Genomic DNA, 72,089 nt, shown 5'->3' with positions numbered 1-72,089 from the left:
TTCAGCTACTTCTTGCTGAGAGTTTCTCTTCTTTCCTTTCTTCTTTCTTTCTTTTTTTTTTTTTTCTTTTTTTTTTTTTTCCTTGGCTGGCTGCAAACACTATATAGTTTAGTTTCCCTACCAAGACTCTGAAATGACTAATTCCTGCAACATATTTCAACACATCCTTAACTGCTAATTGAAGTCTGTGCGCAAGGCGGTGAATGGTACGCACCGATGGGAACCTCTCTTGCAATAATGTGCCGAATCCGCTCTTTATCTCATTCATTGCCGACGTCTCGTCTGTTGCAAGTCCAATCAATTTTTGTAGCTTTAAAAGATATGTCCTCTGTTAACTTTCTATATGCCAAAAAAACGACGACGGAAAATTAAGCATTACCTTTGCAGCAGTGAAACTTGATTGCTTCCAGAAGACTCAGGGAAAAAATGTTGTTGACATTTTTTTACTTCCAGTCTCTGCATGGCAATAAGGTATGATGGCTGATTTATCAAAGAGAGTGTTCTCATCAAGCAGGAGAGCGAGAGAGAAAGTTCACGTCGCACAAAATGAGCTGCTAATTTCTTTTCCATTTCACTGACAATATGGTATTGGAGCAGCTGTGATTAGAACAATGGATGTTCCCAAACTGTGCTCCATTTAACTCCTACAACTCTGCAAGGTCACACAGTGGGAAAAGGAATTAAAAACCTTCTTTTTTTTTTTTTTTCCTTTTTTTTGAAGGGAAAGAAGGGGTAGGCAGGGTTAATGGGGAGTGGGAACTGATGGAGTTGTCTCCAAGGAAATTTTGGATGCCTCTGTAGTCAAGTAAATCAGTAAAACTTGCATTTACTCATGAGCAAATATTTATTAACTGAGCACTTTGGAAACCCCACTGAAGCCTGGTAAAGGCAATGAATGTGTTGTTGTGCCTGTATGTGTATTATCTACTGGCTTAGTCCTGCCCTTGGGTCACAAAAATCCCATGCTACACCATAGGCTGGAAAACTTCCCAGCAAAAAAGGACCTGCGGGTGAACAACACCCACAGTGAGCCCAGGTGGTCAAGAAGGCCAATGGCATCTGGTGTCAGCAATAGTGTGGGCAGCAGGACCAGGGCAGTGACTGTCCTCCTGTACTGGGAACTGGTGAAGCTGCACCTCGAATTCAGGGTTCATTTTTGGGCTCCTCATGACAAGAAAGACATTGAGGTGCTGGAGCAAGTCCAGAGAAAGGCAACAGAGCTGGGGAAGGGTCTGAAACACAAGTTTGATGAGTAGCAGCTGAGGGAGTTGAGGGGGCTCAGCCTGGAAAAAGAAAGAGGCTCGGGGGGAACTTCTTGCTCTCTGCAACTTGAAAGGAGGTTGTAGCCAGGTGGGGGTCAGGCTCTACTCCCAAATAAGACAAGAGGAAACAACAGCAAGTTGCACATGGGGAAATTTAGATTGGATATTAGGGAATATTTCTTCACTGTGATATTTGTCAGTCTTTGGAACAGGCTGCCCAGGGAAGTGGTGTCACCATTTGTGGAGGTATTTAAAAGACATGAAGGTGGGGCACTTGAGAACATGGTTAGTAGTAGGTTTGACAGTGCTGACTTAACACTTGGACTTGATCTTAAGTTTTTTCCTGCATAAACAGTTCTATGATTTTACAAAAGTTTGTATTCAGGCTCCCAGTCTAACAGTTGGCATGTAAAGAATAATGATTTAGTTCTGAGGATACATTTCTAGGACTTGTGAGACTTCAGTTAATTTTCTTCTTTTCTGGCATATTCTGAAATGTCTTCACCTTTGCCTCAGTTTCTCAGGTCTCAATAGAGTAATAAGATTTCCGTCCTCCAGATTTTGTGGGCTTTAAAATATTTAAGATTCTGTGATATTTAGATAATTAATGGGGCTATGTAAGTATTTGTGGTAAAACCCTTTATAGAACCATTCTTCTGCTACAGCTAACCCAACAGACAGGTGATAAATATTCTTCCTCCTTGATTTTGCTCCCTTTTCTGCAGTTTGCTATTATTTCATTTTCAAGACTTGATTCTTTCCCTTCGGTTCTGGCTTTACATCAGAATTGTCTTGGGTTGAATTATACTCCTCAGTCGTAGTAAAAGAAGGAATGATTTTCCTGTTCTGCTTATTGCTTTGAACTTTGTTTTGTTTTTGCAGCTGCATTAATCTGTGCAAGATGAGAAATTTAATCCAAATTATTTATCATGCACTCTTTACATTCACACAAGACTGCATTCCAAAAAAACCCCCTTCTTACCAATTGACAATGGATGGTGAAACTTCTAAGTCATTATGATGTCCTACAATGCAGATATCATGAATGTCAGACTCTGTTGGAGTTTGTGTTTCACTTTCACCAGTTTTAGTGGGTCCCTCAACATATTTCTGATCACAATCTGGGTCTTAATTAGGAGTTAATTTGGGGGCATTTTAGTTCTAGATCTGCAGAGATATTCGTATGTTGTTCTCCAGGACCGTCTCTATATGAGCAGAGTTTGCAATTCAGAAAAGAAGCTGCTGAGACAACGTTGCCATGCAGTATTTTTAAAGTGGGACACAAGCCTCAGTGCCATTTAAAAATAAGTAGAGAAAGCATTGTTTAATTGAAAGTGGTTAAAAGACACAACTGGTGTGTTAATCTGTATATCAATCTTTAAGATGACTGCCATTTTGTGCACATATATACACATGTATGTATGTATGTATAGCAATTATTAAATGAGCAGTATTTTAGTATTGGAACAGAATTGCCCTATTTTATGAATTCTATAGGACTGTCCAGTTGACACAGAGTTGTTTTGTACTATTGCCTAAACAGTCTGTAGGCAAAGTAGCAAAGATTATATATTTGGAAAGACAGGAGTTAAATCTGGTCTAGTTCACATTGGCTAGTTAAACTAGTCCTAGGGACTTATTAATCAAGCCCCTAGCCTAAGACTAGATAAACATACAAATTTTATGGAACCCACATGTCACGCAAGTGTCATGTTCTTTTTCATATACAGTGTTTTCTCCCTTACTCATTTTTATTAATTTTTTTTATTCTTGGTCATCTCTAGGTGCAAAGATTTGGCAGACAGTGTCAGGAATTCAGTTATTCCTAAAAATCGAGTCACTATTGGGTAAAAAAACACTGTTCTGGGAGCGTGATGACATTGATTACATATACTCTTGATGCAGAAGGGAGAGTTCCTTCCCCTTTCCACTTTTCTGCTTCCTTGCCTAAAGGCAGACCCACTTTACTTCCTCACAATCAGAATTGTTCTTTTACCAAACCAAGCAAGTTCTGTAACCTTCTGACTTTGTGTGTAGACCTAATTCAGTACATTCAGTACAGGTAGAATCATTCTTTACTCTCTTCTTGCAGATATTCATATCTTCCACAAAAATTAATAAAAGTTACTGCATACCACTTATCTTTGAAATTATTAAAATCAGCAAAAACTGAAAAAGTAGCATTCTTAGTTCTGCATTTGTTTTTCTCTCGTGTTTCTCTGCATCCCTTCTGGGGGGGGTGGAAATAGCACTGATTACTAGTGCATGGGGGTCATTGGTCCCAGAGTATGACTGTTTTCTTGCCATCTCCTGACCTTTGACATATGTTGAGATGTCCTTTGTATTTTCCACTGGGTGTGTTTTTGTTATCAGTTAAGTATGATAACACTACTCTTTAGCTCAAGCAATAGAGAGGTTCTTACACATTTATATAAATTTCAAGGGTTAGTCAGTATAGCATAATTTTCTACATGAATTGAACCCATGCTTCTACATTGAGATTTAGAATTCCTAATTTGAACTAAATCCTAAAGCTTCCCATGCCAGAGAATTCTGTATCTAAAATGAAACAAACGGAAGTATGTGTAAAGTGAAAGCATGTCAATAGCTCAAATTTCCGCAGGATCATCTGGTCCCATCACACCCAGTTTAAGCTTCTAAATTACATGTTGAGGTCTTTTTAAAAAAAACAACAAACAACAAAAACACACACATACCAAAAAAAAAAAAAAAAAAAAACCACACAAAAAAACAGCCAACCAACCAAAAACCCCTTCTCTTTTCTGTAGTCTGTTTTTGTTGTTAACAGTTGCAATGGCCTTGAGTAGATCATGCCATTTCAATAGGAAAAAAAAATAAATGATGAAAGTCTAAAACTGTAAAAGGAACAAATCAAGGGCAAAGCCAGAATTCTGATTTTAATGAGTCAAGCAACCTTTTACAAAGGCAAACTTACCCCCAATCCTTTCCAAACCTGTTTCAAACGTATATTTAATGCCTTCTTTAATATAATTACTTTTATATTGAAGTTAAACAAGCACTCAGGGCTCTCTTCTGCTGTCACACAGTATGTTACTCAGATTTCATACTCTTTTCAAGCCCTGGTTAAGCTACACAGCTCTGTCATGCATGTCCCTAAGCAAACATATAATTTAGGAGCTGTCTGTTCGTGTGAGTGTTTCTTGGTTATGTTCACATATGCCCATACTCCACATTTGTTCTTCTCTGGCTTAGGAAATCAAGTGATTTTGAATAAAGAGCTCTTCCTCATAAACACTATTTTAATAACAAATGCTTCAACATCGAAGAAACAATCTTTACTGTACTTAAATACTCCCTATGTTAAGATGAGTTTGAGGAACTTTGGCAGTACAAATGCTCCTGAGTTTCTCTTGTACAGGGAAATGGTCCTTTTTATGTGTATCCCAGCATAGGTTCATCACTGAGTCAAAAGTCAATTGTTCAGCACCAGTCAAAAACGTTTTTGATGGAAATGATAGCACAAAAATCTCTCTTCTGTCTCTATACACTTCCAATTTTTTTAGGGGTATTTACATGAGGATATATATGAAAAAAACAGAAAATGGACAAAGAGAGGGAGGAAGAAAGACTGTGTGCAGGAGAATTTAGAGAGAAGTTACTAATCATATGTCAAAAAGTTTCTGAAAGAAATCTACTTCCAAAGTTGGCAGCATCTGTGGCTTGAGTAAAGTGTAGGAAGAAAAGGGAAGATTTTTCACATAGTCTTGTGTCTAGAGGACTGAGTGTACATACACTTTCCAGTCATGTAGGAGATCAACTTAATGTCACATGTGAGCCACAAATTCATAGAGGAGTCAAAGAATTTCCTCGAAACAAGTTGGTAGCAGAAAGACCAGACTACCAGAGTCACAATTCATAGCCCTTTACCCATGCCATCTCAATTTTGACTTATAACTAATGTTTTAAGCAGGACTCTTGGTTCTCTTACATACCAATTCATTTTTACTGACTTCACCAGTTCAAAGCCTAAGGAAATCTACAGCCCAGACAGAAAGTGCTTCTTCAAAACAATTCTTGTCAACTGTATCCCTCAGAAAAGCCTTCTATCAGCCAAGCTTAGTGCTGATTCTTAAGGTTGCTGAAGATGCTGATCATTTTAATTTAAGATCTTCAGTCTGAGCAGGACATTCAAGGTTATGAAACTTCATTGCATAAGCAGAACTCAGAAATTACACAGTGTTGCTCCTTTATGACATTTATTCAGGGATTCTCAAGAACATTACCTTTTTTCTATACCACTTCACAGATAAAAAGTGTTTATTTTGGACCTGCTGAGGAACTGAATCTCCATGCCTCAGTTTTACTGGAAAATTTTAAATATTTTATAAGACTTTCCATTGTCTAATAAATGTGGCTTAGGACACCTGATATCCTTCATTTTGTCACTATGTATAGTTTTTAGTCATTATGAAGGAGGTTGTGGCCAGTTGAGGTACTAGAGATATTTATGAACAAACTGTAAAATTCTTAATCTTTGGTCTTACTGGAATATTGTCAGTTTTTTTCCTACAGGTTGCAGGAAGCCTGTCTGAATTTTGTTTTCTAATAGTTGGTTTCATGTCTTGTAAATTTATATAAAACTATACCATTTACAGATGTCACATGTCTTTTGGTGAAAATAAAATACTTAGAGATACTTTGCAACACTGTACTAAGAAAATTTCTTAGTGTCAACATTGTTAGTCTTTCCCTTATCTCTTCTAGGTAACTATTCACCATCAGACTTGCATCAGTAAACCTGGGATTAAATTCAACCAAATATAGGTTTTTAAATGGGGCTTAAGCCTAACTTTGACAGTGTTAAAGGGGGGGTGGAGGGTTAAAGAACAATTCATCCTACAAAAACACTCATCAAAATCAACCGACTTAACTTTTTCTCTGCAGATGTTCATCTTTGTATTCTGTATAAGGACAGTTAGATGACTACTTTTGACTGTAAACCAACTTCTGGATGGCTAAACTTAGGTGACATAAAGAACAATCTTAGTAGCAATTCATCTGACAGCTTGGTGACCTCAGTCTTCCCCTGTTCAAGTTTATCCAAAACAAGAAATAAAATTTAATATCTTCTGCAGAGCTGGGTATGGGGAACCTTGCTTTCTGCTTCTTTACACCAGGATCTGATAATTTGATCTCCCTTCCTCCCAACAGCAGTGGCCCAGACAACAGGAATCAAAGGTGGTGACATTGTAAGGGTAGGAAAAGTCAGGGACATCTACCCTGGAACAACACCGATTAACACAGCAAATGAACAGGTGCACCACAGTACAAAAAAGAGAAGGTTGGGGCACCTGAGAAGATCACAGAACTCAAAAGACAAAATTTCTGCAGTGAAATCCTTTCAGTACCTTACCAACTGGTCTCAAACAGGGCTAGCTGTATATAATCTAGGTTCAAAAGTACTCCCTTCTCCGTGAAGACTTACACACTGTATTAGCTGCATTATTAGAGTTTTTGCTATCCTAAGATATTTGTGATATGCATCAAAGTTGGAGGCAGAATAGGAGTTTGAATGGACTACTGGCTTCCTGTGCTCTATAAAAATAATAAAACCCCTTCCAACAAAACAAGAAGAGCACAAATGTAAAGGTGGCTTCTCAATTATATCTGTGGAAACATGCATAGATATAAAAATATCTTATCTATATAATTATATTTATACTTTTGTACATAAAGAGACAGACCTTCACTTGCTTTTATTTTATTTGTTTCTATTACTTTTTCATTTTATTTGGAACTCTTGGCAGCTGGTGACTTAAAATGATTTTGTGTTTAAAAGCCAGAGAAAAGTTTAAATGACCTTAGAGTGCTAAGTTGTGTACTTGTAAGACCTCTCGTATGATCTCTAGAATTGCTGTTGACAGATAGAGCCTGATTGACTGAAAATCAATGTGATCAGATGTTTTTATGGATTATAGTGGCCTCAGCTAATTACACAAGATTGTCTTTCTAGATCCAAAAGGTTTCAAAGCAAACTCCAGGCAGATGTATGCAGGATTAATCTGCAGACTTGACAGTTTTTCCTAATTATCTTTTATAATAGCAGAAACTGGATCATCTCTGAACTACTAGAACAAGTAAGTTCTATGTTACTATCCCAAAGCACAGAGGCCTTTACTCTCTCTATATTTGCCTTCAAGCATTTGTTTTAGTGCTTATAAACACATCTCTGCATTTTACTCAAAATTTCCAGTTTTCTCGACTCTGCCTCCCTTGGTCTTTTCTCACTGTGGGAATTAATGCCTGATTAAACTGGGGGATTGCTTCTTGTAATTTACTTTTGTATCTCTCTCAGTCAAAAAAAGAGAAAGAAAGGGAAGGGCCTGAAAACACAGTTCTTGCGGACTATGTAAAGGTGGGGCAACAGAGCTGTTTTGTTTCGTTTATATGACATTATTAACCTAAATATATCCTTTCAGATAAAAATATAAGATATATAAAATATGAAATATTTTATTTTCATGTTGAGTTACTTTCTCTGTCACCATCTGGTTTGTTATTTAATATTCTCAGGCACATAACGTGATCTTCGGAATTGTCCTTGCAGAGTATGGAGTTGGACTTCAATGATCTTCGTGAATCCCTTCCAACTCAGGCTATTCTATGATTCTATATTACTATTACTGTTTTGTTTTAACAAGCTTTCCCAGTGGCTTGCAGAGAAACTCTGTTTGTGACTATATCTAGGTCTACAAAATGGGCAGTCTGTTGCAATAAGGTTTTACCACAGCCCTACTTTAGACTAAGAAGAATCCATTCTTTCCAAACTTATTCATGACAATTCAGAAAAGTGCTTTGGCTACGTTATCAGTATTTGCACATTTAGGGCATTCTTCAGTGGTATAAGAGCTCAAGGCATAAATCTCTGCTTTAAGCTCTTTTTCCCTAGCCTGTGAACACATTCTTGGAAGATATTACCTTAAAAAAGATCTTTCCACAAAAGGGTTTCAATTTCCATAATCCCACCTACCTTTGGAAGGAGACCTCGATGGAAAAAGGCAAGCTACTGCTTGGTAAAAATCCCTGTCAACTTTGCCAGATTTGGCTCTACCTTCATTTCTCCAGCTCAAGAATGGGAATGAGAATAATGATCTTCATCTGATGGACACTATATCAAAGACAACAAGCTTTGAATCAAGTGGATTTATGAGGCTAAATTAATTAATATTGCTGAAATTCTTTGAAATCATGAACCACAGGAGTTATTGAGATGTAAATTTCTGGAGCCATGAGAGTCCCCTCCCTTCAGTCAGTGTAATACCCTGAAACATTCACTGCTTTGACCACCCCAGTGTGGTAACTCAAAATGTGCACAACTTCATTGGACAATTATCACAGACTACAGAAAAAAATATGTCTCGATACTTGTCATGTAGGCTTGTAAAATGGAGACAAATATTATATTTATAGGAGTTTTAGTTTTTAAATCATATAAACCAATTAAACCAATTACGGCCCTGCCTACAATTGAATACAGATTTTTGTGATGTCAAATGGAATTGGTACCACCCAACTGGCTTAAGAATTCTTGAAATCTTGGAAAGGATAACCCAAAATACACAACTATTCACCCAATAAGGTAAGGGTTCTCAACCCCCACAGAAATAGGTGCACCCACCATAATACTAAATTCCTTCTTACTTTTTCTGAACAGTTACCTTTTTTTTTTTTTTTTTTTTAACTCAGTTGTGTCACATTCATTGTACTTTTGACTCTTTTGGAAAATATTACAAACTCACTTACCTGGCTGATGTTTACACTCACTCAGTGCTTTGGGTATAATTCAGTCAATTTTTTGTGAGGTCTACTGACCACACTGAATTATTTTAACATGCTTGCAAGGTTTTTTTTCCACCTTCTCTGTAACAAAGAAGAGATAGTGAAAAAAAAAAACCAACAACATAGCACGTGCATGGAAACTGAATCAAAATGGTCACTGAACTTCAGAATAGTCAGTACAATCAGATTGTAATGTAAATGCAGGCCCACAGATGACTAACCAATTGATTGGACACTTACCCACTATGAACAACCTTCATGTTACCTTTAGAATGTGGAGAAAGTAATGAACTCCCATTCCTTCCTTTTGTGGGTCCAGCTACAGCATTTTTTTGAGCTAAAAATATGGTGAGAATGACTGTGCACGCGCTGCCTGTGACAGCGTCTCAGTGTTGGTACCACGTGGCGAGCTGCATTTTAGAATCAGACACTGCAGAGAACTATGGCATGACCATGATGCCCAAATTCACCTTGACAAAGAAATTCGCTGGGCACGGTGCTCCTCAGCAGGCTTGGGGACACATTAAGAATGAGTTGCAATGTTGGCTATAAATCAGTCTCCAGCTCTTGTCATGTCCAACAGTGGAGACACAGTTTTTGAAGGCCCAGCAGATCGAGTTTTAGGTACAGCTTGACAGACTGGGATAGGGTGCTGATTTGAAATGATGATGTTACTTTGGAAGTCTGTGCCAGTGTTCAGAAAGACATCAGAGAAAGAGGTGGTTTGGAGTTGTGCTTCCTTCTGATCAGCAGCACACCTGACACACGTGGTGTGTCAGTGAATGGTGCAGAGCTAGGCCTCTGCTGGATGTCCGAATCTCCAACTAGAGCAAGAAATGGCTCTGACAGAGAGGACCAGGGTCACACCAGCAGTTACTGTGTGTGTTAGACACTACAAAGAAGGGACCCAGCCTTGCCATGTGTTGCAGTATCACAGATCCCACTTTCCTTGATATGTTTCTTCCATTTTGGATCTTCAGCAGCTTGCTCACATTCATCTTTGGTGCCTTATGACACTACTTACAATTCCCATCTTGTTCCCTTGATCCCTCCTTGTGCACGTATGGGGGAGTGGGGTAGGAGCGGGGTGTGAACAGGTATAAACCGTAGTACCTGCAATAACATTAATGGAATTTACAGCAGCTATGAACCTGGTGCTCCATTCTTTATCCCTGATTTATCATTTTTACAACATTTCACCGTGAGGGTTTATGGCAATTTATGTCATTACACAAATTATACAAATTGCCATTAACTGATATAATGTACTATAAAGAATTGGAAGCATGAAGAAAAAAATTATTTGAATTTTTCTTCTGCATGTTTGCATTGCTTTATAGCTTAATTTATCAATTGAGTTAATTGAAATTTATATCATTAGAAGAAAATGCACTGAGATGCTTTCTTTCCTCTTCTTTTTGTCTGGTTTTTAAATTATAGTTTCTGCCTTTTTTTTTTTCCTTTTTTTTCCATTGGGCCATAATTGCTGAACCTTTTCTCTGTCAAAGGAGATAAGGTGAAAATGACAACCATCATTTCTATCTCTCTCCCCAGAGACTGAACATATCAACTCTGTGTTAAATTTACCTCCACACATCTTTGCTTTAGGCTTGTGAGTTAATCCAAAACAGTCCCTTTAATTCTGAAAATATAAGGCATTTTTGGAAGAGAAATAAGCAGCCTATTTTAGTTGCTTAATTGCCCCTTATTTTTTAGACACCTTTCAGTCTCCAAACACAAATTATGGTCTGTCACTGAACAGTTCATCCCAAAGCTACCCCTCCAGTTAATAATAGTAAAATTACAGAGCTGTATTAATTCCTTATCACAGATGAACCCGGATCATTATTCAGGTCCTTTTTTGTGATGTATGTTACAAAACCACAAACTAAAAGGCCATCCTTCCCATAAGGGTTACAAAATCTTATGAGAAAAGGCAAGTTATACCCATCTACAGACAATGGCTGTACAAAGAAAGACAGCAACCTCTATGCAAAAGACAGGCTCACAGCACATTCTGTGCTGCTTTCTTATTACATGTTTTCATTTGGAGGGGATTTGGTTTTCCTCTTTTATATTTGACCTGTTCTCATGCTGAATGAGTCTGTGAGCCTGACAGCGAAAAAAAACCAGAAAGAAATAAAAACACCAGCTTCATAGCTGAACTTTGGAATTTCTACCTGACCTCAAGACTAGTCAGAAATTACCCCAGTGTTAAGAGGGTTGGGGGGTTGTTTTTGTTTGTTTTGTTTGTTTGTTTGTTTTATTGTGGGTTTTGTTAGTTATTATTACCATTATTATTATTATTATTGTTATTATTTTGAAAGAAACTATATGTGGGACACAGTTTGAAATCCAGAAGTTCACCAGGATTTTGAAAATTTTGCAAGATGTCTTTATACTCTGAGTTGTGCAGTATGTAGAAGTGACAGCTTGATTCATGTATAGGACAGAAACATTTTCCCTGTGCCTGATTGCAATGGATTTAGCCATATAGACATTTCATGCATTTGTTCTAGGTGTATTGCCTCTTTAAATCACATCAGACTGTTTGCTTCAGAGACTGACTTTTATGCTTATTAAGTACAGACTATCAATGCACAAAAGCCGAAAGGTTGTTTCCACCCTTGCAGAAGTAAAATATCTCAGCATTAGCTGAGCACTGTAAACTTGTCCTCTCATGATGAGGTTGACCAAGGTTGTTTCCTGGTGTGATGCTGTTTTCTCTCCTGTTCCTGGCTCTTGCTTGATCTTGTGCTCCTACTACACTTCCTCTAGCGCAGACCTTTTCCCTCCTTGAGGGTCATCCACATCACTGGGCTCAGGAGCAGGATTCGTTCTTGGTTGCCTCTCAAAGGTCCTACAGGCCATCCTGCACGTCTTACCTTTAGCAGGAGGAAGAGAAGTGAACAACGATCTCTATTTCAGACGAGTGCTCTGATCGATATAATGCAAGAAGAAACTGTCTCTTCACATTTCTAGATAAAAACAAATATATTTGCAGTGCTTGGGAGGTGAACTCAGTTTTGTCCAATACCTATTATACTTACTGAACCATTATCCTCCAAGACTGAAAAACTTTTTGGTGAAAAAGTCACTAGTTGTTGAATATCAAACATTCAGAGACAGAGAAAGGCCCCAAGATATTCAAACCATCTGTAGAATAAATGTAAAACAAATATGTAAATATTCAAACGTGGTTAAAAGTTATGAGCTTGGAGATAACTACATTGAGATTTCTTTCAGCTAACTTTTGCCATCCCGAAGTTGCTATCTACTTTTCAAAGTTATTTGTATAGACTCTAAATTCAGTGGGGAGCTACAGGGAGATTTTTATATATTAGATTATTATCTTTCCCTGGTTTAGGTACTTCATTTTTAGCTGTATAAAATTAGGGGGAATGTATTACATTCTAAATGTGTATAAGAAAAAGTAAGGTCTTAAGTATTACCTGTCAGATCATGTTTCAAACCTGTGCCTACAGTGAAGCAGAAGAGTTGATTTGGTTTAGAGATCCACACTTTATATCCTAATCTCTAAAGTCCAGATCTTTATAAAATCAGTGGGAGACAGGAATCCAAATATAGTTTCCTAGATTTTCAGGTCTTTAATTTTTTTATTATACAGACCTCAAAAAACCCTCATATAACTTGATCATTATTATTCTGGGGTCTATCAAAATAAATAAGCGTCCATAGGTCTACTGAAATGAGTGAATTAGTTACAGAGTAGTTAGCCTCAAGCACCTGGGAAACTGAGAAATGTTTGGGGAGAAAAATAGAGAGAAAAATAAAGTATTAATTGATTTTTACCTTCTGAATCAGTAAAGCAGAAATATACTTTCTCATCTATCCTTCTTGTTTTATTTAATTTTGATTTCTGCTCAGCTGACTACAAAGAACACTTCAAGCACAGTGCAAACTTTGTCCAAATAGTAAAAGTTATGAAGCAATGAGCAAAAAAGGCAAAAGTTAGGGCAAATGTTCAACTGCAAATGCAGAATCTTTTCCTCAAAGGATGGGTAAATTTGATGCAATTGCTTTTATTACTAATTTTACTTCATTGCACTTAAATGTGCACCTAAAATTCATCCATTGAAAATTTAGCCCATATGTACCACAGTCAAAAAAATCTCCAGGGAAACGTGATCATATGCTGTGATGACTTTCTAGGGAGCAGGAAAAATAAAGGAAAAATAACTACTACTATTTCCAGATAGAGAGGACAAACTTGAGGCAAAAAAAAAAAAAAAAAAAGGTGGGGGGAGAATTAGTAACTTAGAGCAAATGTCTTAACAAATATAAAATTACCCTGTAAAATGAGCTAGACACTATTATATCATTACAGTAGACATCAGCAAAATTTTTTAATAAACTGTACACTCTTATAGACAATAATATTTTCCATTAAAAGGCTTTATTTTCCTATTCTTTTTCAAGAAACTTGTTTGCTATATTTTCAATTTCTACAGAGTCAACTTTCACAACAGAGGCAAATAATGTCATCCATACAGCCAGTCACAGTGAAATGTTTTCATGAACTCAAACTAGAAGGTGAGAAAGGACTTATTTGTCCTATCTAAGGATAGAGGTCACTGAATTATTTGGAAATAATTAAATGAAAACTGGGATTACCCAGTAGCAAATATTTTTTATAATAGTAGATTAGTACATAACATCTGCCCTTCATTTTTGGCCCCTAAAATGGCTTATCTTTGAAAATATGCTGGTAAATAAACAAGGAAAGTATGTGGAAATGAGTGCAAAAATCCCGTGTATGCAGGGAATAAAATGAAGAATAAAAAATAGAACAAAATGGGATGTAATAGAGAAAACACAACTCTTATTATTTCTACATTCATCTTTTTTGTTTTTAGAGACTTCCTTGGGGAACTAATGAGCCCTGGGAGCAGCTAGTTGAGTTTTTCCAGCAACTTGCAGCATTTGAAATTGAACATATGTTTCAAGTCCAGCAGCTGCTCCTCTCTTCCCAAATTAACATAACTTTTTGGGAGGTTCTAATAAGTCAAACGAAGGGTGCAAAACAGTAGGTATAGGCAGAGAAGGAGAATAAAAATGCATACAGTAAATCCTGTATTCAAAGCTTCATTGAAAGTTGTGAGGTTTTAGCCTGGAGGAGAGAGGCAGGGAGGCATATCTACTCTACCAGCATCAACACATACTTTTACCTTGACATGAAAAGGCCCAGTACACACAGTCCTTGGATTTTTCACTGATTTTGTCAAAGGATATTTTTGTTAGTAGCAATCTTGGAAGTAGTGAAGACAATAGAACTGAGGCATTTCAGGACATCTGAAGTCCCATGACAATAAGGCTTCAGCATTACAGTTCTTACTGAGTAGTCATGGATTTGAAGCTGGTGCCCTGCAGGTGAAGAGCGCATTTGCTCAGTCTAAATTTCTTGAATGCAACAATATGATGCTCAGTGCTGGATCTGAGCACAAGGATTTATTATAAAATTGAGAAAGTTTTTGCATTCACAAAGACTAACATACCACAGACTAAATGGAAAATGGAAAATGGAAAATCTTCATGAATGAGCACTTCCCATGGGTTTATCATTATCAACCCATTGACTCCAGTACTGAGTGTGGGATGGGTATCCTGTTGTTGAAATAAAACTGTTAAAGAACCAAGAAATCAGGGAAGATTATTTCATGACATCAGTGCATCAATTCAGCTAGACTGGCTATCATTGTTTTATCCTAACAACTTTGTTTAGAAGCCCACAAATTAAGAAAAGATATGAGTTACAAGAGTATCTCGATATTCTGTGCATTTCAGGCAATAACTCAATATTTAAAAATACTTGCAAAATAACTCTTTTCAATTTTGTATTTTTTTTTAAGTTTATTTGCATCTTAAGATGTTTATGCAAGTGAAAGCATGAATATCCAAAAGCCAGGTCAAGGCATCCTTGGTTTTGGTACAAGACAGCTCCCATTAATCTGCCATTTACCTTTTATGTACAAAAGCACAGGTATTCTGATTTATAGAACACTTGTTGCATTCCAAATAAACCCAACATTTCATTTTACAAGTCTGTTGGAACTTTTAAAAGAGTGTTTTAAAAGACCTCTTCCTCTCTCCTTTTTTTGTACATAAACTGATATCAATCTTTCCATTTGTGGCAGAAAAATATTGGAGATTTCTAACGCATCTGGATTTTATCTCTGTCAGTAATACTCTGGTGGTAGTCTTTTCAGCTTCACTTCACTGGAGGTTAACCCATCCTTCAAATTAAATACTCTGAGCCTAATTTGGACCTATGGGGAATTCAGAATGATTCACTTGACACCTTCATCTTCTTTCTACCCTCAAACTAGAAAATAAAACCTGAAAGAAAGTCAAGTCTTAATAGCACTTCTCACTGTCATCTAACCTGAATGAATCCTTTTCTTCCTAAAGCTTCTGGATGATGGGTATTTGCAGGTCTGTCAAAAAGTTAGTGATTCTGAGCTTTTTTGGAACAAAGGACTGGTTCTGACTCAGGGACCTACCAAACATGTCAGCACCTGCCATGGGCTGCACCCTACATGCTGTGAAATGCCTACAAAAGTAAAGCTATCAATGGCCCAAGGCAGGAGAAGCCCAAATTCCCACCCCCATCCCCTCATTTTCAAATACTGACTGAAGTCTCAGTTCATTTCTCAATTAACTCAAACCTTAATTATTCGATGCTGTAAATTGGCAAACAATTACAATTTTCTACCTCTTTTCATCCATCTCTTTTCAAAAAGAATCTGCTGGAGTAGTTAAGATTATTGACAAACAGAGGTCCTGTGCATGGAGTGTTAGGGCTCTGAGCTTGGTGAACAGTGTCCAATTGGATCAAAAACAACAGTAAAGCAGATTTTCAAATAGGCTCAGTTTATGTCCATGAGGAGATTCAAGTTAGTGAGCGTTGCTCTCAGAAGGATGCTGTTGACAGAGCATGCAATTAACAAAACAGAAGTTGAGTATATACAGCTAGTTTTCCCTACAATTCCACATCTGGAATATTATTCATCCCATTCCCTGTGTGCTTGTATGAAACAAACCTGTGAACTAAGAGAGTTTAGACCTAAGGGCCATCACTAGGCTTATAACATTGTATGAAGCAAGTGCACTGCCAAGAAAAGTCCATAGAAATGAAAAAAGGCATATATATGTGAACTCATTTGCAATTGAGTAATAATTGAGAACACAAACATGAGTTTGGGATGTAGTGAGACCTTAGCTCAAGTTTTTGCAGCTTGCCACACAATCTTACCATTATCTTAACATATTTAATTATTAATACCTCCATGGTGATGAATCAAACGTGCTGCATTTGACTGGCACAGGATGGTAAGTGCTTTGAAAGTCATTATCCTAAACACAAAAAGATTTTGAATAATCCTTCAAAATGTCAAGGCACACATCACATCACCAATTGTTAAATATTTCTTCTGAGGAAGAAGTTAATTTAAAGCACTTTTGATGTTTAATGCCACTCACGACGGCAGCTGAAAATTAACCCTATGCATTTCCCTCCCCCAGACCTTAGCAGCCTCAGTATAATGTTCTAGGGTGGTAGGATATTTTCAATGCATCTTATTAAAAAGAAATCAAGGGTAGCTTTAGAAAGCTTGAAGGATGAAAAGCTCTAGGAAACTTTTAAATCGATCCCCGGGAAGGAAGGAACTGGGGATATTTTCTTGTCAAATCTATCTATAAAATGGGCCCATTAAAATACCACTTTTGCTACAGAAGATTCTTCTCCCTGTTGAGTGAATTTCACTGGCAAAATATCAAGCTTCTGAGCAGGATGATGCCCCCTTCCTGTAGGAGGGATAAAGTTGTGTTTGGCAATTTTTGTAGCAATTCTCCCCCTTGCTAGGTGGGTGGGAATGGGGAGAGTGTGTGATGAGTGTCTAATAAACCTAGGTATAAACGCAGTTATGTGTTGTTGCTAAAAGAAGAAAATATGTTGGTATTATGACAAACACCAACATGGCAATGAAATTGCGAGACCAAAAATTTTTTTCTTTAAATAGCCTGTAAAGCTGGGAGTTACAAAATTTCCTTCCTGCCTTCAACATGATGGATGTTCCTCATTTCTCATTAAAATGGATGGAAGTTTTGCAGTATTGGGAAGGAAATTAGTCCTCAGAATAGGATGTAACTTGTGTTGCTGAGGCTTTGCCTTATCTAGCAAAATCATCACTTTGTAAAACTCTCACCAAATGTTGAATTGGAAAATGTGAATCTTTGAGATTTCCAGGGGTGTAAAATGAATCATTAGCATTAGTACTTCTTGCCTGTGGTTTTATGGTTCATTCTTTTAAAATATCTTCTTATTTTCCATTCTAGTTATCTAATTTCTTCATCTCGAGACTTATCAATGCTCACAATATTTAGAAACGCTGTCAGTAGTAGAATTTCAGCATTGCCACGATGCCTGAAATTTCTCCTCACCCTAACCTTAATATATCCTTTGAGAGGGTATTTGGAAGACACTGTAAATAACAACAAAACAAGGAAACAAGAAAACAAACAAAATTCTTAATTATATGGTTAGAGATGCATGACAGAAGAAAAGCAGAAATATAGGCAAAACATTTTTCTCCATTTTCAAGAATATGTGCTGTCCTCAAATTTTGAGAGTAAGCCACTTGCTGAAGTCAGACATAATTAATGAAGTATGAAGTTCCCAAAACATAGGGAGATTCATTCTGACCTAAATGCCAGAATGATATTCAGAAATCTTAAATCCTTTTGCATGAGCAAAATCTGACTGGAAGTCTTTGCTTCTTAGTGAAATTGCGAGTCTGGTTGAGTTCACGGAGTGGCCAGAAGCCATTGACTAGAGCGAATCATATCTGATAGCCACCAAAAAAAACAACAACAAAAAAAGAAGGCTGTCTGGTCCTCTAGGCATGCAGAAATAGAAGTACTCGACACGGGGGAGTTCATATGGTGAAGAAACCTGATGAGGTAAGCTGAAGCTCTGTCATGGTCTCCTCACCTGTGATATAATGCCTTCCATAGAAGTGTGAAACACGTGTTCATTAGATAATCAGCAATCAGTGTCAGCCCTGGTCTTTAAAGACTCTGAGCTGCTTGGTGACTGAGAGAAACCATCCACCAGCCAGTAAAAGTGGGAAAGTCTCAAGGCGTGTCCTCTTGTTAACAGGCCTGTCCAGACGTCTGTTTGTACGAAGAATACAAGTGAGGTCTCCGATGTAGAGAGAAATGTGCAACTTCAGCGACAAACTCTACTGAGTTATGCCTCACAAAATTAAATATGTCACATGTAGAAGATAGAAAATATAGAGAAAAAGACAACACTTACTGCTATATCATTACCCAAGTAAACACTTAAAGTCAGGCATTAGTAGGCCTCACCCATCAGGAGATATGCTTCCCTTCTTTATCTCCAGCTAGGCCAGTATTTCACTAGGAAGTCTTTGAGGATTTTATAAAAACATCAATTTAAAATAGATAAATAAAATGTTTGAGTAGGTAGTGCAAAGCAACAAAGATTTATGAGACTTTCACCAGTGTCCTCGCTATTAATTTATTTATCTTTTGAGTCCCTTTCAGGGTTATAAAAATATAACTTACACATTTTTAGAAGCCTTCAATGACCATTTAATTGACTGAACCAGGTCTCAGAACGAGTAGGTGAATAATTAAAAAAAAAAAAATCTAAGGGATCCTAATTCTAGCCCTAATATTTCTAAATTAATCAGTACTATCAAATCGGATATGTAGCTTGGCTCTCTACAGAAAATCAAACAGTGAAAAACATTTAAATTTTATGAATTTTGGAGTTATTTGAAATAGAAAAGCATTCAATTGTTAAAGATGCAGTTTGGTGAGACACTTTATAATCAACAAGATAAAAAGAATATTAAAAAAAAAAATCTTGCTCAGCTAGGGAAAATAGAGAAGTCTCTACAAACTTCAAATTCTTAAACACAAATGGAATTTTTTTCCAATTAAACTTCTAGTGATGACATGCAACCATACAGAAGAATATACTGAATTAACTTTTCAAACTCTACAGACTACGTCATTTTTTTCACCTTCCAGCCATTGCAAACAGAACAAGGTGCTTTAGACCATTGAGTAAAAGCACTTAAGAAAGCTGATCCATCTGTAATGTGTGATTAATATATTTCCCAGTAGCTTCCATTGCAATACGTATTAAATTGATTTAGTTATGACCTCATCACTCTCTTCAACTACCTGAAGGGAGGTTATAGCCAGGTGGGGGTTGGTCTCTTCTCCCAGGCAACCAACAATAGGACAAGGGGACATGGGCTCAAGTTCTGCCAGGGGAGGTTTAGGTTAGATGTTAGGAAGAAATTCCTTACAGAGAGGGTAATCAGGCATTGGAACGGCCTACCCAGAGAGGTGGTGGATTCACCATCCCTGGAGGTTTTTACAAAGAGATTGGACGTGGCCCTTAGTGCCATGATATAGTAATTGGAGTTGGATCAGGGGTTGGACTTGGTGATCTTGAAGGTCTTTTCCAACCCAATCTATTATACGATTCTATGATTCTATGATTCTATGATGGAAGGCTTCAGAAGAGTCTTGTAAAGTTAGTTGCATGGTAAAGTATTAATTACCTGAGTAAAATTCTTCGTGATAATGTGTCCTCTTTCTGCTTAGAAATAAAAGGTGCACCAATGATATTGCTGTTTGTTTCATATCCATTCAGTCTTTTGCCTTTCTGATGAAGACAACATTGAATGCCAGGGATTATGGATTTAGGGACTTTAGTTAGGTTGTTCTGAGTGAAGCTACCAGTATATTTCCTAGATTTGCTCCTTCAAAGGTCGGAAGAGGTCAAGCAGTTATGTAAATGAAAACTGTGTATGATACAAGCCAGAGATCTCAACATTTCTCTTCTGTGTTACCTTCAGTGACTTCATGGCCTGTTCACAAAGTCATCAATGAGACAAACTAGAAGACAGCCCTATCTAACTGAGCCATATTTGGATCAGCACAATACCTATTTGGTAAGTAAATACATAGAAGCCTAAAGGATACACCAGTCCCAGCAAAGTAGAAGTGGTTTGCCATGATCTGGTTGTCCCTCACATCTGGGCATCCCATGTGACTCCTTCAGTGCAGTCACCTTGGCGCAGAGCTGTCAAATGTGAGAAAAGTACACGTGTGCTACTCACCAAGAGAATTCTAATCTCACATGTCATTCACAAGGAGGCTGTAATACCCATGGAAATGCATTGTAGACTTTGCTGCTTTTATTCTGGAACCGTTTAGTGCATTTACATTTTCTGTGAAACTCAATCAACTTTACAGCTTTTCTTTTTGAACCTCTTATTTTTCCCATTAGTCTGTTAATAATTGTTGCTTTCCTGGCATCCTTGTTCTGTTGGGTTATTATGCATTCCTCAGCATTGTGAAAAATGAAAAATGGAAAAAAATCACATGCTTTTCAGCTGACTTAACACTGCGTAAAATGCTGAAATTATTAATTGAACATCTTGATTATAAATTAGGTGGAAATAATGTTGAAGAAGCAGCCCCTAGTCATATAGGTTTATTATTAGGGCTACATACTGAATGATTTGAATTCTGTTCTAGTACTGGTAAATATAGTTATTATGGAAGAATGTGAGCTAGTGGATTTTGGCTGAATGTCAGCTGAATCAAGCAGGGTATTTCATCCATAATTTAAAATTGCATGTCCTAAAACAATGTCTGTGTTATCTCTTGCTTCCACCCTTGCGAGAATAACGTGGTTATGATCTTACATAAGATAAGGAAATTATTTCAGCCACTGCAGAATAACTAATTGCCAATAATACTGTTGTCAGCTGTCCCTGTGTGCAGCAGCACCCTACTGTGCTAAGCTCAGTAGACTCACAACACAAAGTTTGCAGTGTATTTATATGATGACTGAGGAATTGCAGCTGTTATGGCAGATTTCATCATTAATGCTGGTGATGTTAGATGACCTTATATAGTTTGTTTGGATGCCAGACTCATTAAGTGGAAAGATATTATCCAGACTTCATGGGTGCAGTTTTTACTCCCCTGGTGTATTTAGCAGGGCCAAGGTTTCATGATAAGAGTCACTCAGTCGGATACCACACAGTTTAATGCTGCCTCATAAGTCATAATTTCTTACCCTCCTGGTTTAGCTTAGTGTTACAGATTGTATATCTGTTGGACTATTAGTTGTGCTTTAGTCTATACAACACTGACCTTGGTAGAGTCCCAGGCTGGACAAACCATTTAGGCACCACCATAAGAGGCATGTTAAACAACAGCTACAATTGTTCTTGTCTATCCAGATAGGCTTGGAGCTCAAGATCTGCTTCTTGACAAATGTGCTGCCTCACCACTGCCACAGCATTGCAAAGTAACCCTATTCATCTTAACAAATAATGAAAAAATAAAGGCAGATCTGATTTGAGGGAGCTGAAAGGTCCATCTGTGTTTGTTTGGGGGCTCTAGAGGTTTAGAGGAAAGGTTTACCTGAGAGGTTAAGAGCTTATCTCTGTCCTATATTGAAGAAAAGTCTTAAATCTGAGCAGCTTTTTACTTGAGGCTGCAGAAATGTGATGAGACCTTCATTATTTCAATTTTCAGAATACTCTATTTCTCACCATTTTCTTTATCTCCTTTTAACTGTAAGCTATTTTTCCTCTTATATAAGAAAAAGACCCAGTGGCTGGTGGCAATCCTGAGCTGTCACCTGATAATCTGTTTTGATTTCCAGACTCTTCTCGTTCATTTGAGAGTTCCAGACTCAGTTCTCTAAGTTTTTTGTCAGAAGCAAGTCACAAGGTGATGAGAGTTTCTTATATTGGCAAAGGATACTCTGTACCTCTCAGAATTGCTCCTTATATCCCAGATTCTCCTTATGGACATATTGGGATGTGGAAATCCTCAGGTAAGTAGGGTAATCAGGGCTACATCATTGTCTTCTGTGTGGAGATAGCATGAACAGAATAGCCAAGAACATGCACACAAAAACCCAAACAATCCCTACAGCTTCCACTCCTTCAAGCCGTTTTCCATATCTGTATGAAGTAATAGCAGAGCTGCCTACATATCTACACTTAGGTAAAAAAAGGGATTATTGCTCTAGCTTAATTTAAAAAAAATACCAAAAAAAAAAATTCCCAGGCAAAAACTATATCTGCACAAAGATCCTTCCCCTTTTCCCGTGTGAAATAGTTTAGGTAGCTACAAATTTGAAGGGATATAGACTTTGGTCAAGAACCTTGAGTTGGAAGAGCAACTTGACAAGTCACAAAACCTTAATAGTTTTCTGTGGTAATTCCTGTGTAATGCCATCAAAAAAAGCTTTTACTGCACAGCATATAATGCTGCTGACACAGAAGGGACCAGGATGGTTATGGGTTGTTACTGGAAAAGTAATGAAGACTACCAGATTACCATGCTCTGAGGCACCGTTCTGCAAATTTTAAGTGGAGGTAGAAAAAAACTCTCTTGTCTGACAAGTAAGGCTTGCCTCGCATCTGCTTTATGTCATGGGTGGTCAACCTAATACCAAAAAGTTACATGTGGCTTGAACCCTGCTAAAGTGTGGTTTATTTTCTGGGGTTACCACTTCAGACATTAGAGGTGGTTGTGGGGTTTATCTACGCACCCTAAAGCTCTGGTTTCCAAAAAGAATGTGCAAGAAACAGCCACGGACCAACCTCATCTTCTCTGGAAATCATGGGGTCATAGAATTGTTTAGGTTGGGAAAGGCTTCTGAGATCAAGTCCAACCATTAATCCAGCACCACTGTGTTCACTACTGAATCATATCCCCAAGTACCATATCCACCCTTTTGAACATTTCCAGGGGTGATTGTTACACCACTTCCCTCGGTGGTTTGTTCCAATGCCTGACCACCCTTTCAGAGAAAAAGATTTTCCTAATATCCAATCTAAACCTCCTCTGATGCAACTCGTGGCCATTTCGTCTTGTCCTGTGAAATGTGGGACCTAAGGGAAGGTGTTTTTCTCTCTTATCTATATTCCTTGATCTTCCTACCTTGGCTGTCCTAGGCATGTGATATCCGTTCTGACAGTACAGGCATTTGACACCCCATTTATGGTTTGAACCCAAACTGATGTAATATTCTCCACCAGATTAAGAAAGACCTGCAGAATTTGCTCCCTATCAGCTTCTTTTTGTGTTTGTGTGTTTTTCATCATGTGTAGTCACACAAATAAAAGCTTTCCCCTCCTGATCAAACTTCATTCTGGGCTTACAAACTTCCCAGGCACTTGGTTTATGGCTGTTTCTTCTGCTCTGAGCGTTAGATCAAATGACAGCCTTGGGGTAGGAAAGAATTCTGCTAAAGAAGAGATTACTACTCAGTTATTTTGTCATGTTTGTATTGTTTTACTAGTTAGTGTGAGGAGTTGCCAGTTTTTAGGGAACAAAAGGCAAGAGCAAGCTTGAAGATAAAGACACATCTTACAAAACTTTAAAATGGCTGCAGCTGGAAAATTAGAAATACTTCAAGTATACATTAAAAAATAGGAGATTTTAACACAGAGTTGCCCAGAATAATTTGGCATGGTTGTCTGAACGTAAGCAATACTACTTCTTTGGTGATATCCAAACCCCAATGCTGAGGTGTCTAGGAATGCTGTTTCTGCAACAAAGAGAAAAATATAGCCGGACTGGCATGGAGTTATTAATCAATTAACAACTAGTGAGTTTGTAGTGGTCTCCTTCTTCCTGACACTAGCAATTCTACTACTTTATACCATGATTTTTTTTTGCCATAGTTTTGGATTAAGTAATCACCACATACACAATATAACTTTCCCCTGAATTTGCATCTATATGTGGTCTTACAATATATTTATAAGGACAAACAATTGACCTTAAGATTTCTAAATACTAAATATCTTCTTGTGGAATGCAAGAAGATTTTTTTTTAACATGTTACTCAACTTTTTGAATGTAGGTCCTCCGTTGTAATATGACAAGTGTTCCGAAAACTTTCTGGAAAGTTGGAATTATACTAAAGGATATCATGGCTCATCCATCCGGCTCCTTCATCACTCTGTATTAGCTCCAAATGCTCCAGAGGAAGATGAAAAAGGACTAAAATTATCAGAAGCAGTATGTTCCAAGATACACATCATAAAACACAGGCGGATAAAATGATACTCCAATATGTAGTTGTTGTTTTTTACTATGAATTGCTATACTTTATTTCCTCAGCTGTTTTTGTAATTTTTAGTATTTAAGATGTAAAAACACATGGCATAATGATTGTCATTTATTGTCTTTTTTTTTTTTTTTTTTGGTAGTGTTTGTTTGTTTGTCTGTTTTTTGTGTGGTAGTTTTTGTTATTTTGTTTTATTTTATTTAAAATCTTTATGAAAATATTTTGGGCTAGACTATATTTTGTATCTAGAGTTTAGCATCTGCAAATGGCTGTCACAAGATATTTGTAAAAAGGATATATTAAATCAGGGCATGTAAAAAATGCGCTGGATTTTTGCAAAGTGTTTGAATATTTAGCATCATTGCATCATAGAATGGTTTAGTTTGGAAAAGATCTTTAATATCGTTGAGTCCATTGAGATCACCCCTTCCCTGGGTAGTCTGTTCCAATGTTTAATAACCCTCTTCATGAACAGATTTCCCTTAATATCCAATCTAAACTTACTGTGGTGCAGATTGACGACATTTCCTCTTTTCCTATTGTTTCTTGCTTGAGAGAGGAAACTGACTCCCACCTTACTACAGCCTCCTTTTAAGGTAGTTGTAGAGGAAATAAGGTCACTGCTGATCCTCCTTTTCTCCAGGCTAAACACCCCCAGCCCCCTCAGCTGCTCCTCATGTGACCTGTTCTCTAGACACTTCCCTGGTTCTGTTGACCTTCTCTGGACAGAGCATCTCAATGTCCTTCTTGTCATGAGGGGCACGAAATTGAACCCAGGATATGAGATGTGGTCTCACTAGTGCCCAGGGCTTAATGAGACATAGATTGCATTCATATTATCTTATTCAACATCAAGGGACTCTTTTTATTCTTATTTCACCCTCAGTATCTTCTGTTTGTGGCAGATAGGATGACATTTGATGTAATGAAAATCAGAACTGGAAGTACAAAATATTCTGTCGTTCTGAGATTCCTTTTGATACCAGGTAGAGAGGTGTGCACGTTCATCACCAAATTGCTAGTAAAGAAGGAATCTGGCATCTGACAGAAAGTCAGATCTTGTATTTTGAAATAGAACCAGTGTTTTTTTGACATATGAATTATACAGTTTTAATGAGATGGTACTGATTAAAAAACACATGCAGGAGTGTTGGGAAAACTCAAAAAGCCACAGGTAGGAATTCAACTAATTTCGTGTTTGAAACAGTAAGTTAGATATGTTTTTAAATAAAGACAAGAGGATCTAGGTAAAACACTATACCGAATAAAACCACATTCAGTATGGTATTCAGTGCATTAAATTTGTCTGTCTAAGAGGGAGGCACACAGTTTAAGCTGAGCATCAAGACACCTTCTGTAGTCAGAAGAGAAACTATATCACTTCCAGATGAACAACAAAATTCATGAACAACAAATGCATCAACAAAAAGATATCTGAGATGGGGTCGGGGAGATCAATCACCCTCTTCCAGCGACTGTTTTTCTCCATTGACTACAAAGAAAGTCTGGAATAGCAGCGTAAATTCGATGCCTAACTCTCAGACAGATAGGATTAAGTGAGATGAGTCCTGCCCTAAATATCTACCACCCCATCACTTTTTTTTCATGGTTGGATTCATTGTTGTTAATGCTTGATTTCACTTTCAGCTCTTATATACTGGCAAATTGCTTTTACTCTCTGTTTTTCTGTATTTCAGGGGAATATTTATACAGAGTAAATAAAACATTTCCCAAATTACAGGAAAATAATTTTTCTGCATATTTTTAAAGAGCTTACATAAGGCTCATGTAGTAAACTTAATCTCTCAATTGTTACCAGAATGTTAAAAAAAATAATAAAAAAAGGTAGATTTTTCCTTCTAACCTGTTTAAAAACTGTAAACTTGCTAAGCTTCTTTACTCCTTATTCACAGATATAAACCAGAGTTTGCAAGGATTTGCTTTTCAGAGATTATTTCTGTCCTGAAAAAAAGAGAGATTCCTGTAAACAACAGCCCAGAATAAATCAACATAGTCTTTGGATTTTTGATTTATAGCAATGAACTGTTTTGTGTAAATCAACCACCGATCCTCAAAGAAAGGTGCCCTGAGGCTTTAAGGCAACTGAGACTCTGCTCAGAAACCGACTTCAAGTGAAGCAACCTGGTTGAAATATCATCTTCCCAGTTTGAGCAAGCTTTTCATTTTTAATTGAAAGTAGGAGTACTGGACTAGAATATAAAAGGACTTTCACTTCTCTGCCAAAGCCTCACGACACCACATATCAACACATTTTTTTTATTTATCAATGAGTTAACTTACGGTTTTGGAGAGGAAATGTATAACTGTATAACTGTATCTATTCCACAATATTCTGACGTAAAATAGACCTTGTAGCTACCTTTGTCAGTGGTGGAACTCATGCTGCTTAGTTCATGATTAAGGTTCAACTGCAGCATGGTGTGGTGCAGGTAGACATAAATAAACAGTGGAGAGGATTAGAGAGTAATTGCAAATGAGAATATATTCATTTATGCAGAAATATCTTTATTTAATTTTTTTAATATTTATTTTCTTTCTGGTGAAAGTTTGGGAATTCTTGCTTTCGATGGATCCCAAATAAAATTTTTATTGTTGTGCATATTTTCTGTAATACTTCATGCTGTGCAAATTATATCCACAGCAGTAGACCATCAATGAGAGGCAGAGAAGCAAACAATTTATTCACAGAAAGAATTCAGAATAGGGATATAACCTTGTACATTTTTCATCCCACCAGCCTGAAGGTCATTGTGTCTCAATTGGGAAGGATAAAAGAAGAAACTCTGCTTTGTGAGGTCAGGGTTACAGAATCATTAGGATTGGAAAAGACCGCCAAAATTGTTGAGTCCAACCATTAACCCAGCACCACCATAATCACCACTAAACCATGTCCCCAAGTGCCACATCCACATCTTTGAACACTTCCAGGGATGGTGACTCCACAACAGCCCTGGGCAGTCTGTTCCAATGCCTGATCATTCTATCAGTAAAGAAATTTTTCTTAATATGCAATCTAAAACTCTTCTGGTGCAACCTGAGGCCATTTTCTCTCATCCTGTCACTTGTTACTAGTCTCAACTACCCCACCTGGCTACAGCCTCCTGTCAGGTAGCTGTAAAGAGTAAGAAGGTCCCCCGTGAGCCTCCTTTTCTCCAGTGAGCAGTAAGGGGCATTTTTCCTTTGAGAAGGAAAAATTAAAATCTATTATCAAAAATTATTAAAAAAAAGTTGAGAAATTTGTCCCTACAAAAGCAGATATCAGTCACCTTATTAAAGAATTAGCAAAATCACAAATTTCAGTGGTTTCTTCCCACATGCCAAAAATTGAAGTGTATTCTAAAGTCTATAATAATAAAGTTAAAATAAAGGAAACAGGCTTCCTCCTGAAGCTTTTCTAAACAGTAAATGCATTTATTTATCAACCTGCAGTATTGGATATACCTGCTCCCAGTGGACTCACTTAGTACCACGAATTATTGCTGAACAGAAAGCTTATTTAATCTATTATGGGTCAGAATTTTTATCAAGCTGCTTAATTAGAGTTCTCTCCCTCTCTTTTTTTAAACAGCTTAATGAGGAGTTTCATCACTTCTGCCAAGATGAGTCAGGTGTTTTCAAGCAGATGAGTGTGATGTAAGTAAATATGCAATATGATGTATCTTCATTGTATCTTCCATTCAGAAGTAGGGTCAAAAGCTTCATTAGTTCAACAATATTTCAAGGAACTGCCTAAAACTTTTAGTAAGGGCATAATAACACACACATGTTCTTTTTTTAGCTAGAGCCTCCCAAAAGTTAAATTAGATGTTTAATGAAAATTAGTCATGTAGACTCCCTATAAAACTTTTAGATGGTTTTATATGAAATAAATCCCATTTTTGGAGTGTCTTTCATCAGGGAACTGCTGCCACATAACATTTTAATTGAAATTATTTGGTATCAAATGGGAGAGGGAATTGGGAATAGCATCTCAGTTGTTCCAAACAATGACCTCATTTGTTATACGGAAAACATTCCTTGATGAAAATACGTGAAGAAATAATAGGACTGTGGTAGGGTAAACAAGTAAGTCAGTAAGTTTAAAAAAAAATTACTCTCCTAATTTAAAAAATTATTATAATCCCGAGACAGCTATCTGGCATGAAGAGATTCCACCTAAATTATGAAAGTCTGAAAAATAATGCTAACTGAAGGGGATCTAATTTAATGGAAAGTGTCATCTGTGATCTGTGAAATAACTGCATCTATTACTTGCAGCACTGTTTCTACCTCTGCCGTGGCCTGGATTTGCTGAAGTCCTTTGGGTCTGTGTGGTGTGTGCTCCTGCCCAGCAGGAGCAGTGTCATGCCCAGCATTCTGTACTGAATAGTAAAAATGTGACATTGCAGAGCAGGTCAGATTTCAAGGCTTCGGGAAGATAAGCCACTACAACCTCATCCTTGTACTGCAACAACCCACCTCAGTTGAAGTTGTTGGACGTTTTCCTTCCTACAGATTTCAGAATTTCTATACATTTCCTGTAGAGTATTTTCCTTGAAACCCCAGAAGATGTAAATCCACAGAGGCCTATTGACTTGGGTGGTGTTACCCCATCGGATGCTCACTGAGAATCTGGTCCCAGGGAATTTTTTTATCAACGACAAACACAGGAGTCACGGGACAAGCTCATGCTTTCAGTAAAGTCAGTACAAATATTATTACTGACTTCAACACCACCAGCATTTTAATAACAGGGATTTTTTAAGATCAGTCAAACCTAGAGTTTCTCACTATCTTAACAGAAATATTTAAGTAACTAAAGATGCTAAAGTGAACAAACTTTGCAACATCGTTCACTAACTATCCCAAATAAAACATCATATATCTTGAGAGAGTAAGGACCTGTTACAAGTATAATGCCTGTAGACAAAATAAAACAATTCTGAATATTTATTGGAAAATACTCTCAAGATAATAGTAGTAGAATTTTCATATGAAATAACCAAGGAATATGGGGGGGAGGAGGAATAAAAAGGCTGCATTATCCACATTTGATTTAATAGATTATCTGTAAAAATACAAGTTATTTTAGGGGAAAGCAAAATAAGTCTTACATTTACATCACTTTTTTGCTATTTCTTCTGGAAAGCACTGAGATGAAAGACTGTTTAGAAAGGAAACCATGTAGGTGAAAAACATGCAGTCTCTTACAAGCAATCAGATACTGTTTATAAAAGTTTCTTTCTGCAGCTGGAAAAATATTGAGCTAAACCCCTAACCTTATTGAAACAGAGTCAAGAGATTATGAATACCAATCTCTAAGGAATCAGCAAGCATACATGGGATTTCTGTTTGAACAATGATCTAATCTATGCTTTTATTACTTACTATTGGTAAAATCCTGGCTGTGCAGAAACCACTGACAAAACAATGTGATTTTGCTCCACTTTAATTATATTTCCCTTTCAAAATATACATGATCACTCTGGAGTTCTGAAGATGATAGAGTTTTGCTCGTGTTCTCTAAATTATACTAGCCTGAATTAGTGACAACAAGATGTACCTCTAATTTATTTTTACTGATTTTGTAATAAAGGACCAGAAGAAAATAAAATGCATCTTATTTGGGAGATAATTGTGATGCTCTCCTCAGGTAGAGCTACCCTTTATTTCATGAAAAATGCCCTGAACTCACTGCAAATCAGCATAATACAATAAGGTGAGATTGTTTTGGTCTTTATGCCATTGACTTTCTATATTTAGGTTACCAAAAATTTTAGAAGAAGACTAAAAGGATAAGATCTACACAAAGACCTCTTGTAATTGGGGAAAACAGACAGAGAGACCCCAAGATGTCCCATTCTGGGGGACATAAAAAAAAAAGTTTCCAATAGATCAAAAATAATTGGAAAATCTCTAAAATAGGTACACGCATCTGTCCATCTCTGCATGAATGTATTCTTCTCCCACAAAGATAAAATTTCTCACAGTCTAGGCAGAATTTATGTGATTTGAAAATTTAGTACTCTGGCATGATTTGAAATGTCAAAAAATGTATTTACTCCCCAAATATGTGTATTACTGTGGGTGCTTTAGAGCATAAGAATAAATGCCTTAAAAGTTCAGGATGCATGTATATCCACTGTTCAAATGAAGTCTTACCAGCAGCTGTGTTCTTTCACAGAGATGACAATTTCATGATAAATTCAGATTATAAGGCGTTTTGAAGTCTTTTTGAGATGAATAGGTCCATAAAAATGTCAGACAACCTCAGACCACTGGTCAACCATGACACGGTACATAAAGTCACCATCCCTATGACAACTGCCTGTAAAAATAACACAGGTCACATCAAAGTCTTCAGCAGCTAGTGACTTTGTTTACTCCATTTCAGGTGCCAGGGTGGATCCAGTCCAGCCCAGGAAGAATGAACTGGCATAGACGGAATGACAGACATTAGGCATAAGTACTTTTTATATCAAGCCTTTGGCAAGTTACTTGTTGGAAAAATCTGTTCTCATGAACACAATCCAAAATCTGCAAGTTGTGCTACTAAGGCATATGATAACTTCTAATATCCAGGGATATGCTAATACATACCATCCTGGGATATGCCAAACCATTGCCAGGATAATGGCTCATTCCAGATGCCAGTCAAGGTCCTTTTTGACAGCCTTAGGGCATTTCAGTATAAAAGCAACTTTGACTGGGTTGTTCAGAGCAGATTTTTTATCTTTCCACCTACCCACCCCCAACAGAAACTGTAAATAAACTTTGAATGAGAAGAGGATTCATTCTGGCTTTGTTTGTTCTTTTTTTGTGACTTTTTTGTGGGTTTTGTTGTGGTTTTGTTTGTTTGTTTGTTTGTTTATTTTTGTGGGGGGCTTTTTGTTTTGGTTTTGGTTTTTTGTTTTGTTTTGTGTTTTGGTTTTGTTTTTGGTTTCGGTTTTTTGGGGGGTTTTTTGGTGTGTTTTTTGTTTGTTTTTTTTTTTAATCTCTCCACATGTTGCATCTAGCAAGAAAAACATCTTCCTTCCTATTATTTTTAGACCATGGACACCAGACAAAAATAACAAACAAAAAAAATAGTCCACAAACATAACAAAAACACACATAATGGAAAAAAAATAGAAGAGTAGAAACAACACCTCATCTTTTGTGTATGTTCAGAACATACAAAAGTTATTACAGATGGAAACAAGAGATTTCATATGATTAGCTGCCTCACGTGGTCAGTTTTTTTTTTTTTTTGAAATCTTCAAGTTGGCAAAATATTCTCTGCACAAAGTATTAGCCAGTTTTCAGTTGCTAGATTATGTACCAGCTAAATTTCTTAATGTATGCCTAAAGCTTCAGGGAGTTTAATTTCTAAAGCTGAAACATCATTTGTTTGTTTGTTTGTTTTAAAATGATATTTATACAAACACTTGAAAACCACACAAAGACCTAAGGAAATGGATGATCAAGGAATTGTATGCTTTTAATGGAAAACTGATTATAAAATATACGTAGATGGGAAGGGATAGGTGATCTTCCAGAACAATACAACTGATAGAATTTCCACTGGGATCAAAGAGAATTTTTTGAAAAATAAAGGTAACCATGAAAACCAAAGCTGTTGCAGAAGGTTTTACCAGTACATTAACTAGTAATTAACCTTAATTAAATGCAATTAATATAATTTAATATTAATTGGATAATATTAATTATCAAAGTAATATTTCTTCATATTAATTAAGATATATTATTAAAAATAGAATAGTTTAAAAGAATACTTAGCTGATTTATTAATTATTTAAAGATTGAGCATTAAAATGACATGTTTTCCTATAGCACGAAATAGTTCTGGGCTGCTCTGAACTACTTGTGTGGTCTTCCTGTTATGACTTGTCTGATGCATTAATATTGAATCAGAAGTTCAGTTGTTTACTCATGTAAGTTAACTGGCTACAGACCAGCTTGTTTGCTTTGTGAACACACTCACTTGCATTCTGAAAGCGTGCACTCTACCCAAACTGAGAAGTCACCTTTTTTTTTCATGTCTAATTAAACTGATTGCAGGGACGGGCTAATGAGTCTGGGATTAGGTTACCTCTTCTGAGTAATGTAGTCCATAAAAAATCAATTTACCTCACAACCAGCATCACCTTTTGTATATAACTTTAACACAAATTTCTCAAGAAATGCAACTTTGAATGCCTGCATAATGCAAACAAGCACCTTAGGCAGCAAATGGTTGAATGACCTTCACCAGGAGGTCTAGGAAGAAGCAAGTACCAGAACAACTTTCCCAAGTTTGACACTAGCACCTCATTCCTTGGTAATTTTTCTTCTACTTAATTTGTTTGGATTGGCACAAAGGCCTGTAGGAGAAACTTTATTGCCCGCGTGGTATAAGGTTTCAGACTAGATGGCCTCTTTGTCCTTGACAGTCAGGAATGTCAAGGGAGCTATGAAAATATAGTACAGGCTTAATACTAGAGTTTGTGTGTGTAGTTTTTATGCCTGTACTCTCACCAGAAGGTGAAAAAATAGTAGTAAAAAAAAATCAAGTGGTCAGACAAAGAAAAGTTCCTCAGATCAGTCCCATTGACCTTGTTCTTGCTTCTTGTCAGTTCCCCACATTAAACAGTGAATTCTTCCATATATCTCTGGGAAATAGAAATCTTCACAGAGATACAGCGTGAAGGAGAAACACTTAATGGGCCACATTACAGCAAAATCTATCGATCTGCTTTCTTTTACTTGTAGGCATGATTGAGGGCTCAAGTAATTGAATTTTCTTCTTGTAGTCTGACATTTTATTTTCTGAATTTTTTTTCTTTGTTCTTGAGACATGCTAAGCAAACAGAGCTGAGACTGAAGCAGGGGCAGATTAGGGAAGGAGAACAATCTAGGCAAGGAGACCTGAACTTCTCCCATTTTCCTTACTGTTAATTTGGACTGCAACTGGGACCAAAACTGGGCATTGACATCTTCTGTGTCTTTCCATGGAGTTGGCAAATGGAAAAAGCACTGATTCCTTTAAACAGGAATTTAATCCTGGTGATCACATCACTCTTAGCCAATTTCCATAATGCTTATAGAGTCAAATTTGCACTTAAGTAAAATCTTAGTGTAGCAAATGTAGACATCCAGCAGAAATTATAAAAAGACAATTTTCTATCACCATCCAGGAGTCACTTATCATCCTGTTACAAAGACCTTAGGCCAGAAATCTCAGACAGTTTAATGAAGTCATTTTGGAAAATCATAATATTTCAGAGTATCTTACTCTCCTTGTAATCCATTGTCAGAGGACATGATTGAAGGTCCAGAGATAGGTCAGTTATTAGCTTATCAAAAATCCCTTTCATCGTTGCTGAGGATTTATAATCAACCAAGAGACATGCAGCTGTCAGGATGAGGCCAGGAACACATGCAGTAAAGGACTGGGCAGAATACAAATGATTGTATAAGATCGATCAGATGATTTTTATGAGATCAATCAGGTGATTTGTCCTTGCAGTTGGCTGTTCAGGGAGTGTATCTGCAGTTTTTGATGACCCCACCAAAATCCTTCTTGGTTTGTTTCTTTTTCTTTCTCTTTCTCTATCCCTTCTCTAAAACAGATTTTAGGACCTGAGGCACAAAATTCATAGTCAATGTGAGCCTTTCAAATAATTATTCACATAAAAAAGAGTCTATGAAATCATTCCCAAAGAATGAGTAATTGAAATAACTGCAATCATGGAACCATAGTATATCCTGAGCTGGAGGAGACCCACAAGAATCATTGAAGTCCAACTCCTGGCCCTGCACAGGGTCACAGAAATAATAAATATGTCTTATTTCTTCCGTCTCTGTCTCTCTTTTTCTCTCTGCCTTTTCTCTTTCCTTTCCTTTACCTGTTTGTCTTCCTATTATGGAGTAGTTTGAAGGCAGTATTTATCAGTGAGTAACATTGCAAGGCTAGAAAGAAAATAAGAATGCCCTTTAAAGTCATGGAATTGATTTAGATAATTCAAAGATAAAGAAAGTTGGTTTGTTTTTTGGGTGTTTTGTTTTGTTTTGTTTCTGGAGTTTTGTATGCTCTAGCACAAGCCTCTGGTCTTATGATGCCCTCAGGTATCTTAGTGAAGTGTGTTTGAAATAATACAGGAAACTTTTGCTGCAGTGATATTGAAAAAGTGATCACACATGGTAATGGTAGAGGGGTGTGTATTATTGTCTTTATTACATTCTTGGATTCTCATCAAAACTCATTCTTTAACAGGAAAGGGATTTCCATTGCACTCATTCCATTGCTGTTGTTACTCTGGATTAAGGATTTACTGAGAGAGGAACCAGAGGACTGGGGCAGACATTTTCAAGGGGAAATGTGGGTCTTTGCAACAGAGTGAAGGAAAATTGTCTTCTTGCAGTCTTCTATTTCAATTTTTATTTCAGCCTATAAATATCAATAATTTGCTTGCTAGATCAAATAAGTGGGGGCTCTTTTGGTAAAACACCAATTAATTTAAAAATTCTGTCTTTGTGAGGAATTTATTCAGGGTCAAATATGGTTCTGACTGGTTTATCTCAATGAACATGAAAAAAAAATTCATATCCAGTCACTTTTGTATCCAATTTATTAAATTTTGTCATTAGAGAAAGAAGAAAAACAAAGTATTACTTAATTTCTCTAGAATATACCAACAGTTAAATGGTGCAGAGGAAGTTTAACACAGAACCCAATATGCTTGGCCAACAATTCAATATTACTCTACCTCTCACTAAATACAACAAAAAGCTACACTATTTCATAAAATATTACAAATTAACTGTTTTATATACAGGCTTTACTATATCAGAAATATATTTATAGACCCCATTTCTTCTCTGACTTTCAGCCTACTTAGATACTTGAGCTTAACAGGAGAAATTCTGTATCTCCTTTAAATGTCTTGAAATCAAAGTAATTTTGTTTTCATGATGCAATAATTCTACTATGTTGTCTTAGACTTAAACAATTTCTAAGAAACTCTTTTTCATCCTTTCTTATTATTGAAGTTACCTTGTAATAACACCAAAATATTTTCCTACAAGGTAACTCTGCTGTTCTTTTTCCTAAGCATCCTGGCAGTATTTCAGTCTTTTGCTCCCTTCTTTTGAAATCTGCAGGTACTCTATCAAAGCCCATTTAAATGTGTCCCTAATTTTACTCTAAATTCCTTTCAGAAATTTAGTGCAAAACCAAAAACAACTAAACTTCCTACAGAAATAGCTATGCAAAATAACCACAGATGAAGAAACTAATAAGTGTTTTCTAGCAGATGTGCTTATCTTTTATAGTAAATCTTATGACTTCTTTTTTTATTTTTTAAATGTATTTATTTATCCAGATTTCAATGTTGGGATTATTATCTCGCAACTGATAAATTGTGCATAAGGAAAAGAACAATATAACATTTAAATTTTACAACATTCTTATTTCATGAGTTTAAAAAAACAATAGGATTTAAAGTTAAATGCACACATGACTTCTTTCAGGAGTTAGCAGAATCCTAGGGTAACAGTATGGATTACGTTTTTTAACATTTCCACAGGTAAATGGCACAGAAGAGGATGTTACAGGATATTAAATATATTTAAATCAGAAAATGCCTCCTTTTCATTTTGGTGGAAAGACTTAACGACAATATTGAAAATGAAATTGTATCCTCTTTATTTATTTAATCCAAAAGCTAATAAAGGAACTAATTTCCTAAAATAATAAGACTGAGAGTAGATAAAGTCTTCTAGCCAGCCAACACAACTCTCTCCAGTGGAGGATGGGCATGTTTTAGGGATGGTCCTGATAAGAAGCTATGTTAGTATGGTGAACCTTCTCTATCAGTCTCCAGATTTATAAGCCTTGCTTTCTGGTTAAAAGCATGTGTATGCACAAGGGCAATAGCATGACATTGATTTCTTTAGGAGCTCCTGTTCAAAATCAATGGAAAACTGTGTTTAAAAATTGAAGGTATGTTATGGTGTTAGAATGCAATATCTTATGACCTGATCCAAAAGACCCTTAGGTTAAGTTTCATCATCTAGAGTTCAGACATCTAGCCAAACTAGCTATTTTAACTCCTCTCTGTGATCAATGTAGAGAAATAGGTGCCCTTTTTTTATTTTTTTTTTTTTTTACATGAAGTGTGATTTATCCTTTGTACTCAGTTTGAGAGCAGTGACAGAAACAGTTAACCATTTCCTCTCATCGTGGTAAATATTTCAGCCTACAAGTTGTTCTCTTCTCAGCTTCTCAGTGAGCACTCAAATCTTCACAAAATCTAAATATCTTCCATTCTGCAAGTTTCCCATTAAAGTATTTTTGCACATTAAAAACAATGAAGTACAAATGAAGTGTACAGCAAATCAAAATCTTTCCTAAGAACTATTTCTCGAGAAAGACAAGGCAAATTCCCATTTTTCCAGTATCAGCTAGTATATAAAAATAGTGCCTAAAGCTCCAGTCAGTATTTCAGCCTTGGTACATTAACTCCAGCAGATGCAGATAGCAGAAGGCAGTCTCTGCCCTTAAAAGCTTATAATCTAAGTAAACAAGACAACAAAATCTGGAAGGAAGGGACAGAGGCACAACGAGATTAAGAGTGAAATCCCAGTCTTAGTACAAGAAATGGAAGTTTTGCCATAGTCTTAAACATTTCTAAGATTTCAATCCAAATAGTTTTCCAGAGACAGACAGGAACAGATTGCCAAGAGAAGCTGTGGCTGCCCCATCATTGGAAGTGTTCAAGGCCATGTTCAAGGCATTACACAGGGGATTGAGGAGCCAACAAAAAGAGGTGCCAGGTTGGACCTTGTACTCACCAACAGGCGGGAGTTGGTACCTCCTCCAAGCTCAGGAGCAATGCATCCCAACAAGGAGGAAATTAAGAAAAAATGCCAGGAGGCCTTCATGGGTGGATAGAGAGTTGGTGAGCAAAGTCAGAGGGTAAAAATAAAACACAACAAAAAAGCTTTCAGAAAGTGCAAATGGGTACAGGTGACCTGGGAGGAGTACAGGGGAATTTTACAGGAAGCCAGGGACAAGGTTAGGGAAGCCAACGCCTAGTTAAGAGCTGAGTCTGGACAGGGATATCAAGTATAACAGGAAGAGCTTCTTTAGATACGTTGCAAGTAAAATAACAGGAAGAGCTTCTTTAGATACGTTGCAAGTAAAATCAAAACTAGGCTGAAGTAGTCAATGTCTTCTGTGCCTCAGTCTTCAATGACAACTGCTCCAGGTACAGCACCCAAGTTGAGAAAGGCAAATGCAGGGTCTGGGGAACTGAAGACTGAGCCTACTGTAGGAGAGGATCAGATTGAGACCGTCTAAGGAATCTGAATGTTCAAACAAGTCCATTGAACCTAATGAGGTTCATCTGCAGGTCCTGAGGGAGCTGACAGATGAAGTTGCTAAGCCACTGTCCATCATTCTTGAAAACCTGTGGCAGTCAGGTGAAGTCCCTGATGAGTGGAAAAGGAAAATATAACCCACATTTTTAAAAAGGGGAAGTGGAAGACCCAGGGAAATACAGGCCAGTCAGTCTCACCCCTGTGCCAGACAATACCCTGGAAACTGTGGTAAGGCACATGGAAAACAAAGAGGTGATTGGTGACTGCCAACATGACTTCCCAAAGAGGAAATCGTGCGTGACCAATATGGTGACCTTCTACGACGAGGCTACAGCATTGGTGGGTAGAGGCAGAGCAACTGACATCATCTGCCTGGATTTATGCAAAGCGTTTGACACTGTCCTGCATGACATCCTTGTCTCTAAACCGGAGAGACACAGATTTGATGGATGGACCACTTGGTGGATGAGTGTGGCTGGATGGCCACACTCAAAGAGCTGTGGTCAGTGGCTTGTGTCCAGGTGGAGACCAGTGATGAGTGGTGTCCATGGGGGCGTTGAGACGGGGGTTGGTCCTGCTCAACATCTTTGTTGGTGACATGAACTGTGGGGCCGAGGCGCCCTCAGCAAGCTCCCTGATGACACCGGGCCGTGTGGTGCAGTCACACTCTGGAAGGAAGGGATGGGCCAGAGGAACCCTGACAGGCTTGAGAGGTGGAACCTGTAAACCTCATGGAGTCCAACAAAGCAAAGGCAAGGCCCTGCACATGTGTCATGGCAATCCCAGACAGGTTGGGTGGAGAAGTGATTGAGAACAGCCCAGTGGAGAAGGACTTGGGGATGATGGTTGATGAAAAATGTGACATGAGCTGGCAGTGTTCAGCCACAGCCCAGAAAGCCAACGGGATCCTGGGCTGCATCCAAAGGAGCATGGCCAGCAGGTCAAAGGAGGTGATTCTGCCCCTCTACTCTACTCTTGTGAGACTACACCTGGAGTACTGCATACAGTTCTGGTGTCCCCAACATAAGAAGGACATGGAGCTATTAGAATAAGTCCAGAGGAGGTTAAAAGGTTGATAAGAGGACTGGAGCACCTACCCTATGAAGACAGACTGAGAAAGTTGGGGCTGTTCAGCCTGGAGAAGAGAAGGCTCCAAGGAGACATCATAGCAACCTTCCAGTATTTGAAGGGGCATCCAGGGAAGCTAGAAAGGGACTCTTCACCAGGAAATGTAGTGATAGGAAATGGAATGATGGGTACAAACTGAGAGAGGGGAAATTTAGGTTGGTTATTAGGAGGAAGTTTTTTACAGTGAGGGTTGTGAGACTCTGGCACAGGTTACCAGAGGAATAATGGATGCCCCAACCCTGGCAGTATTCAAGGCTGGATAAGGCCTTGAGCAACCTCATTTAGTGGGAGGTATCTCTGCCCATGGCAGGGGGGTTGGAAAGAGATTATCTTTAAGATTTCTTCCAATTGAAACTATTCTGTGATTGTGTGAAACCTGTGTCTGGTCTTGAAAGTGCACCTTGATCTCTACCTGCCTGTCTTCTTGGATTTCAAAGCAATATAATTTTGTGTATAAGTTAGTAGGACAGAGGGGAATTCTCTTTTCCTGGTATGTCACAAAAACTAAAATAAGTAGTAGTAATAATAAAAAAACCCACACAAAGTCACACAGAAATTGGTTATCTGAAGATATTGAATTGATTCACTGAAGATTATCAGTTTCAGAAATATATGGAAAGATTTTCATCCCATATATATTTGCTGATTCTAAGACTCCTAAATTGCTATGTCATTTAAATGAGAGGGGATGTGGGCATATTTTAAACAGCATGTCAGCACAATGAAAAAAAAACCCAACACAGATCTGTCATTTTGATCATGACTCTCCCCTTATTATTATTCTCTTATTATAAGGAAAAATACCTAGTCACTTAGCACTTGAGCAAAAAGATTAAAAATAATCGCTTTCTTTCACTCCTTCAGCCCTCCACATGGGCTGGGAAGAGGGCAGAATTCAGCGGTGTCCCTTTAAATTGTCTTTGATTCCTGCATATAACTCTTCTTCTGGGTTTTAGTGCCATATTGTAATGTTAAAGTGTAAAACTCTGCATCTGCTGAGGCATTTGGCTGGAAAAGCAAGTATGTCAACGGCTGTCCCTAGCTGCCATCACACATATGGATTTTCTGTGTTCAGCTCTGCCATCTGGTAGTTAGACCTAAATTCACTCCTCATTGAATAAGGACTATCTACCATATCATACTTCATTCTATATGCTATCCCTTTTCATAGCCTTGTTTTATGAAACTTTATATAGTGTTTGTGTGTCCCATATGTGTGAAAATGTTGAAAGTGTTCAGAAATATTGAGAAAACACTTCCTGGATATACCCCAGCCAAACACGCACACAAACGTGTGTGTGTGTACACGCACACTCACACACACAAACAGAGCTGCCTTCTCTGGTGGAAGAGCACTAAGAAATTCTACTAGAAGACAAAATGCCATAAATGTGATTTCTAGTGCTCTTGATTAGAAATTGGAAATGAACATAACAATCTATAAACAGAAACTAGTGTCATTTGAGAAGGACCACTTAACAGTGTAATGGGGATGTGGGTTAATATCCCTTTCAGTCTTTTTTCCCTGTTTGTGACATCTTTGGTAGCAGCTTAATCTGGTGACATTTGCTTCCTTCATTACTATTTTGTCACAGGAATAAAGCACTGAGTTTTTATGGTTTCCTACCAGAGCAGGTGCAGCTGCATTGGTTTGACTTTTTCAATCCTTAAATGCCTTAACCGTCTTTCCTTCTCCTTGCCAGCCTATGCTTATGTCTTTCACTTGTTTAAGTTTTTTAGGATGGATTACTGGGACAGTGAAAAATACATATCATCTAAAAAATTGAAAATATTGGAGTCTGCAAGACCTCTATAGATTTCAAGAGGGCTAGATCAAGATTACTTTGCTTCAAGAACCAAAACGGGGTTGAGATGAACTTAAATCTCTGCCAGTGCCAAGACTTGTGTATTGCCAAGACTATTACTATCAATTTTTCTTTGTGATGTTTTAGGAATTGTGCTGGTTACTAACTGCCACTTTTTTTAAAAATACATTCTAATTCTGAATCATCTCTGGAATCTGGATTATCATAGTGTCAGCAAGGTAGAGAGGTGACTGGTGGCAAGCTCTGGTAAGAATGCATAGCAGTGAGTGGAAAACCTTCAAATCTGAGCAGCCTGTGTCTGTTTAAAACAAATTTTCCGTTGGTTTTAGTATTTTTGAGGGAAGGTATTAGTCAGGGAAAGTTATTATGTCTTAGAAAGTGAATTAAAATTAAAGTTAGATCTAGCTCTTCAGTGCCACACACTTGCCATGGTTTCAGTACCAGTGAATGCAGGTTAGGATAGGCATTAACCATTCTTAAGTGACCAAGGATTTGAAAAAGCTTTTAGATATATATGATGGTGTCTTGAAATTCTGTGGCATAACCAGATTCTCCCTCTTCTCTTCCTCACATCAGCCCCGAACTTCTCTTTGGAATTTTGGACCTGAGCAAAACATAAATGGGACTTTTAACCATAACATGTGATTGATTGCAGAAACTTTCTAATGCTGTCCTAGATGTGCTAACTGATCCAAGACATTAGCACAGAATTGGCCAAAAGACTCAGGTCCTGTTGGACACACATCCTTTTCTGGAATGGCAGCTGGAAAACAGGATCTTAGGGAATCTCAAGTGGCACTGAGCATCCAAATGTCATCTTATTAAAATGATGGTGGAAGAAGGTACCTTCAGAAGGCAATGTATCTGACCTGTATGATGCTTATTTAAGGAAGAAAGAAGTCATGCTCTGAAAGTACCTTATTATCCACAGACATCGAGTGGATAGCCTATCCTAAAGTTAATCCTTTGGAATTTGGTGAGATGAATCCCATACTATTGTCAGGTTAACCTTGAACAACTGTGAGATGCAGGAAGAATCAAAAGTAAAAAAAAAAAGACCTGGCCAGATGTCAAGAAAATATGTCTCATCTGTGAGCTCTAATGAAGTAAGTATAGATGTCCCAAAAGAAATGATGGAAGTAATTGAGCTTTGAAAAAAAAGGAAAAAATTGGATACATTAAGGCCGTTGAGGTTATAATGCAAGGAAAAATCATCTGTTGGTGTGAATGAGACAGAAAAATGGCTTTATATATCTTTTTACTCTATCCTATTTTCCTTTATATGATAGATATTTTTTCTTTCCTTTCTTTTTTGCTCACCCCTTCAGGCACTCTGTTTGATCTCTTACATCACACACGTGGCTCTTCATTGTTTCCTTATTTGCATTTATTTATCTTCTGGAGACTGCATCACTACACAATCAAACAAAATTATTGAACCTTGAAACAGTTCTAGATTGCAAAGATGACACCATAGTAAATTCACATTTGAAAAAAAACCTAATCAAATATTATGAGAGGATATGTATCAAATCAACCTCCCAAGAGTGTTTGCATTATAAACTTAATTTTTCAAGGCTATGTTTGCATTATAAACGTCCAACCAAGTTCACCTCCAGTGCAACTCATACCAAAGTCAACTGAGTTACGTTAAGAATCAACTGGAGTCTATTTATGCATTACAGGACAGTTTAATTTATCTATTAGCTTTTTCTCTTGTAGTGTTAGAGGTAGCAAAAGGCTGTAGATACAATATGTTTGTGGTATTAGATGAAACTAAATATTGAATCTTTTTCCTTATCTCATTTCTAACTTAAATAACAATTAACAAATAAACTAAAAAAAAAAAAATGAAACAAAATTGTGTATCATATTAGAAATTTTGGAGGAATATTTGTTAGTTTGTTTTTTTTTTCCACCAAAAGTGATCAATCAATCAATTAATCAACCAATCAATCCATTGCTGATCAGAAGAGAAGCTGAAAAATGTACATCTAATCTTACAGCTGAAGCAGCTACCAGGCAAAAGAATAGCCTTGGAAGCTAGAGTTCTAAGATTTTACCAGTTTGATATCATTATTTCCAATTAAAACATCAATGTTCCTGACAAAGCTCTGAATAACCCGACTTGATCTCATAACTCACTCTGGCTTGAGAAGGAGGTTGGACTACGTGATCTCCTGACATGCCTTCCAACTTGAATTATCCTGTTTTGTTATCACTTTATGTTATGACAAAATGCACCCCAAAATGGTCAGCAGCTGCAAGACTTGTGTGTGTTCCAGAGAGACACAGAAGGAAAGGAAGTCCCTGCGTGTTTAAGAATCAAGAGGTGAAAGTCCTGTCCTTGGAATCCCAGCACAGCATAGTAGGATGGGACTGTAACTGGCTCATGGCATTTCCTAAGGGAACCTCAGCATCTACATCAGAATACTTTTGAATTTGACTGACTGTGACTCAGATTATCTTCCAGTCCTTGTCACAAATTTGGTGTTGTCTGAGGAGACATAGCTGTAGGTACAGCAGTTGAACTGCACTGGGGCTGTAGCAACTTCTTGTAGAACTGGCAGTTGTTCTTCTCCCTTCTCTACCTCTCTCAAAACTTTGTATGACATGAACAAACCGTTATCTGTTTTATGAGATAGGAAATAGAAAGGATAAGATCTGTGATAAATACAGCAGTATCTTCAGAGACAGAATGTCCTTCAAGAGTCTACCAGAGAAAACCTCTTTTGATTGGAACATCCAGCCAATTAAAAACATTTTAACAGAAAAGCCAAACCTCAGGGCCTGGGCCTCAGACAAGCCCAGGAGAGGGGAGCAGATTGAAGAACTGGGGTCAAAATCACATCTTAGGACCCTAGAACAATCATAGAATCATCAAATGGTTTGGTTTTGAAGGGCTCTTAAAGATCATCTCGTTCCAACTCCCTGCTGTGGTCAGGGACACCTTCTACTAGACGAAGTTGCTCCAAACCCTGTCCAGCCTGTCCTTGAACACTTCCAGGGATGAGGCATCCACCACTTCTCTGGGTAACGTGTTACAGTGCCTCACCACCCTCACAGTAAGGAATTTCTTCCTATCATTTAATCTAAATATCTCATCTTTTAGTTTAAAATCATGCCCCTTTGGCCTGAAGTTGTGTCAGGGGATGTTTAGATTGTATACAAGGAAAAAGTTCTTTACCCAGAGGGTCACTGGGCACTGGAACAGGCTCCCCAGGGCAGTGGTCACAGTACCAAACCTGACTGAGTTCAAGAAGCACTTGGACAATGCTGTCAGGCACATGGTGTGACTCTTGGAGTGCCCTGTCCAGGACTAAGAGTTGGACTCAATGACCCTTGCGGGTCCTTTCCGATTCAGCACGTTCCATGATTCTGTGATTTTGTGATTCAATCGCTCTCTGCCCATGTAAATGGTTTGTTGGTCCCACATTTTTGAAACACTCTGCCCTTTTTTGCAAATGGGACCATGTACACATCCAACTTTCTCCACACGTGCTGCAAAGCTTTATGAACTTTTAGGTACAGCAAGAGGAGACACTTCCCAACTGCTCCACATCCCCAGCAGTGTGCTGCGCAGACAGTTGTCTGCTTTGTCTACACTTGCACGCTGAGCCCTGACTCACTGATAAAATACTTGCAAGTGTTCAGCACGCCAGTAAATAATACCCTGTCTGTGCTGGGCTGTCATTTCTCTTGCTTAATTAGAGCAGGGGCAAGCTGACATCCAGCATATTTTGGGTTGTTTGGACAAATGCTGCGTATAACCCAAAAGAGGCAGTTTGAACACACACACGCAAATACTTTGCATCTGTCTTGATACAATATATGTTTATAAATAGCAGAAGTAAATAATGAACAGGATATGTTTCAGCATTCAGCCTTTTTAAGAATAGCTTGTGTAGCCATTTACGTACTTCTTGCAGAAGCTGGTGCTACAGAATCAAGAGGTGAAGATTTAAGTAGACAGTACCTCTCTAAGCAAACGCAGGATGCCAAGGACTCACTTCAGAGGAGAAAAGGGCATTGTTGAGAGTGAATCACTTGTGAATCATCATTGTGAACTTTTCCAGGAATGCCAGTTCAGTCATTGCAATGTGAACTTCAGAGCACAGATTTTATATGCATGGGATTGTCATAAATAAATCATAGGAAAATGTAATGAGAAAATATGTAGCAAAATGTAAAGCAAACGTCTGTATGGAACATCAATGAAACTTAATAATTCAATTCAGTGAAGGTCTGTGTAAGGAAAATACAGTGATCTGTGTGCTCTGTAATATGGGACTTGAAGAATCATATGAGTTTACTGCAAGTTAATATACTATTCAAATTCAATAATGTATATATCATTGATAACAACAATTCAGGTTCCAAATAAGTAATTAAATAAATAAATATAGTTCAATATCTGCTTCTTGCTAGGATGTGAGATGCCCTGAGATTAAGAGTAGGTGTAGATATTCATTCCATCTCAAGGTCTTCCCTAAAGACATATTATGCACATGGGTGGACATGTTCCTGGATTTGAAGTTCCTGGATTCTCGAGACTCCATCACTAGAAGCAGGACTGGAGAGAGTAGGTTATTATTTGACCTATTTAACCAGTGATTTATTTAACCACGTCTTAGAAACCAAAGTTTCAGGAATCCTTATCTAGAGCCAGGTTTTCAGAAAGAAAGGAGCCTCCAGTCTATGTAAAGCCGAACTACTGTGAAAACTTGCTCTAGTCATACAAAACATTAATTTTATTTTATTTTTCTTTAAACATAACTTTCTTAAGAGCACCCTGATGTAAATTCTATGGGAGACAATAGTAAATTCCTACTCTCCTTATTTATTTCTAGGAAACTTAGACTAAGCCTTTGTTTGGAGAGCACTGAATGGCTGAGTGTCTGTTTGACTTAGGTCAAGATATTTGGCTACTCTTAACAGTACGTAGTGCAGGTTTTTCTCTTCCAGGAAACTTCTTTCTTAAAAGCAACATAAGTCAAAAAAAGCAACAAATAAATGAAGTCATCTCTCAAGCCCATTGTTGAGTCCCAAAGAAAAATTGGTATCTGATAATAATGTCTATCAACTTTGAAGCACAAACTGTTGAAAACCAAATGTACTGAGATTAGTATGGCAAAAATGGTATCACATCATTCTGCACTAATCTGTGTCCTTTGACATGAAAAGCTCTCTCCCTTCCCTTTTCATGGGTGAAAAAAGATCAATAACATTTCATAAATAATTCTTGTGCCACACACCAAAGAAAATACACTATTAGGATTATAGAAAAAGCATTTTTTCTAGCATTATTGATACAATTAAATTGTTTCCATTTCTGCAATTACTTGATAACAACGTGTTAAATTTGAAATATATTGAAGGCAAGATTTTGTTGCTTGAACAGAGGCACCTACTGAGATGACCTATGAAGTCTGGGACATCAAAATGGGAATGACAAAATATGACATACAATTTATATGAAATCTAAAGTCTTCCAGAGTGTTACCTGGTGACCCAGCCACTAGTAATCTCTCCAGACATTGAAAATAGGGCTAATATATGAGGAGGAGTATGTAAGGCAAGCGATAAACATAAAAGAAAGCTCATGAGTTGTCAAGCCCTGATTTGGCTATTCAGTTTTTATCTGAATTTAAGAAAAAAATATTGTGAGGAATAGGTTGGGGATGCTCTTTTAGTTATTCATTATCTTTTAATTTACTATCTATATTTTCACATACACATAGTTTGACTTTTCTCTGCATCATAGCAGAAAACCCTTGTGGCAATTACAGAAGGAAAGAGAAAAAAAAATCACCTCTAGGAGAGAACAGGGAAATAAGGTCTGACTCTGAATAATTTGTCTGTTTGTCTGACAATTAGTCAGCTTATTTGTCTGTCTATCCGTCTTTGCAAACTGTCATTAGTATAAAAAAAATCCCAATGTAGACATATTTCAGCAGTAGGTTTGTCTTCAAAGGCAAGCAGAATCCTTTCAACTTTGGAGCTGAAAGTAACCCCTAATTGCAATTAAGTTCTGTAACAGTGAAGGATCATTTTAGAAGGTGTTGAAACTGTATTTTGAAGAATTTTGTGTCTCATATCTTGAAAGAAATAAAATCCTATTTAACTTTCAAGCCTACTAAGGATCTGAATATGTTGTAGAAGTTCTGAGCTCTAGTATTGACCTTGGAAAAGTCGTCTCTCCATGCCTTGGTTACCTATCTAGAAAATAGGAAGTATAGTATGTCTTTGCTCTCTACTTACAGTGTTAACTTTCTGGGCAGAGACAGTGTCCTGCTGAGTAGGTATATCATCAAACACAGCAAGGCCACAGTTCCTACTGGAGTTTCCACAAGTCGGTGTGGATTAATATACATAAAATTCATCATAAAGATGCTACTACTAACACCATTATATTTTTTTATTTCTGAAAGGAATTTATGCTTCTTTCCTTTTCAGATGTTTTAGCTAAATTCTGACTTCAGCAGTGACTTTTTTTCCTGCCCAGATTCCATTTGTTGCTGTTGAGAGAAAAAGTGTGGTACAAAGTTAAGCAATTCATGGATGAATGTTTTCTGTGTCCCATTACAAGTTAACTCTATTCTCAAATGAATTTTGTGAATATTTTTCTTTCATGGTTTATAAATTCCTTCAAGTCTTACGGAATCCTCAGAACTCCCCAAACTTTTTCTTATTCTGATTTACATTCTCATGTTCTTTAAAGGCTCAGAGCACTGCAGAAATGTTCAATAACAGAGCAAGTGACAGAAGAACACAATGAGGTCTGTGAGTACATTGATTTCCTTTGACACATGGAAGTTTTGTCACAAACCCTACAGAAAAAGGTAAGAACCTACATCTTTGCTTCATGGTCTCCCAAACAGGAAATGCTGTTTAAAAAAAGTGTATAAACACATTCCATTTTAGAGCACCAAAACTGCTGTGTTGATTTTAGTAATTTCTGATTGAAATTAAGAGCTTATGGCTGATATTGAGTAATAATGTCCCCAATATTACAATGCTAGCTTGCAGTCTAGCTATGGAAAATGTGCCTACCAGTATTGTTTTTTAAATTAACTGCTACGAGGTAGCAGTATTCTCCCCTCCCCTCCGCTCCCCTCCCCTCCCCTCCTCTCCCCTCCCCTCCTCTCCCCTCCCCTTCCTTCCCTTCCCCTCCCCTCTCCTCTTTATTTTTCTGTAGAATCACAGGTGAAGAGCTTATTTTTTAAAATTAAATTTGCCATGCAGTCAGACGAATCCTAATGTTGGCTTTGAGGAAAAGAAAACCGCATTAAATACAATGTGATTTGCTATACTACATTTTTAATTTCTAGGTCCATATATTGATAAAAACATTAGGGGAAAAAAGGAACATTATATTGACATGGTCATGTCCCATTGTTAAAATCTAGCATGTTGCCAAGGGAGACAGTCCAGTTTTGGGAAGTGCTCTGATGCTTCCTCAGGCAGATATGCTATTGAGTTTTTCTTGTGGAGACACTGAAAGTTTAAAAACATGAGTGCGTAAACAATTCTTTTTTTTTTTAATATAACTGAAAAGGAATAACTGAAGAGGATGAACACAGGAAATAAATGTACTGTTTATGTTATTCATACATTTCTGATTCCCATTCTGGGTTTATCTGCAGAGTCCCTCGAGTTGAACCCAGCATGTGCCCGTGCTTTTTCCCTTGGAATAATTTGTTTGAGGACAACCTTCCAACCTTTATCTTCTTCCTTATTACCTTGCCTTGGTATCCAGGCAGGGATCAGCAGCTGCTGGTGAAAATTTAGACCACACAACCATCACACTGCACTGCAAACAGAGTCAGGGACCACATGCCAGAGTGCAAGAACAGCCAAGTGGCAAGGTGTCAAATAATGTTGCCCCCACTGAAAAGGATAAATTAGCAGAGTCTTATTCTTTTCTTTCTGCCAGTTTCCAGGGGTGAAGCCAAGTGACAGTAAGCTTGGCATATATCTATCAACAAGAACACATCTGCAGCAGTGCCAAGCTTTAGAGTCATCACGCTTGACATTTCCTAGACATTAAGAGTGGTGCAGAAATACAGGCCAGGACTTGAGTCGCAGTCTGGTACTGTACAAGTGCAGGGAAGAATCTAAAATGCTGTATTAAAAGAAATTTAATTTATAATACCAATATGTATGCATATTAGCACAAGGCTGCTGAGCACCCTCAAGTAAAGCAGAGAAAATTCAGGTCTGGGTTTCGTCCACCCTAATTTTAGAGGTAAATATAGGAGTTAAGAGACACCTGAAGATCTCTGTACAGTTAGGACATGTAAAAAGACTCTGAATGACACTGTTCCCCTGCTCCTTTTACACATGCAAAGTTAGAGGGTACTGCTTTCAGTTGCTTTTCTGACAGAAAACTTGTTGTCATTACTCTGTTGATTACACAGCCACTTGTAATAGGCAGTTTGTTGCAGTTCACTTGACATATTTATTAACTTCGATCTTTAACTCTCAATAGTATTTGGGTAGCTAATTCTACTCACTTCAAGAGCCTTGTCCAAAGTTACCTAGAGAGGCTATGGCATATCCACTAAAGTGCTGAGTTTTTACTTTTTTACCCGTTCCCCAAATTATGCTTCTGGTATGCTCCTCTTCTAAGTTGCCTTGCTAAACATAAAGAATATCCAATAGAGTGGTGTGTGTCTAGTTTATATGTTGCCTGAGCTCATCCTCTTCAATCGAGGGTGTTACTTGCTCCAGACTTTTTCTCTGGTTTGAGGGGTCTGTAACTCCTGAAGGAAGACATAAAGTAAGGAGGAATTAAATATCTCAGCCTTTTCTTCTTAACAGTAAGAAATAAAGTGAAGGGGGAATTAAATATCTCAACCTTTTCCATGTCCTTCTTTTCCATGTTCCCAGCCCCATTCAGCGGTGAGCCCATATTTTGCCTCATCTTCCCTTTGTGTATGATCCTCCTGCAGTAGCTTTTGTGGTTTTTGTTTACATTAATTTAGATTAAACTAGATTTAATTCCAGATGTGTTTTGGCTTTTTTAATCTTATCCCTGCACACCTGGCCACTGACTTAGTATTTCTCTTGTATGACTTGAACTTGCTTCTAACTTCTACACTTTCCTTTTCACTTCTGGGGCTTGTCTTTGTTCATTCACATGAGTCTTCTGCCACCTTTACTTGATGTCATGCTGGTTGAGAGGAAGTGTTTTAAGCTTGGAGAGAGTGATCTTTGGCAACCAGACAGCTGTCCTGGGCACTTCTTCTCAAGGGCCGTATCCCAATGGATTCATCCAGGTATAACCCTAAAAAGATGGAAATTTGCCATTTTGAAGTTCAGGGCTATTATCTCACTATTTGCCTTGCTAGCTCCTGTCAGAATGCTGAAAATAATCATCTTGTGGTCATTGCAGTTAGGGTTGTTCCTGACCTTCACATCTAAGGTTTCCCCTTTTTGTTTGTGTGAGGTCAGCAGATCACTTCCCATCATCAGATCCTCAATCCCCCGTGTTTGAAAGGTGTCATCAATGTACTCCAGAAGCCTCACAGATTGCTTGTGTCTTGCTGTGCTGTCCCTCCAGCAGGTATTGGGGTGGCTGAAATTCCTCATGAGAACACATCTTGCAAACATGAAGATTCTTCCTGACCAGGTGTCAGAAGCACCCAAACATCACCAGTGTTGATCTGATTGCTAATCATAACTTACACACTCTCAGATGTTATCTGCTCCTAGGCAATGCTCCAAGGACTCCCATTGCTCTTGCACATCAAGGGGAATTCCCCCTCCGTGTCATTTCAACTCGTCTTTCCTAAACAGCCTGTGTCCACTCACAGCAGAACTCTAGGTATGAGAGCTCTCCCACAGTGTCTTTATGATCCTAATGAGACTGTGGGCCTGCAGCTGCGTGCAACCTTCTAATTCCTCCTACTTTAAGCCTATGCTATGTGCTTTAGTGTACAGACCCCTGAGAGAGGCGCCCAGACATGCTGATATCCCTGAAAAAATATGAGGAGCTTTCCCCATAATGTTGTCTTGCTGTCACTTCCCTATTTGTGTGCATCCAGTTGAGGTACACCACATGCAGCTCTGTTTTGTCCATTATCAGGTGTCTTATCCAAATCACCTTGCACATTCTCCTTGCCAAGCCAGCTTACCATTGCCTCGCTTTTATCGAGGGTCATCATTCCACCTGGTCAGGTTTCCTTAACCTGTCCCTCCAGTGCCTCTTCCTCCAAACTTCATGGAGATCAGAGCATACTCATGGAAGCTTCTAAGAGGTTATAGGAAATAAAAGCCAAGTTGTACAGCAATCATAACTATTAAGAAGTTGGGTTAATTGGGTTAATATTCTCAATGAAAGCAAGTGCTCTTTCTTGAAGATGTGACATCTTCCTATTTCTGTCAGCCACTATTCCCTCACTGCACTCTCTATGGACTGGCATGGAAATTCAGCTGCCCTTCCATTTACCTGTTAAATGTCTGGCATTTTCCTCTGCTGAACTCCCTTCCTGCTGTGTGCCTGGTGTTGTTTCCTGCTGTCTACTCCACCTGTCCACTTTATTCTTTTATTTCCTCCTTAAATGTTAACATGGCACAGATGGGCTCTTACTGCCTGTGACTTTCTAATGGAGTTGTTGAATGTTAATAATACTTTGGAATTTAAAAGGAAAAAGAGACGGACAGCAACTAAAACATCAAAGAAAATAAAGATATGCATCCAGTGTACCCATCTGTCTGTAGGCAACACAGTGAAATAGCTCACTAGAAGGTTTATTGTTGCAATATAGGAGCATTGAGAGTCCTCAGACAACACAAAGAGTTCCCTGTAGACAATGAAAAAAATTGCAAATTATTACTTTTTCATATCAGGGAATGAATATGAATTTGCCACGCATACAAATTCATAGCATAAAAATCAGGGTGAAAAGTAAAGATTCTTCAGGGGTAAAAGAAGTCTGGTTTTTGCTTTGAAGTCCCTAACCCATTTTAGAGACAAAATAACCAAGGCGTTAATGATCAGACATTCCCAAAATTTTGCTCCTTTGGAGGGCCCTGTCATTTTCATGTTATCATCCATTCAGAGAGCAGATGCAGCTGCTGGCATACTCGCAGCTGCCTCATCTCTCTTGATGTGTCCCTGTTCTTGCTTAATAAAAAACTTCTGTCTGGTTTGGCACCACCTCCTGTCTCCTTTTCTTTCCTCATCTAAAACTACCGGATGCCAAAGAGGACAAAGAGACATCCACCAGGATATTTTAGGCAGCTGGGTAGCTGTGCTTGCTCTGGTTCACAACCGTAAGATCCCTGAGAGACAATGCAGCTGCTACTCTGAATGAGCTGCCACTAGAAGGTCAATCTTACCCTCCAACGTTAAACACTCCAGAAAATTAAAAGTCTGAAAAAAAATTGCTTGTCTCATTATGCTGAAGCTGTTGAGAAGTTTCATCTCATGCTTTTAAACCAAGACAAACTGAATATGTGAAAGTAGACTGTCACTCCAGATTTGTTTGTATTACCATATATTTATTTTTATTCTATTGAACATAATCCTGAGCACCTTGGCACAACCAAGATACCTGAACTTTCACCTCACCTAATGCTCTTGTGCTCTAGATGTGGGAAAGTGGAATATATTGCCTATACTTTTATGTTTGGGAGTCAAAAAAACAGAAAGAATGTAGTATAATCAATACACAGCATTCTATCAGATTGTATTAAAAATCATGCTATTGGAAAACAAAATAAATAAACCCTGTGCCCTTTTATTTTTGAGCTTGTATTTGAGATGTGACAATTGTTCTTTCATGTCTTTTTCCTGCTTCTGTAACAGCTAAAAACAATCTTCCCTTCCTTCTCTTCCCTCTCCCAATGTTTCTCCATTCCTTTCTCTCTGAAAATTTAAGAGTGAAAACAGCCCAGCAGTACGTTGCTAATCTGCACCTTTCAAGAATTCATTGGTGCTCTGTGTTGCTCTAGAATTTCTATACAAATTTGGGTAAATTGTTTCAGTTCTTATTTGCTCATTTACAAAATATGAACAGTGTTAAGACAGTCTTTACAGAAGTGTTGTAGAAATTCAGAAATTCATTAAATAAAGGTAGCTCAGCTGTAAAACCAGAGGACTGAAAATAACATCTGAAAGTAACAGTCGGGCTGCCTTTAATACAGTCATGACCTGCCACCCTGCTTACAAATATAACATTTCACATCTTAAAACTACTTTTTACCCACTCTGCTTCCTCCAAGAGACTATTCTACAACTTTAAAACTCAGAAAACTAACCTCTGTGTCTTAATTTTAACCCAAAATTTAATTTTATTAAATAAATTTTTGTGCTATCTAGTATTTTGTTTTCATTAAATTCAATTCTCATATTTACCACCATTTATCATTGGATGTATAGACTGAAATTGTATTCCCCTGTCAGCCTTCATATGGTTAAGTCAAATTCTTTTAGTGTAAAACTGCCTTTCATATTTTTGCCAATCTATTACTCTCAATGTTTCTGAACTTTTCTTAAAAAAGGATGACCAGTGTGGGATGTCAACATCCAAGTAAAATTATTTAAGCACACAATATTTAAAATCTTTTGTCTAAGATTAAATTAATCTCTTTCACAGATGCATCACACTTGTTATGCATAGACATTTTATGATCAGTTAATATATATTGTCTCCCATTTTTTATCATTTCTACTTAATAACCTCCCAGCTTATAGAAGAATAATCAGTTGTGATCACCAAGTACATTTTGTAGACCTAAATTTCATAGTACTTTTCATTTTGTTATCTATATTGTTGACTTGTTTTTATCACAGTCCTTCCTCCATGTTGAGGGTACCTCAAATTTTACTGCATCAGGAAAGTCGAGGGACATTCATCTCATTTCACTTGAGTCATTAAAAAACCAAACATGTTCTTAGACGCTCCTCCTATTCCACATGGACATTAAGTGGTAGTAAAGGACATATGTGCAGCATGCACAGCAAGCAGTCTAAAGTCTGGGAGTGTAGATGACCAACATGAATGCAATTTAACTCTGCTCCTCAGCTGTTCAGTGTCTAAGAGGGAAACCTAGGTAATCAGACTGATTTTGCAGATGATTTTTGAGAGGTTAAAGGGAGATGAACTGGAGTTTATTAACTCCATTATCAAACTCACAGTTCTGAAGCAAAAATCACATATAGAAATATTTTTACTTTAAGGCAACAGAATGGTCTTTGAGCAACTGATTAAATTTGGGTTTTCTAACAAAGCGGTTTCTTGCTGCCTTCCTTTGTGGTGATTACCTTTCCAGTGAAGACTGTACTCTTTTTAATATCTGTACACAGAATCGCATGCTGAGTTGGAAGGGACTAACAAGAATCCTCAAGTCCAACTCTTAACCCTGCACAGGACCAGACAATTATTGGTTTCTACAAACAAAAATCTTTTTATTTGTTCAGTATGTAGCCCCAAGTACTTCTCTGCCTAGCTCCTCTAAACACTGTGCAGTCCTAGTCCTAACTTGACACTTTTTCAGATTTAAATTTCTCTACTTATATAGAGGAGATGCAAGACCTAATCAACATCTAGAATTACTGAAGTTCACTTCCTAAAGAGAGCGAGCTGCAAACAATTACAGTTGAACTAAAGTATTTAGTTCTGTCGTGGTTTAGCCCTAAGTGGCAGCTAAGTATCATGCAGCTGTTTCTTCATTCCACCCTCCCCAAAATCAGAAGAAAGCATAAGCCATGGGTTGCAGATGCTGCAGTTGCTGTTGCTGCTGCTGCTGCTGCTAACAACAACAACAATAATAATAATAATTTGATATTATTAATAATCATATAATTGAAATGAAAAGGCATTATATGTCCTCAAGCAGCGATCAGCCCCTCTCAGCCAGCTCCCCCTCAGTTTATGTAATGAGCATGACACTTTATGGAATAGAATATCCCTTTGATCATTCCTTGTCATCTCTCCTGATCATGCTCCCTCAGAAGTTCTTGTGCTTGCTGCTTGCTGGCACAGCATGGGAAATAGCAAGGTGCTTGATTTAGCGTAAGCATTACTTAACATCAACTAAAACATCGGTATGTTATCAACATTATTCTCATACTAAGCCCAAAACCACAGCACAGTAGTAGATAATAGAGAGAAAATTAACTCTATCCCAGCCAAATTGAAGGAACATTCAAAACATACTGTTTGTTGTAAAGAGCAATTCCACTAAGTAATTTATTCAAGTGCCTTGTAGGTGCATTCATCTCACCTGACTTCAGGCACTTACCTGGTGAGTGCAGCTGAGAACTCAATATTATACCATATTCATGAAGTAAAAGATAGGCAACTCTTATAATGTTTCAGACCATTTTAGACTTTAATTACTTACTTTAATAATTACAGGACTTTTCTTGCATCATTAACTTTGGGGATAGCTTAGAGCAATTTGACTTCTAGCTTAGGTGCTACTGTTAAGTTTCTAAAGTTTTCTAAGTGAATGAAAGCTTCTACAGAGAGGAAAATAACATTCTTATACCATTAGTAGTACAGTCAGGGTAATTTGGGGACAGATATGCTCTACCTATCTGGAGTACATCCTTCATGCTTCAAAATGCATATTTCATGCTTATAATCATTAAGTGTAGAGGGTTGGGACAAAATTTTCACAGGGGAAAGTCTGACTATGTCTATGGAAGGGTTATTGTACCTTCCTCTGAAACATCTGGCGCTGGCCAATATTAGCAACAGAAGACTGGACTAGATGGACTGCAGGTCTGATCTGGTGTGGCAGTTCCTATGTTCCTGTGTTCTTCCTCCACCTGGTGCAAGGGCAAAACTGTCAGGTATAATGAGGAAATCTTTATTCAGGTCCCCGGGTAAGACTGTAGATTTTGGCAATTAAAAAATCATCTTTTGAAAAACTCGGTGAATTTTGCCTCTTTTACTAATAAAATGTACATTATCTGTACTGAAAATTTGCCAGTTCTTTCCCTATTTGTATTTGAGTAATATTACTACAGATAGATGAAAAGGACATTTCCAGAGAACTTATGTCTACTATTATTCTATATTAGTTTTATTATTACCATGCAGTCATGGAGTTGACTTCATTGTGTGAGTGCTGTCTTAGTGTATGGGAAAGACATTTTTGTCTCTAAAAGCTTATATGCAGATTAACTTCTTCTAGTCTTAGATGTCTAACTGTAATTCCTAAATGAACTGCCTAGTTGTATTGGGAGCACTTTTGCTTGCTGCACAGAAATAGGGACTTCCAGGTGAACGTTCAGGTTTGAGAACTGACCCCCATCCACCATCCCCAATGGGCTGACAGCAGCCAAAAGACAAGGTAATACAAAGAATCGGCAAGAATATATTGTGCATCATCTGCCAGGTAGTAATCTTAGTACACCAACGGCATAATTATTGTGCAATTTTTAGTTTTCAAGAAGTCCAGAATAGTTTTAACAACACTGCGAATTTTTTTCCACTTCCCCCTTGAGTTGTAATTGTAATTACATGTAAAGTAATTTGGTTAAGAATGGCACAGGAAAATGTGGCATTTTGTATCTAGGAAAAACTTCTGATGCCTAATTATAGGCATTTGTTACTTATTGAAATGTCTTAGACTATTAGTTGATGTTCCAAACAGTGCAATGTTCCTGCAGGCGCTTTATCAAATCCACCATTTCCATGGAGATGCTGCAGAAACTCTGGATCATGACCTTGCCAACTCTGCCTGAGGTTCTTGTAGCTTCAATTTTCACTTTTCAGTGTCTCTTATCATAGCTATGTCTGCTTCAATTTAAGCTAGCTAGTTACCAATTAAAGGCTTGATGAAGGTATTCTGAATTTGTCACTTAACCAACTTAACTAATTGAGGCATACAGTCATCCTAGATTCCTATTACATCCAGTGGAGAGAAAAAAGGCACCTGCAAATGCTGCGTCAGATCTAAAATAAGCTGAATTGTCTTTTAGAGGTGCTTATTTCTTCCTTCCATTGACAGGAGAAAGAACACAGCTGAACAGGAACCTAAATTTAGTGCTCCCAGGAAGCAAATGGGATATTAGGAAGGATAAATCTGGCTATAACAGTTGGATCATGAGGTCAAGTGCTAAAGCTCATCACCCTGTTGGAAACAGTGAAATGGAATTACATTTCTCCAGTACATTGTTCCCTCTTCTCTCACCTTCCTCTGCATGAGTCTGTGGCTAATCACTTTTCTACCTTACATGATTTCCTATCTTAGTTGTTTGCACTCCTAACAGATATTGTTGAAAATAGATAAATTATAGTGGTGACAACTCAGAATCTTTCATTTGATCTCAAATACCAAAGCTGAAGTGCAGTACTAGTGAAACGGGTTATTCATATAAAAATTTAAACTCAGGTTTTGATACCAACAACGGTTTCATTGTTGATTGTTTAATCAAAATACTCCAGAACAAACTCAACTGAAGTCCAAACAATATCAGTGTGGTTGTGTTTCTTGGCTTTTGTCTGGACATAAGAAAAAGCAAATTCAGAATGACCCAGTGTTCAGTCAATATCACTGTTTCAAAAGTAGACAAAATATAGGGAATAGAAATGCAAGACCATTAGCCAACAGAGGACTATAATAACTGAATTGTGATTCTTGATCAAAACCGAAGTCTTTTTATTATCACTGCTGCTGTTTCTTTGATTCACAATGTGAATGAGACTTTGTTTTCTGTGTATCAAATTAAAAAAAAAAAGATAAAGAGCTAATAAAATAAGAGGTAACATATGGAGTGTAGTACTGGTTGCATAAAGACTATGGATTTTATTATTTGTTGAAATGGAAATGTCAATGAAATCTCATGGGCTGATGCCACGGAAATTCCATTGGATTTTCCATGTTAGTGATGCATTTATACAAGCCTTTTGGATTATAACTGTACAACACAATATTAACCCATTAGATTGTCTGTTTCATGTCTACCAACTTTCAGTATTACGCCAACACTAAAACTTAGTGTTTGTGTACACATCTGGGTTATTCAGATGAAAAAGAGACGTCTCAAACAGTCATTCCTTTTATAATTATTTAGTGGTTTTTGAAAATGAAGAAACTTCTCTGAGAGAAGATAGCCCCTGACTCACTAAGACTGCAAATGCACTCTTTCAGATCTCAGTCCTACTGTCAAGGAGCCTCAGGCATGCTACAACTTCTAGTAAAACAGTTTATTTCTCTTCCTTTCTTGCTTGCTTGCTCGCTTGCTTGCTTTTTCTTTCCTTCCTTCCTTTCTTTTTCTTTCTTTCTTTCTGTCTTCTTTCTTTTTTCTTCTTTTTCTTTCTTTCTTGCTTGCTTGCTTTTTCTTCCTTTCTTTCTTTCTCTCTTAATTTCTTTCTTTCCTTTTCTCTTTCTTTCTCTCTCTCTTTCTTTCCTTCCTTTCTTTCCTTTCTTTCTTTCTTTTTTTTTTTTTCCAACAAAGGGTTCCTTTCAGCTTACAGCTATTTACATATTTATGTATCCAATCATATTTCTTACAAACTTTATGAAAGAAACTTGGTAACAGATTCACATGAATAAGTGCAGATGAGGGCATATGTTTCCAGGTTACCTTTAGAGGGAAGAATTGTGGCAGAAATTGAAGAAAAGGTTGTTCTCACAAAGCAGTTCAATACTGCAGTTTCCCATTCAGGAGTGCCACACATCTCTCATAACTTTTATAAACTTATACATTTAGGTGTGCATTCCCAACTGATAGTCAACAGAGAAATTTAGAAACCACCTTAAAGAGATTCAACTCACAGTGTTAGATCTCTATTTTAAACTGACAAAAATCTTCCTGTAGACATTAATTTCTCCTGTCATTAACTGTAAAGGGGCACTACTTCAGTCTTGGCAACTGATACTTAGGTATTTCTGTAGATTAGGGAACGAAATACAAATCGGTTTATGCCTTTAATGCAAAACATACTAAAAAATACAACCACACAAAATAAAAGAAACACATACAACCTCACTAAAAGGTTCCATGTCACAAATGATTGACTTTGGTGAGATAAACAGTAGACACAAGACATAATATTCATACCAGACTGGAATGTGTTCGAACGTATTATTTGATTTTCATATTATAAGAACAGGATGGAATTGGAAAGAGAAGAGGTGAGGTGAGGAAAGGAGAAGATAGTAGTGAGAGTAATCTACTAAAAGAAAGTGCATACTGAAGTAAGTTAAAAGATTGAAGCCAGAGCCAAATAAGTAAGTCAGACCTTAAGGGAATGTAAGGAACAAGGAGAAGAAACAGAAGAAAAAGAGAATTGAATTGCTAAGGTGGACTTCATCACTACCTTGAAGACAGAACATGTGAATGTCAGTGAAAATAAAGGCAATACACCTAGTTTTGTAAGAACACAGTATTGATGAGATGGAAATGGCATTACTGGGCTGTAAGGTATCAGAAAAATTTCATCCTCAGTCTTTCATGTGACTCATAGAAGTAGTCATGCAGGGCACAGAGAGGGGAGAGAGTTACAGTGGTAAATATATGGGATGACAACACATTTTGGTAAGAGGTTTGTAAAGGAAAGAGTCTTTTTCAAGGTGTTGTATTCCACGTCAGAAACAGAAAGGGTGGGATGTAAATATTTATGAAGATTAAAGGGAACCAAAGACAAGTTCTGAATCATAAATAACAACATTAATTTTCTGGCTTAACTACTGAAGAAAATAATGGGTCTCTCCTTTCACCTCCCCATCTGCACAGTTTTAAGGTAAAAAGATGAAAGACTGAAGAATCCTTACAAGCCTTTTTCATAAGGGATATTTCAGTTTTCCTTTGGCCCAGGGAGAAGAGAGACAGCTTTTACCATACCAGAGCTTTTCTAGTCCATAAGGTGACTGATATGTCAATCCTCCCTCTACCCACTCCCTCAGAAGCATTAATAACATCTGCCTTTTCAAATCATTACCTAACCACCTCAGCAGAGGCAAAACCTCTTTCAAGACTGCCAAACTTTGGTACTCAGCTTATGAATAAAATTTTAGGCAGCAAAACAGTAACCATTTAAAATAAATGCCTAAGCAAACTGTTCAAGGGAAAATGGAGGCATTGTTTGAAGATATGCAGGCAGGAGGGTTTTCTACCTGGTTTTAGTCATTTGAGTCAGTGCTTAATGATAGACACTCGTGAATGAGTTGTACAAAAATGTCAGGTAAACAAGACCCACTTTACTTTTTTTTAACTGGCTCATCTGAGGGACAAGGATTTCAACATTTTTGTGGATTTAGCAGTCAACTGTACTATCTAAAAGGCATTACTAGCCTTATTTAGGTAATTTAATTGCTGTTGTAAATATTGATATTATTGGTCATGTCTGAAAATGTCATTTAGATATATTCCTTTGGAAATACAGAATTAGCTACAGAGAAACAAGGTGATTTTTTCTAATTCCACAAAGTACTGTAGTATTATCATTGGAATACACACGAGCCCTGGGCTCTAATCACTTAACAATGTTCCCTGACCTAGATCATTTGCACCCTAAAATTGGTAGATTTTATTTCATCCAATACCCTTGCAAAAGGTTTCACTCTAATTATATTTGAAACTTCTTTTTGTTTTTCTATTCCAAACCTGTTTCTGACTGTGTGACAGACTAGAACATTGGATGGAAAATTCAGCATTTGCAATTCAAATTCCAAGAGAAGGTTTTAATGCTGAATACTTGTGGATAACATTTAAAAGTCCTATGGAGTTAAACAATGTAGATTTTTTCCAATACATAGTGAACTGACTTTACAGATATTATTCAGTTAAGATCTGGAGATAATATTAATATGGTACTTATGCATAAAACTCACAACAGGCAAGTATTTTGTAAATTCAGCATTTAGTTATTGCTTATCCATTAACAAGAAGCAAAGCAAACAACTCCCCCTTATATTCATGCCCTGAGCTAAGCAAGGGGAATGGAAAAGGTTTTTAGAATTACAAATAGAACCTTTAAATTGTAGAAACTTGCTAATTTCGTTTATGAAAAGCATTGCAGAACTTCTGCTTTCTGTACCAGTTATTATTCAAATCACAGTCCCAAGGATAGGAAAAAAAAGGCAACAAAAACCCCCAAAAAGACAGTCAGAAAGAAAGAAAAAAAAAGGGGAAAAAAAAAAAAAAAAAAAAAAAAAAAAAAAAAAAAAAAAAAAAAAAAAAAAAAAAAAAAAAAAAAAAAACAGGAAAAGAGAAAGGAAATAATCCTGCCAGGAATTCAGTGAGTGTTTCTTTTCAGAGATCAGGCAGAAATACTGCATGTTTAAATATGCAAATTGAAGCAAAACTTGAGAAAAAGAGTAGGGGACAGGGGGGAGGAATGGAGAAAATACATAAGGAATTATGAACTAAGTTTTCAAAAATAGGTACCTGAAAATATATGAATTCACCCATATAATTTTGAAATTACAATATGCATTTCATTGTAGAAATAGTGAATACATATTTTCAAATATTAAAGATTTATCTTTCTTATAGGACTTTACAGGTATCGAAGCCCTAAATACAAATTAAGAATAAAATTACTTCATATGTAAGAATTCAGAACAAGGGTTTTGCACCTCCTAAATCCCACTCAAGCCCTCAAAATAGGATTTAAGAGGGACTTACGTGGCTCATAGGCAATATGCAACTGGGAGAATTTCACCCAAAGGGATAAAGCATATTAGCATTACTTCTGCAACTAGTTTCACTGCAGTCTTTTGGACTAATTACCTAGAATTAGAGTTCTTTCTTCATACAGTCTTTTAGTCTGGCAAGACAGATCATTTAGAAATACTAAACACCACAACAAGACAAAGGATTGGATATGCCATTATAGACTTGCACAGTCAGATTTATAGGCAAACCTGGATACAAGAATGTTTTCTTCAAAATTTGGGACTAATGAATTAAGCAATCTTCTGAACATCCCTGACAGAGAAGCAAATATTCCTCCCCCGATTTATAGACAGGAATACCAAAACAGAGAAGTCATTAATTGTTCAATACCAAATACTGAGCTTGTCTAGACTATTGACTAAATCTGAGTGAGATGCCTCCCCACAGATGAATATTTTTGAATTAAAGGAAAAAGTAAGAGCAGCGGTCCCAATTAGTTTTCACTTAGCATGATAAATCAGTTGAAAATATTGCTGTAAAAAAAAAAATACTAAGTGAAGTTTCACCTAGACAACCCCCAAATTAATGGTCTAGCCTTGTACTTGAATGAAAAATGAAAAAACTGTGTTATTTGTTCCCAGATTTCAGTAAAATTATTATCCAACTTCCCCTGTCCCAAGTTACAGAGCTGAAAATGAAACTATAGCTAATGTTTCGGGAGAAAAACTACACGTAGCACCTATTGCTGCATAAAAAAGCAAGGATCATTGTGCAAAGGAGTTTTAACTCTGCTTTGAACATTTTTCTCAGGTTGTGCAACATTTGTCAAGGAACAGAACACTTCTCACATGACCTGAAATATTGGTGTATATAAAAAATATTCATTTAATTGCAAGAAGCTATATTGTTCTTCACAGTCTTTGGGAAGCACACCCAAACTCAGGAACACAGAGAAACGTGTAAAGTCTGTAAAAGTATGTGATCGTGGACTTAGTGGTGCAGAGTCTTCAAGTTAGAAAGGCTTTATTTTACATTTCCTTTTTCCAGATCTGTCCAAAGATTAACATCTGTGTAAGGAAAGTGAGATAATGGTTCCTGCTCAGAAGAGATGACATCAGAAACTTTTCTTGTACCACTGACTTATGGTGAAGCTACTACTGGATCCGAATTTGCAGGGTTTTTTTTAAATTTCACAGGAATTTACATTTTTTTCACAACTTCATTTCATTCTCTTTTTCATCTGTGATGATCTTCAAAGCTTCATCAACCTCATTCACCTTATCACTAGATTAAGTTCCAGGTGAGTAACTACTCTCTTCCATAAGGCAGCTATTTGATGTTTATATTTTTTTTTTTCCCCTTGTAATCTTCCCTGATCAGAGATTTTGGTGGACCATCAACAGCATCTGGGTAACAACACCCATGGAACTGCATTGTATGATATACTGCAGAAGCCTGTAGGGATCTTTATGTACAGTATTACCAAATATAAACAAGTGCCCTAAACCCACCAGTTTTCTCTGTATATCATCTATCATTTGAGTTCTTTTATTGCAACTCTTTCATTTTTACTTCCTGAAACAATCCCCAGACAGTAAAACGTGTTTCATCCTACTTGCTTAGCTCCATATGTATTATTCTCTGAGTGCTGTAGGCAACATCTTAACATTTTACAGTTTGGTAGAGTTCAGTTAATGGAAGATGTAGTTTTATCAAACTGATGTTTTAAAGTCCTGAAGGAAATAGCTTTCGCAAGGGCATCAAGACTGGAGAGTAGAGACTGGTTCAACAGCAAAGAGGATTTGAGTTTAATGCTTTTCGTAAGAAAGCAAGCCCATTAAGTATTTGGCAGGGATGAGAAATTGAACACCAGTTTCTTTTTTGGACATAGAGCAATTACATCAGCAGATTGTCAATTCCCATGCTCAGCATAAGTAGCTCTTGCATAGAGCCCTCTGTATAACACAAAATAACATGGCTCCTGCAAAGGAAAGATGTTGAACCGCTCCGGAGAAAAACAAAAATTAAGACATTTATAGGGAAACGTAGATAGCTAAGAAATTAGGTTCAGTTAAACCTGTCTTGTCTGCATGCTGTAAAGGATGCAACTGGTTTCTTTGAAATGAAGTGTATGTCCCTGCACTGCTGTGAGAGGCAGGGATGAGGTACCTGGGTTGATGTGCTGGTAAAAAGCAATTTGAGCACGTGAAGTCAGAACAGAGTCATCTTCTGGAAACAATGTCTTCATGAATTTACATCAATTTGTCTCTGAAATCCTATATTTGCTACACTTGTACTTAACTATTAGCATGTAAATAGACTAAAAAGACTTAATGAAGCTTGTCATGAATTTATAGTTGGGGAACACATATAGGTACATCAGTGAATTAAGTCCCTAAGGCTAAATCCAATGTCCAGTGAAGCCAAATAAACAGCTACATCAAGCATGAGATCAAGCCCTAATCTAAGATGTAAACACAATTAAGACCAGACTGTGTTATGTCTAGAGCTACTGTGCCTGGTTACACCTAAAAAAACCCAAATTATACACAAAATACGGGAGCAGAATTAAAAAAAAAAAAATAAAAAATTCCAGTTCAGTATTAGATGAGGAATGCTTATTGTCTAGTTTTATACATCTTAGCTTGTTTGAATCTTTCAAACATTTTCAGTAGTCTTTTTTCAGTTCCTATGGACTTTTTACGTCACCTTCACAAGCAGATAACATTGCTGTGACTTCTTAGTGTACGGTACATTATGTACACAGTGGTAATTGTAATTAATTCCAAAGGTATTTATGAAGAACCCAGTGATGTGTCTGGCATTCTCAGAACAATATGCCTGAGTTTCCACCCTAAATAACACTTTTAGTGTGTTGTTGTTTTGTAGTGTGGTTTTTGTTTTGATTTGTTTTGCTTTTTTTTCCCCCCAAACTGCTTTTGAAAGAGTCAAGGGGAATTTTCCATACACAAGATAAAGGGTTTTCCTTCATCGTTTGGTCTCTGTTACAGAATGAACTAGCACCAGACCCAAACTGGTGAATTAACAACTGATCTAAGAACTCCTTCTAACAATGCAACATGTCTCCACCCAAACTTTTCTCTAAGTCAGCGTGTAAAGGTAAGCACATAAAGGACAAGGATTTTAACAGTCTAGATGTAATCTTCTGGTACTAAGTATTCTGATTTGAAAGTGCTGACCTGTAATTTTCCTTTTCTCCATCACCTGCTGGAACCAGTGCTCTTACCTAGTTTGAACTTCAAGTCACCTACAAAAACAAAGGACCCAATCAGCTGTTACATATATTGATTTTATAAACTGAAGTACTTACAAAATGTGAATATAGAAGGCTTTCTCATACAATGGTCCATGAATATTTAACAGAGACACTTAACTGTTATGCATTTATAGATATTTCCATATACTATTTCTCCAGCTATGTTGCTGGGGTATTGAAGAGAGAAAAATCCTAATTAAAAATAATCTAAATTGGCTAAGAAATGCAAGAGAAAATCTAAATAAATCCCAGGATTGCCTGTACTAGCTAGTGAATAAAAATAGTTATTTTTAATAGGCCCATAAGAGATTAATAGAAATGCCTCAAGTGGTCTCTGAGTTTGCAGGCCATGGAAGCCAGTGGAGATGTATTCTAGCAGCTAATGCATGTGTGAGCCTAGTACACATACGTAAATGAGGATTTCTGTGTTAACATGGAAAATCCCACCCAAAATCCTCTGCTTCAAGAAAAAAAGTGTTGGAAGGGTCCTTAAAGATCATCTCATTCCAACCCCCTGGCATGGACAGGAACACCTTTCACTAGATCAAGTTGCTCAGAGCTCCATCCAACCTGGCTTTGAGCACTTCCAGGCATGGGGCAGCCACAGCTTCTCTGGGCAACCTGTGCCAGGGCCTCACCACCCTCACAGGAAAGTATTTTTTTCATAATGTCTAATCTAAACCTACTTTCTTTCAGTTTAAAGCCATTCCTGTCACTATATACCCTCGTAAATAGTCCATCTTTCTTGCAGGTTCATTTCAGGTACTGGAAGGCTGCAATTAGGTCGCCCCAAAACCTTTTTTCCAGGCTGAACAATCCCAATTCTCTCAACCTCTCCTCTTATGAGAGGTGCTCCATCACTCTAATCAATTACCAACTTGGAGGCCTCCTCTGGACTAGCTCCAACAGGTCGACGTCCTTCCTGTGCTGGGGACCCCAGAGCTGGATGCAGTGCTCCAGGTGGGTCTCATCAGAGCAAAAGGGCAGAATCCTCTCCCTTGACTTGCTGCCCACCCTGCTTTGGATGCAGCCCAGAATACATTTGGGTTCTGGGCTCACATGGCTGAGTCATGTCCAGCCTCTCATCCACAAGCCCCCCAAGTCCTTCTTGGCAGGGCTACTCTCAGTCTGTTCATACCCCAACATGGATTGATACCAGGATTGCCCTGTCCCAGGTGCAGCACATTGCTGTTGGTCTTATTAAGTGAATATCAGCCAAAAAGACTAAAAAAAGGGTGTTGGACAAATACTGTCAGTAGGAGTGTAGTGTTTTAACCCCAGCCCACAACTAAGCCCCACACAGCCTGTCAGTGGCAGGGAGAATCAGAAAAGTGAGAAAACTTGTGGGTTGAGATAAAGGCAGTTTAACAGGCAAAGCAGAAGCTGTGCACACAAACAAAGCAAAACAAAGAATTCATTCACTGCTTCCCACGGGCAGGCAGGTGTTCAGCCCCCCCTCCCCTCCCAGGAAAACAGGACTCCAACACACATAATGGTTACTAAGGAGGGCAAATGCCATCACTCCGATTGTCCCCTCCTTTCTTCTTTCTCCACCTTTATATGGTGAGCACGACATTGTAGGGTGTGGAATATCCCTGTGGTCAGCTGGAGTCTGCTGTCTCTGCCTGTGTCGCCTCCTAACTTCTTGCACACTGCCAGTCCCCTTCTCTGGCTGTGTGAGAAGCAGAGAAGGCTTTGATTTATTGTAAATATTACTTAGAGACAACTAAAAACATCAGCATGTTATCTACTTTATTCTCATACTAAATCCAAAACACGGTGTTGTACCACTTACTGTGAAGAAAATTAACTCTATCCTAGCCAAAACCAGCACAAGAAGTATTAGAATTTATGTAGGTATTCCATGAGAGAAAAAAGCACACCAGAATTTATTAGTCATGTAATTTATTAGTTGTTAATTACTTGCTTCTCTTTATTAACATATTACACCTCAGAGAATAACTCTGAGGTAGGTAAATTAAACTAGACTTCCTTTGCTGATGTGTAATTTGCAACACAAAGAATGTAAATAATGAGCAGAGATAGGAATGGAAGTTAGTGCCCTGACAATGATAATTTTATCTGAGTATTGCCTTTGGGGCTTAAATATGTGCAACAGGAATCACAGCAGGAAAGCAGAAGCTGGAGGTAATATGTCAGAAGCAAGAACGCAAAAATGAGAAGAAATGATCTAAACAGAACAAGATATGCTCATAAAGAAATAGGAATGCTTCTCTACGTCTTTGAAGAAGGAAGGGGAAATGATGTGGCAAACCCTCTTTAGGAGTGTCCCACAGATATCAACAGCAACATGAGAGAAAGATCCACACCAGCAGCCTGGCGCTGTGGCAGAGACACAGTCACAGATATAATACATGCCTAATTAGAAGGGAACTCCTTGTGACCAAGAGAGAGAAACATTCTCTCAGAAAGAATGTCCTGAGTACTGGAAAGTAGAATCTGGTTTCACCTCGCCTCTCTTCAGGTGTTTCAGTGCAGTTCAGGGCTACCATACCCACTGTCCATGTAAAAAAAGAATAGGAGCTTAGTGTATGCTTAGTGTATACTTATAGTATACTTAATATTTGTTGTTAGCACCAGTGCTTCAAAAAACTGTGCATCATGGTGTGTCGGGTGTCATCCTAACACTGCTCTCAACATGAAAGGAGAACATTCATGGAATAAGATGACCACACCAATAGTGAAGAGTTTGTCAGAGATTTGATGTTTGACAGAAATACAGTCAAATTGACACATTATAGTGATTCAAGATGGAACCAATCCAGGCCCCTTCAATCTATGAGAGTTTTTCCACTGACTTCAATGAATATTGAGCTAAGTGCTATGACCTCACATAGTTGCCTAATTTTGCAGCAAGTCACAAAGGCTGGAGGTTTTATCCTGCAGGTCTTGAGTTTCATACGAGGGGAGTAGTCGATGAGAAACGAGTAACTAAGGTCTTGTAAGTGCAAACTTCAAGTGGATAAAGTGGCGAATGTTATTAATATTATTAATAAATGTAAATAAGTGCATGAGTCTTTGTGTCAAAAATACTTTTTCTCTTCGGATTTTTGCCTATAAATAAGAATAAATGGATAAAATATAATAGATATTCAAATAGAAATTAATTCATAGTCAAATTAATTGTCCAGATTCCGGGGAGGTAGAATATAAACTGATTTTTTGTTGCCAAAATGCCTGTTAATGAGCTGAAATAAAGTATTTGTGGAACTATTTCTGGAATAGGTGAGCTATAAGCTAAGATCACCGATTAAAAAATGGAATAATGGTGCAAAGCCATCTCACAAAACTAATTCACCTGGCACTGAGTAATATATGACTGTTGAGAAATTCTCACGCTTAAATTACAAAATGGTATATGTTTGTGTGCTTACTGGGTAATATCAAGGGTTGTTAGTTGGAAAGGAAGAACCTTTTCCAGCTATAAATAACATAAAACAGAGTTTTATAAGCACAAATAATGATATAGCAACCATATGTGAATGAACACAGTAGGGCATGATGCATCATACATGACTTTCAAACTTTTATAGCATAGTCACTTAATAAATAGATGCACATGGTGCTCTTCTGAAGGGAAGATATTCCTTTTTTGCGAAAAATGTGCAGACTTACTTGGCATTAAGATACTTTCCGAGTTATCAGGATTGTATATAGTGTTTGGCATTGACAGAAAGAGTCCACTGAGTCCACTGATTTACTGCAGCACAATATAATTTAGTTTTTTAGAAACTCTTGGTGTACAACATAGCTACAAAAGTTAAATAATGAAAAACACAAGAGAGAAAAAGAATAGAGAGTAATATAAAAGAAAAATATAACTCAATTTTATTTGAAATCTGGGAAGCAAAATATTTGATAAGAAAGAAGAAAAAAGTATAGAAAAGCAGGTTCAAAAATTCAAGACCTGTCTATCTCCTTTCTAAGAAATCATTTAGACATTTATCTGGTAAATGTCATGTTTTAACTAGAGGAATGGCTCAGTGATGTCCAGTACACATTTCAGTGCTTCTTTGGATTGGGATCATGGTCTGAAAAATTGTTTTCTTAAGCAGTAGCTGAGCTCCTGACAAACAGCTTCAGAAAAGAATAGTTGGGACACTGAAGAGAAATTGTGAAAAGTTCGGAGTAAGAGGGGAAAAAAACAGGATAACAGAAACATTCAGGTTAGATAGAACCTTAAAAAAAAAATCTTCTGAAAAATTAGTGCATCTGACAGGAATTTGTGGAATTTTTACCATGACTCTTGATGAGAACAAATTGCAAAGTGATGTCAGTAACTTCTGAATAGCTCAGCTAAGATTGTGAGAAGAAGAAAGTCTATGAGTTCATCATATCTGAGTGATCTGTAATTTCTGTCTCATACTTATATTCATTCTATCTACCTGTTTATCTATTTTCCAGTCTGAAACCCAGGAAATTAAAACTGGAGAAAATATTCCAATAAACCCACTTTTTCTTTTTTTTTTTTTTTTTGTTTTCCTTCAAACATATTCCTCCATTTTTTCCCCCAGCCTTCTTTTGGAAGAAAAAGAAAGACCAGTCCTATGATATTATGCAATGTTCATCTCCATGTTGAATTCTCACTATATTGTTTTCTATAGTTCATGTTCCCTTGGTTTGAGAAGTGTGCTATCTCCCTAAAGAAAAAGTAACATGACCTCATAAATCTCACTGTTCAGCAGATTCCCAGAACTGAGACTAATTCTGCTTTAGCCCATTTTAACAATAGTCAAAATTTAGAGGTAAAAAGGATAAAGTTTGACCAAATTATTTTTTTTCATATTTCAATATGTTGACACAATGGAAATCTGACATTTTCAGGGTTGAGAAAATACTGGGGGAGAGTGTTTAATAAGTTGTGATGACTTATTTTGATTAATTAACCAACAAATATTAAAAAAACGTTTTACAAATCAGGAAAATCATTAAAAAAGAAAATGCAATCACTGACTCTTTGTTTTTAACCAGCTGCAGAAATGGAGCTATTAATCACAGCAACATGATGGCAAGGACTGTTTTCTGTCACTATGTCCAGTCTTCTGCCATCAATGGCAAGACATTAATTTCTTGACTCCTATAGAATTGTTTTCCTCTGTTATTTTGCATCTTTTGCTGTACTGTGAATAGATAGAGTTCTTGTTTCTCTCTCTGTTATTCACAACTTCCCCAGGCACATTTTCAAGAGCATCTGTAGGAAGCCATTGGAAATGTTTCATTTATGCTGCAAAGTGAATAAAACTTTTGGAAACACAAGGTTGGTAAAGTCCTGTTAGCCTTTTTGTTTGCTTGTTTGTTTTGCTTTTCCAAATAGGAACATCTGAGAATATAACCCCCTATGAAGCAGAGAACAGAGACTCTTAAAATGAGATTAATTTTGACTCTTTTTTTCCAAGAAACACTAAATTATCTAAGATGAGCTGAAGTTCTCTGTGGTGATGACCAGACCCAGAAGGCAATGGAGACATCAGGGATTTCCAGATCATTGAACTAATATAGGCAGAAATTTGTAGCTGGGTTTTTTAACATTCTGGTCTTACCTGCACAGAGCAGAACAACCAAGAAATGGACCATTCCTGTTCCAGATTGTTGTGCAGAGTTGTCTCAGTGCACTGCCCAAATGGACAAAACTGAATAGTAGAAGGATCTTTTCCCCTGCTCAGTAGAGAGAGGTTTAAGCTCAGTGTCCAGAATCAAAGGCAGCCAAATTCAGGTATAATGGAGAACTCCATTGAAATGTCATGATTTACACCAGTCTGTAGTTCATTTGTTTGATATACTCAGCAAGGTTTCCTGAGAACTCAGAGGATATTTTACACATGTTTAGAATTTCTACTTTCCCTTTTCTCCCCATTTTCTTCTACTCTGCCTCTGATGTTTTCATATATCCACTTGTACGCCTGTGTTCATGAATTCATAGACATTTATTTATATACTTACTTATTTTTGGTATTCTTAGAAAAAGTCTATTTTTTATTAAAAACAAATCCTAGGCTAATATTTTGTTGCTCTCAGTCTGAAAAAGGTTCAAGAACAGCTTTTGCTCTGCCTTTGATGGTAGCATATATTCTCCTGCCTGTGGCTGTTTATTCACTTAAAGGTGTCTTTGAAATATTGCCTAATTCCTTGCTCGGTACTACAGTGTTCTTTGCTGCTTTATGGAATGAGTAACAGACTAGATTCAATAAAAAGAATTAGAATTAAAATCAATTGGCTTTATTCTTCTGTGTCTTTATGGAAAATAATGACATAGAACATGCAATATTGTATCATTATCTCTTTAACAATTCTCATAAATTATGAACATAGATTTCATTTATTCCTACCTATCTGGTGCCCTTATTACACATTTGCTTGCTTCATTAATGCAATATCCTTCATTCTTTTCCTCTTTGAAAAGAAATACTTATACCACTAAAGAAGAAAACTTACTAGTCTATTAAACATAAATTGGTAAGTAGTTGGGATTCAGACCAAAAAAAAAAAAATTCTTCTTTAAAAAAAAAGAAAAGGAAAAGAAAAATGTAGAAAGTACAAGATGGTCAAAGGGTGAAGGGCAGAATATTCATATAAGTATGTGTCTGTTTATAATTGAAATTAAATTTAAGGGTGTGGAAAACAGCCTAAGAGGGAGCAAGAGAATTTAATGCACATCCAATTTTTCAGTCAGAGAATCTGTGAGAGCAATTGTCTTCAGAGTCTAAAACATGCATTATTACTTCAGATTGTTGTGTGATAAACATGTAAGTGATATATTCATCTACTGCATTTATGATCTTTTAAGGGTATCTGGGGATTCTTTCTCCCAGCAAGATAGTCTCAGACTTTGGATTCTACAGAGATTAAACAAAACACAAAGACAAAGGCACTAATGTAGGTAGCCCTAGGAAGGGCTGTGTTTATTGCTTGTTTCTTTCTTAAAGAGAAGTGACCATCCACTAACAAAATTTCATCAGTCATGCCCAGCCTGCCTTGTCCTTGTGTAAGATGCAGCCCTTCCTAATGAGTAAGTTGTGCAATATTTCAAGAATAGAGAACTGACTCTAAGCACACTGGGGCATTGACAATATTCATATTACTATGAGAGACTTTGCACAAAACCTTAAGACCACGAAAGGGCTATGTTTCACAAAGCAGGCAGTCTCTCTTGGTGATGAATATTTTGCTTAACGAGAATAGCCTGAGAAATACAAATTAAAACATAATATAAAGTATGAATTCCAATGTAATTTGAGCTATTCTGTCAAGAACTGCTAGAGTAGATATCCACGGCAAGTATTGTTATCTTATAATATCTTATACCTTCCTTCAGCCCTTTCCACACAGGCACTAAGCAGTTGGCCCAGAGTCCCAAGGAACCATTAGGCAAACCTGAAAACAGCCCTGTAACCCAGGGCAAACGGGGTGGGGGGAGTAAATCAAGCCTAGAAATTATGATCCTCCATGTAACCCAAAGAGATAACTGCCATACTGGCCGAAAGCTCAGGATACTGCAGAAAAACCTGTTGGTGAAATGTTTAGAATAAAATGTTTCACTGGGATAACAGTGTCTCTCTCTGACTTTCCTAGTAAGTGGAGCTTCTATTTTGATATCCAATTTTTTAATTTTTTTTTTTAATTTGCTTTCCTTTTGTCT

The sequence above is a fragment of the Pipra filicauda genome, unplaced genomic scaffold (genome assembly GCF_003945595.2).
Source record: "Pipra filicauda isolate LSUMZ 115617 unplaced genomic scaffold, ASM394559v2 scaffold358_size1319798_pilon, whole genome shotgun sequence".
Taxonomy (NCBI): domain Eukaryota; kingdom Metazoa; phylum Chordata; class Aves; order Passeriformes; family Pipridae; genus Pipra; species Pipra filicauda.
This window is presented reverse-complemented; position numbering follows the sequence as displayed.